The sequence below is a fragment of the Neltuma alba genome, unplaced genomic scaffold (genome assembly GCF_004799145.2).
Source record: "Neltuma alba isolate B1F8T4 unplaced genomic scaffold, ASM479914v2 tig00010265_pilon, whole genome shotgun sequence".
Taxonomy (NCBI): domain Eukaryota; kingdom Viridiplantae; phylum Streptophyta; class Magnoliopsida; order Fabales; family Fabaceae; genus Neltuma; species Neltuma alba.
Window position 1 is genome coordinate 139,607 of NW_021635191.1, and position 72,089 is coordinate 211,695.

Consider the following 72,089-nt stretch of genomic DNA (forward strand, 5'->3'; position numbering starts at 1 on the left):
TCGCAAATTTAGCCACGGAATTTGTGATGGAAAATTCCGTCGCTGATTAGCGATGGAAAATTCCGTCGCAAAAATATGATATTTCGTCGCAAATATCGGGATAGTGCATTCCAACTCTACGACGGATTTTCGACGGAATTTCCGTCGCAAACTTTGCGACGGATTTGCGACGGAATTTCCGTCGCTACTTTGCGTCAAAAATTTTATAGATTTGCGATGGAACATGTACCACGGATTTGCGACGGAATTTCCGTCGCAAATCTTCAGACGGAAATTCCGTCGCAAATCCGTCAGAATTTTTTTTTTTTTGCCAACGTTTTCTTTCGTCAAAAAATTTTTTTGGTAGCTTTTTCTAAAAATAATTTATAGGGATAGGAATAAATTTTTAAAATGTTAATCAAATCAAATTTTTTTATAAAAACCAACATGAATTAAAGATAATATGAAGTACAATAAATTGTCTAAAATTTAAAAACATAACAACTGAATAAAAAAGAAATATCAGAAGTCTGTTCTATAAATACAAATAGACACAACTAATGTCTCAACAGTCATTTCCTGCACTATCTTGGTCAGATGGCCGGATATTTTGTTCTCAAGTTCCTTGAGCCTGGACAAGATTGTATCTTTAAGATTTTGATTCTCTTGGCGAATCTCCCGATTCTGTTGCATAATCTCTTGATTCTGTTGCCTAAGCTCTTGCACCCTATTTTGCAATTCGGACTCAAATTCTGGATGGAGTCCTGTGTTGTTGATAGAAGAAGAAGACACATGAGAGGAAGAGCCAATGTCTTTACCCTCAGATCCTAACCCATAGAAGCGGCCCTTCTTATTTTTACCACCAGTAACCTCAAACCATATATTAATGTCTTCAAGATCATTTGATTGCACACTTTGAGAAGTTGCATCAAAATTCATGGATGCCTTCCGCCTCATATAATCATCCTATAATAAAGCAGTGTTATTTGACAAAGTTTGAATAATGCATAAAAGTATATAAACCAAATAATTATAGAATAATTAGATAGCAAAACCAATTATCGCAATTTTAAGGAAATCTATCAACTCATGCTGAGAAAAAATAATTCACCCAAAACATTAAAATAAATCAAAACATTATATATGAAGGAACATAAACTTCAAAATTGGTTTGTATAACCTTTATTGTTGGCCCCAAAAAACTGAAAAGCACTAAAACCAATCAGCAATCATTCTTCCCTTTCTTTTTTTGGTACGAAAGAGGGATTAAATCCCAGGCCCCCTCTGTACGCAAAGCCTCCCAGATCATCTGGGCACACATCAAAATAAGCACAAGTATTGATATCTTTTGTTGCAAGACGTCAAGGGGATTAATGCGAGGATTTTGAAGTTTGGGCCTTCCATTGGGCGTGTATATCTTGGAGCAATCCCCGTCTGGCCTGTGCGCATTACCCTTTGATGATCACAGGGGAGCTTCTCTCCCCTTTTGTTTTTTTTTTTTTTTAATCTTTCCTTTTGTAACCATAAATTTAATTTTTTAAAAAATGTAAAAGCAATCTTATAAATATTACAGCAGTTCCGAGAAGGAAAAAAGAACATACACTTATATAGTAGGCTGACTTTAGATCACAGTTTTATGACATTTGAATTCCTCATGGTCAAAAGAAAAATACTGCTAGATTCTAAATATAAGATTTAATTTATAGTTTGAACTGTAAATTAAATATTATATTTAGGACCAGATATGGCATTCTGATGTAAATCGTATTCTGGTATATCATAAGCACAATCGAAATTACAACCTCCCACTTACTAGGCTTCAATCTTTTGCAGTGCTTCCAATTATAAGAAAGTTTTCATACCATTAGTGACATGAGATTACTAAGATGTTTATTCTCATGTATACAATTAACTCAACCACGGTTCAAAATTAAATTTCAGAATTATGACACCATTCAAATCATCCCCCAATATATTTTGATTAATCAGAATTATGACACCATTCTTCCATCCAAATGACCCAATATATTTTGATCTTTGCTCATTTTTCAAATAACTTTGCTTCCAGTTACTTCAACAACTTCAACAAGAATTGGATATTAAAAGTAACAAATGACCAACTCTTTTGAAATGTGATAAGAATAGTTTTAAGATTTTGAACATTTTTCAATGATAACTTTTCAATCAGTAATGACTTATTTTCAATCAAATTAGTTAATGAAAAAGACATCAATCAACAATGTCATGTTCAATCACCTAATTATCCAAATTATTTTGGTGTTTCAACTTCACAACAAGATTTGTCACAAAAAAAAACATATTTAAAAAGACTCACACTATAACTAGTTAGGTCCCCGGCCATCAGCACAATTCCATTTCAGTAACTCAATATGACAAGCATATTAAACAAAGACTCACACTACAACTAGTCAAGCCTCCGGCCGTCAGCACAATTCCATTTCAGTAACCCAATATGACAAGCATATTAAACAAAGACTCACACTACAACTAGCCAGGCCTCCGGCCGTCAGCACAATTCTAGTAATCAAATATGAAAATTATATTAAATGAAGACTCACACTCCAATCAATTAAGCCTCCAGTCGCCAGCATAATCATAGTGATCCAATATGAAAAACATACTAGAAAATTGTCACTTACATAAACTGAAGCCGACCTCTGATCCACAAATTGTTTAGTTTTCTCATTGTAATGTGTCTTCTTAAACAATTCAAACATTGTAGGGTTTCTTCCCAGCTCCAAAGCCTGCAGTTTGGTTAAAAAATTGAAGGGTTTCTCATTATAATGATGATGTATCATGTAATGCATTATAAATAATGATTGCATTTGAAGATAAATCATTACCATCCTCCTCTTATGCTCACTAATAGGAATACTGCTTGCTTTGTGTTGAGTTCCTCCTGTGGAAGAAGCTCGATTGGCTTTAGCTATCTCAGACTTGGCCTTATAATCCTCTGATGTCCATATCTTCTCTAAATCATCCATCACACTTTCTAGAATCCAACCAGGCCTCGCATTTTTTTTAAACAAGTCATTCCTGACATTATGCATTGTATTTCTTAAGATTTCAGCACACTTTGCATTCCAGTTTCTTTTAATATCTTCTTCATGTTGTGGCAGCCACTTGTAATTTTTCTACATAAAGGAGAAGCAAAAAGAAGAAATCATACCATATCATAATGAGAAAAAAATAAAGACACAATAGAGATAAGATATACCGCCCATTCAGCAAACCACAATTGCTTATATGAAAGAGGTGTCGCTTTCCAACAATAACATGGATGGTCAAATTTCGCTTGAATTACAGGAAGAATATTTCGCACAGTAGCAACAGAAGGATTAAACCTAATAATCATTTTAAAAAAATTATTATAAATGAAAAATAACTTTAAGCCATTAAATGAAGATATCAAATAATGTAAATTTCAAGACTTACGTTTTTTTTTCAGGATATATCCATGTCTTACCATCCGAGGCATCACGACCCCATGGTGTCAACCTACTAGGAGCATCCTGTGGATTATGAGGTTGAGAGTATTCTATTCCAGGTGATGGCATTTGAGGAGATGTAGGCGATAATGAGGGTCTAGGTGGTAAAGGGACATCTGGAAGTCTAGTGGATGTTTCTGCCATAATAGGAGATGTTGCTGCCATATGAGGAAGAGAAAGATTTTGATAGTCTTGAGGCAATTGTGCAGATAATGGACTACTCAATTGCTCTCTACCATGCTTTGGGCGACGACTAGCCATCTGTACACTCAACAAAATAAATTAACAGTTAATAAATGAATAAAAACTAAATCATTACAAAGTAAATAAAAACTACAACCAATGGACAAATCATCACAAAATTGAATGTAAATAAAACTAAATCTATAAAAGCCAAATGCAAGCAATGAATGAATCAAACTCAATACTAAATAAAAATGAAATATCATAACCGTGGTTTACGCATCCTCATCCTCATCCTCATCGTCATCGTCATCCTCATCTATATAAGAATCTTCCTCACTATTTTCTGTATCTTCATCATCTTCAAGTTCTGCTTCATGTTCTTCAACTGCATCATCATCTTCTTCATCTCCACCTTCCTGATCTTCATAAATCATATTATCCATTGGCATATCTACTTCTTCATAATGAATTTCAAACTCTCTTTCATTGTTCAATTCATCATCATTAACAATTACTGGCAATATGACTTCTAATCTATCTGATTGAAATACCCCCATGTTTATTTCAGATGCAGGAGTGTCAATTATACTACGAGCCTTAATGTTAATAACAGCTAACCAATTTGACTTTTTTGGACAACAAGGATAATATGTGTAGTACACTTGCATTGCTTGTTGAGCAAAAATGAATGGATCATACTTGTTGTACCTCCGTCGTTCGTGAACTTCAACAATCCCATATTGTTCATGAACCCTCATACCACGATTAGGTGTTGGATCAAACCACTCACATTTAAACAACACTAATCTCTTCGTAGGAAGACCCATATATTCAATCTCCACAATTTCTTGTAGAATGCCATAAAAGTCATGTTCTGATTGTACATAGTCAGCTCCCTTAATACATACACCACTATTATTGGTTGATTTTCGAAGAGCCCATGAACTAGTATGAAACTTATACCCATTGACAAAGTACATAGACCATGTCTTTACTTTCCTCTTTGGGCCCCAAGAAATGTCATGTAAAAATGGATCCATAATGTTATTGGCAAGATTTTGAACCTGCATGACATCATCAATTAGTATTTGTCAAAAGGTTTATTTTAGGTATTATGTAAAAAAATTGTTACTTACATGGTCTTTAAACCAAAATGGAAATTGTTCATTGATTTGAGTTTCTATCTCATTGTCTGTAGCTTGGGGCTTCTCTTCCTTTAATATTTGTACAAAGAGACTGCATAGAAAATAATACATTAATCATAGGTATATTTGGTGTGAGCTCTAATCAATCATATTGTAGTAACACTTACTTTAAATAAGGTTGCACCTCATCACAATTCATTAGAACATATCTTGTCGCAACATTTGCTTCTTCATCATCCAACCAACGGCTTTTACATTCCCCAAACGGTCTTCCAGGATAGTTAAATATGGAAATTGTTGGCAAATCTGATTCTCCACCATCATCATTTCTTATAGGTCTTGCTATTCTTGGGGGAACACCTGGCTCAAAGTAATGTGAGCAAAATATTGCAGTCTCCTCAATTATATAAGCTTCACATATAGATGCTTCAACCCGAGCTATGTTTTCACCTTTTGTTTCAATGTATAGAGAAACCTACACAGAGAGAAATGAAACTTAAGATTAATTATTGCACTAATCATATATTTACTTTCAATTCACATGAATAGGTTTCATTACCTTTCAAATGGATACATCCATCGATAATGGACAGGTCCTCCAACCTTAGCTTCATAAGAAAGGTGAACAGGCAAATGCTCCATTGAGTCAAAAAACCCTGGGGGAAAAACCTTTTCTAACTTGCACAATGTGATTACAATATTTTTTTCTAGCAAATCTAGTTGATCTACCATCACCGTGGTGGAACAAAGTTGTTTAAAGAATTGACTAAGCTCCACTATAGGATTCAAGACAACCTCAGGTAAAGTAGCAAAAGCAATGGGAAGCAGGCGTTCCATAAAAACATGACAATCATGGCTCTTCATTCCGTACAACTTTGCTTCTTTCATGTCAACACATCGGGCTAGATTAGATGCATATCCATCTGGGAGCTTCAACTTCTTTACCCACTGACAAATTGCTCGTTTTTGTTCTAAATTCAAAGAATATTTTGCACTTGGTTTCACCATTTTCCCTCTTCTTTCAACAAGTTCATCATCAATCCGTCGACAATATGCTCTCAAGTCCATTCGAGCTTGTGTATTATCTTTTGTTTTCCCTTTTGTGTCCATGACAGTATGAAACAAATTGTCAAAAACATTTTTCTCAATGTGCATGACATCAAGATTATGCCGAATGAGATTACTTTTCCAGTACGGCAATTCCCAAAATATACTTTGTTTTGTCCAATGATGTGCCTCGTTGTAGCCTTCAATTGGTATAGTTTTTCCATAATCAATGACTTTTGGCAAATTTCGTACTCTTTCCCAAACTTCCTCTCCACTTAACCGACGTGGAGGCATTGATTTCTCAACTCTGTTTTTGTAAAATGAGATTTTATTTCTCCTAAATTGGTGATCACCAGGAAGGAATTGACGGTGACAATCAAAGAAAGATGTTTTTCTCCCATGCTTCAGTTGGAATGCTTTTGAATTCTCCATACATATAGGACATGATAATTTCCCCATTGTTGTCCAACCAGACAACATACTATAAGCAGGAAAGTCATTGATTGTCCACAATAGTGCAGCACGCATACAAAAGTTTTGTTTCAATGAGGCATCATACGTTGATACCCCCTCATCCCATAATAATTTTAATTCATCTACCAATGGCTGTAAATACACATCTAGTTTTCCTTTGGGATTATTAGGACCAGGGACGATCAATGTTAAGAACATATATTCTCGTGTCATGCACAGTTCAGGTGGTAGATTATATGGAGTAATAATCACAGGCCAACAAGAATATTGTCTCCCAGATTGCCCAAATGGCGTAAACCCATCAGCACATAACCCAAGCCTCACGTTTCTTGGATCATACGCAAAGTCTGGGTATGCAATATCTAAAACCTTCCATGCCTGGCTATCAGAGGGATGAGAAAGGACATTGGAACCTTGATTATGCTCATAGTGCCATCTCATTTCCTTTGCCCTTTTTTGAGAAGCAAATAATCTTTGTAATCTTGGAATGAGAGGTAAGAACCATAATTGCTTCCTTGCAACTTTCTTTTTTCTTCCATGAAACTTTTTAGAAGAATATCTTTCCTCACAACAAAACTTACATTGAGTTGCACTATCATTATGTTTATAATATAACATATACCCATTCACACAACAATCAATCTTCTTATAGGAAAGACCTAGCTTGGATACCAACTTCTTTGTTTGGTATAAATCTGTAAGCATATGATTGTCTTTAGGCTGTGTCCTCTTCATGAGTTGTGAAATTAAGTTGTACCCTTGTTGTGACATATTAGTTGCTGCCTTAATACATAATAACTGCAAAGCTGCTGAAAGTTGAGATTCCTCTTCACATCCTTCCCACAAAGGTTGTTGGGCAGCACATAGCATGTCATAAAATGCTTGTGCATTAGGATTTGGCATCTCTTCAACACCTTCATTATAGTCATCTCTAAAACTTGGCCCAGCTGCATCCATCACCAATGTCTCATATTGACTTGGTTGGTTACCAAGTACTCCATGTGAGGCATGTAAGGTACCTTCTGTTGAAGACATGGGTGAATGATATTCTATGTTTCTCTCACCATGATTTGTCCATATATAATATTTTGGCATGTATCCATATTTATAAATGTGTGTCTTCACCTCATCAAGAATTAGATATGGCCTACATCTACATTTCACACACGGACACCTAAGCTTTCCTGATTGTTGAGTATAAGGTGATTGAAATGCATAAGCGAGAAACTCCTCGACACCTCGCTCAAAATCTACTGTAACCCATTTAGTACTAGGATCTATTCTATTGTACATCCATCTTCGACTTTCAGGGACTTCCATTCTAGAGGAATCCTATGTAAATATTATGTAAAAGTTGAGAAAAGACAATCAATATATATTGCAAACAAATATATATAAATGAATTAAGCAAAGTTTTAACATCAACATACAAATATAAGCAAACCAACGAATTTAAGGACAACTTTAGCAAAAACAAGACTTCCAAACAATCATTAATGGACAACTTTGAAGAAAAATTTAATATTTTTACACGTGGCTATTGATTATTATCTTATCTTGTGCATGTTTTAGGGCATAAATTGAAGATTGATGATGGAGACTATAGATTTATAACTTGAACTAGTAGACTTTTGAAATTTCAGATTTGATAGTTTCAACAATTCCTCTCTGTTAAGATTTAATTTGTGCAAGTTTATATTTTTCAGATTTGGAATATGTTTACTTTGCTACTTTTCTTGAAATATTGAGAGGTCATAAGCCTTTATTCGATTGATTGGAAGTTTGAGAGGAAAATTAAAGGAGGAAATTGATTGATTTTCTCTGTTTGTTAAAATTCCAGGATTAATTGTAGCTTAAGTTTAATTTGGAGTTTAAGTGAGATGTCATTGAACTTTGATTTCAACAAGAGCATAAAACTTGAATGACAATTCAGGGATGTTAGTTTGCAATTTTCTTAAGGAATCTCAATTAAACGAGTTGAATTTTTTATGTCAATTAAGAATTATCTAATTTCTCAGGTTATTTCATAAATATTCGTTCCCTGATCTAGTTTTAAAAGTGGGATGGATTATAAGCAGCATAAACATTCACTACAGGGCAAACATTGGTGAAATAATTGCAGCAGATTATATGAGAGTCAACTTTCTATCATTCAGGTTGGTTGTTCGATCAGGACATTGGAGGAAAGAAAAAAGGAATCAAGCAGCAATAATTACCATAACAGTCCAATACTATTTTGAGTTCAATAATCATCACAACGTTCAAGCACCAACTACATTCATAATTCCTTTGACAAATGCCTTTACATACCAACGTACTAATCAAAAAACTTTGACTTAAGCTTTTGAGCAGCCATTATGAGAAAAAATATCCAACGGAGCCAAGAACAATCCTTAAGCTCATTAATTGCTAAACATACCAAAAATCCTACATTAAGGCGATATAACCTTGCTATGCAAATGAATGAGGATCAAGATGCAATAAAAACAAGACTGATCTGCACAGAAAAGTAACCAAAAATGCAAATCCCATGAGAGAAAACATAAAAGCAACGCACTGTCCATGAACTATATAGCAGTCTGAAAATCCGAAAAAAAATTGCACGGACCGGCATAAGGCAAAATGACAAGGCAAACTTTCTTCTCAATCCATGTACAAGTACAGAAGCGAAAGAGTATGAAAAAAAAATTGATGCTGCTACTAAACAGATGCGAATTCTACTAGTAAAATGTGTATTTTGTACCTGTGGGACAAATTAACGAATCCAAAGCCTGTCAGCAAAACCCAAATGAATAATTTTGCAATCTAAACCTATTCACTTCAAGAGAAAGAGAGGGATTAGGATAAGGAAGAAAAGCGAGTCTGAGAAAGAAAAGGATCGGGACGAAAAAGAGAGGAGAGGCCAAGAGCATAATCAACTAACTGAAATTGAGGGCAGATAGCGTAGATCATTGAGGTGGGTCTATGATGGGAATAGTGCCGAGAGCCACCACCGATGATGCAAGACCGAGAACCAGAGCAAACTGAGTGCAGTTGACGGTGAACAAGAGAGGCAGAGGGTGCGATGCGGAGAAAGTGAGAGTGAGTTGATTTTGGGGCTACGGCTGAGTGCAGTTGATGGTGAACAAGAGAGGCAGAGGGTGCGATACGGAGAAAGTGAGAGTGAGTTGATTTTGGGGCTAGGGCTTCCAGTTGAAAGCGCCGTGGAGAATGAGGGAAAAATGAAAAATTTTATTTCGCTCCTTTTTTTGGTAGAAAGCTTCCCTCCTTTTTTTTCAATCACCAATTTCTTCCTCTGAGTATATAATAGTTAGAAAAAAATACATAACCAAGTATCTAAATAGTAATAATACTATATCAAATAATAATAATACCATGAGAAAAGGAAAATGTTATAAATAATATAAACATATATTAGTTATTTAATTTAAACCTTGCTTTTACGAGAACTTAACAGAAATTCAATATATTTTAATATCTAATCATATTTTTCTAATTATTATCTTAGATATATTTTATCATCTCTAATTAATTTTCTAAATATTTTCTAATTTCAGGATGACAAATTCAAAGTATTTCTAATTATTGTCTTGGAAATTTAAGATATTGATTCTCCTTTTTATACTTTACCATCCCTTTATTTATCTTAAATATGTATAAAATATTCCTAATTATTGTCTTAGAAATTCAAGATTTATACACAAATATGCATAATTTTCACATTTAATCAGATTTTTCTAATTATTGTATACTTTGTCATCCCTAATCAATTTTTGTCGTAGTTTCTAATTTCAAGATAACTATAAAGAATTTCAAAATATTTCTAATTATTGTCTTAGAAATTTAAGATATTAATTTTCTTTTTTATACTTTACCATCCTTTTATTTATCTTAAACATACATAAAATATTTCTAATTATTGTATTAAAAATTCAAGACATATACACAAATATACGCATAATTTTTACATTTAATCAGATTTTTCTAATTATTATATACTTCGTTGTCCGTAATCAATTTTCCAACTAGTTTCTAATTTCAAGATAACTATAAAGAATTTCAAAATATTTCTATTTATTATGTCATAAATTCAAAATAATGATTCTCTTTTTATACTTTACCGTCCTTTTATATTACTTGTTTTAAATATACATATTTATAATATACTATTACTCCAAGACACAAATGAGAATAGGGATATATATATATATATAGATATGTTAGTGATTATATATAATACTCTAGGTCAGTTTGAGTACTTCTGTTAAACAAGCTAACCCAACCTACTGGATATATACATCAAGCATGTAGGCAAATTGGACTAGGTTGACTTAGTTATTGTGTTTATTGTTTAGTCCTAAAGTACATGGCACCATTATTGATTCAATGAAAACAAGCTAATAATTAAATATGTTGTTAAATAAGTTATCAATTAGATAAAAGTTCAACATATCTTTACATTTTCCACATATCTCTCATTGTATCTAACTAACTAAAACTTACTCCATGATGATGTAGGAAGAGAAAGAGAAGCAACCCAACAAAAAAGATATTCATATCTTAACAAGACAATATAATCATATCAAATTCTTAGGAACTATATTCATATCTTTTAATTTAACTTCATAAGTTCAAAAAATATTTCACGTCAAAAACTTGCTCCAACAATGAGATTGATTAACCTTTATTTTCTTATGAAAAATATGTATCAATCATCATATTTTTATATATTACATAAATTATTCAAATATTATAAGAAAATTAAAAATTACATAAATTTTGCTAGCAAAAAAAAATTCATAAATTTTGCATTAGCGACACAATTAGCAACGGATTTCTGACGAAATTTAGCCACAGATATTTTTTCCGTCAGAAATTCCGTCGCAAAGTTGGAATAGGCTAACCCCACCTCTTCTGCAAATTACCCACGGATTTGCGACGGAAATTCCGTCGCTAATTTTTCCGACGGAATTGCGACGGACTTGCCACGGAATTTAGCGACGGAAACATTCCGTCGCAAATTCCGTCAGTATTGGTCATTTAGCGACGGAATTTGCGATGGAATTCTGACGGAATTTAGCCACGGAAATTTTTTCCGTCAGAAATTCCGTCGCAAAGTTGGAATAGCCTAACCCTACCTCTTCTGCAAATTACCCACGGATTTGCGACGGAATTGCGATGGATTTGCGACAGAAATTCCGTCGCTAATTTTTCCAACGGAATTGCGACGGACTTGCCACGGAATTTAGCGACGGAATAATTCCATCGCAAATTCCGTCAGTATTCGTCATTTAGCGACGGAATTTGCGACGGAATTATTCCATCGCTAAATTCCGTGGCAAGTCCGTCGCAATTCCGTCGGAAAAATTAGCGACGGAATTTCCGTCGCAAATCCGTCGAAAATTAGCACGGAATTTCATTCCGTCGCTAATCCGCTGTTTTTTTGTAGTGTATATTTTAAAAACCAATACGTGTCAATTTTTAGATAAAAATCAACATGTAATGATCTTTTAAAATGTTTTCTACCCTCTTCAGCTACTCCATTTTCAAACTTAGCAATTATTACCTTCCTCAAGAAAGCTCTCTCGTGTGTGCACCTTTGTTAAAACTAGCACCTACACAACCTTGTTGACCACCATTCTATACCTTAACCCACCCCTGTTCGTTGCTGTGTAGACTGCTTCTACCTTTAACAAAGTGGTTTCACCAGCAAAGGCTCAAGTCTTTCTCCTAGAGCGAGTTCAGGTTCACTTCTCTATTCTCTGTTGTGGACTTCTCTACTCGTTTTCCTACTCTATTCTCTGTGTTGTAAGTTTTCTAAGCTTCCTATGCTCATTTTCCTAGGACAAGTTAGTGTTCACTCTTATGTTCTCTATCGTGAATCTGATCTATTTTCTTTCATTTTTTCTTTCTTTAAAATATTCTGAGCTAGTTTGTTTATGTTGTGTGTGTGTATATATGGAATGTTTCTTTTTTACTTTTGATTTTTTTTCTCTATATGATTATCTATGCTATATCTAGATAGGGACCATAGACAAAGAATGGATGTCTACTAATTTTCTAGGTAAGCAATATTGGGACGGGGTGGTGGATTTCATTCTTTTTGCAACTGGCCATTCTAAAAACCCCATTAGGATTTTAGGAGCACTATTCTCCCTTTTTTGGTCGGCATCTTATAATATTGTTGGTATGCGTCAATTAATTTTGCTAATAGGTGATGATTAGTAACTATCAACATTTAGACGTGTCATTTCTTCTTTAAGAGGAGTATGTGAGTGTTATTAACCATCACGTATTTTATTTAATACATGTCGGTTCTACATCCAAAATGGTCATATATTTAAGTTTCCTAATAAGGCCACATTGTCACACCTTACTATTATATTGACTTAGGTTCCTTTGGAAACCATTTTAGACCACATTGGATGGTCTTGAGCTCACTTTTACCATAAAAACGCTAAATTTTGGATTTTTACTGTTCATCGGGTAAAAATCCAGTTTTTTTTATCCAACTTAAAAAATCCATAACTTATTCTACAAAAATCCAATTGGGGTGGTTCAAAATTATACTTAAATCTCTTTAAGTCCTTTTTCAAGGAAAAATAATCTCATTATCCAATTCCTTATGAGAAAGCGTCAGGTTTTTGAGAAAAGCAACACTGTCCATTTGCCAAAAACTCTGGTTCCCAGATTCTGACCATTAACTTTGAAAAATCATTATAAATCGTATACTGGGCCATTTTTAACGTATTAGCTATCAAATTGAAGCTCAGGACGTTATCTTTCATTATGAAAAATTTCAAGATTAAAAGCGTTTGGGAGAATAATCAACAAGTCACGTGATTCAGTCAGTGTCAGTGTGCTTCTAGCACTGTTAGTTTAATATTTACATAACCAAAATGAGCTCACAAATTTTTGTGGCTAAACCCCACAAATTAGCCTTCAATCTGCAGCTTTCCCTTGAATGATTCAGGCCCTAAAATGTTACATTATTTTTTAGGGATGAGATTTTTGAAAATCCCAGTAGCAAATTAACCAACTATAGCACCAAGCAAGCATCATTATTATGCATGATCATATTAGCTACTATTGGTAAACTAACATGCTTATCATTTGGCAAACTCAAACATGCAAAGGCCAAAGTAAGATACTATAAAGAGCAGCCACATAACAATCAAGAAAGCTCAACCACAATCATAGTAATTAACCATACAATAATCAACAATGCTAGTTAGTGGTAGTCGCTAGGTTTAACTTACTATCTTACTCTAAAAGTCTTAGCTTTTCTTCCTTCTCCTCTTTCCCTTGATAAATATCAAACCCTAACCATGTAATCCATCAACAAAGGCAGCCATAATCATTATTCAACCATGAAAAGCAAGAACATACATCAAAATGATTCTTGAACCATAAAGCTCCCTCCTTTGTTCACTACTTTTAGATTTGGTTCTTTTAACCCTAAAAATCACTCTTTGACTCAACCCTACATGGATTTTCATATAGATTCCAAAAATGAGCTTAGATTTATGAAAATAAAATTGCTTCTTCCAGCCACACATTGACCGAACCACTAAAGGGTTTAGACCAAAAATCACAACTTTGCTTTAAAGCTTCCAACACTTGTTCCTTTTAGTCTACCCTACACCATTCCTCATTTTAAGCATCATGGAAGCCTTAAAACATTGAAAAACTCATCCTAGGGTTCATTTCCTCACTTGGCCGAAATGGAAGCTCAAGAAAACAAACATGAAAAATGCTTTAAAACAACTTAAACTCACTTGCAAACACTAGGATCTAGCTTGTGTTGTTGTATCTTAGCAAGTGTGATGATCAAAACTTCTTTCCCCTTTTTATTAATCAGTTCGGTCAACATCAAGAGAGGGAGGAGACAGATTTTTAACCATAAAAAGGAAAGAAAACAAAGTAAGAACACCTCTAGGACTAAGATCTAACCTTAAAAGCTTGCTTGAATGACCAAAGGTGCTCCCTTTCTTCTTGTTTTCTCTCAAACTCTCTCTTTTCTCTCCCTTTTCCTCCTTGGCCGAAATGAACATCTGAAATTAGGGGAGAGAAGAGCTTGATTAATGCTTCAAAATATCCCATCCACCTTCTTTAATAATAGTCCAAGTGTCATTACCCTACTAAGTCTTGATTCCTCTTTCCTAATTAACATAATTCCAAATGAAATTAATTACTAAAGTTAAGATCCTCTTCATTTATGGAATGACACTTGGCTAATTCAAATCTTCTCCTTCAAGAGCTTGACACATGGCTCAATAGGATCCCTTGGATTTGCAAGACACCAATCTTGCTTTATCAGTATACTTTAGGCTCTGAGTTTAACTTCTTTTCTATAATTACAGTAGCTTAGCCTTTGTAATTATTTTCTGTTAGATCTTTAATTTATTCTCCTCATTATTATCTTCCCAAATTTCCCTCTTTGTCTCAAAATTAAGTTTCTAATAATTAAATATAAAGGAAAATTAATTTCCTTCCCTTTAGGGATTTTTCCACTTTTCACATTTATTTGGAAAAATCTTGGACACTTGAGGGTCTTTATTTAATTCCATAATTCCTTATAATTCCTTGGGATCTCATATGAATTTTCTTGGAATTTTATTCTCCTTAATTTATTTATTTGGAATTTTCCAAATAAAATCCCTTAATTAGCCCAAATCACCCTTTAATTCTCTCATAATTTCTCTAAGAGTAATTTGGTCATAAAACCAACTTTATAATTTCATATAACCCTCAAAGGATATTATACCTATTTTTTCTTAATTTTCCAAGGCTCGAAAATATTTTTTCTTATTTACATTTGACCAATTTTTCTTAATTAGTCAATTTCCTATAATTGGCTTAGAAAATTACTGTAATTATTTCCCACCAAAATCCTTTAACTTTTCCTTATCATTTTTAATCCTCAATAATTTGATAATATTTCTTATATCTAATTACCATAATGCTGGATGTGACACACATGACCTAAATGGATATGATTATGCGATGGTTCGAGTGTAGCAACCATCACATATTGTATATTAATACATGATGGTTATAACCAATAACCGTGATATTACGCAGCGGTAAATAGAGGTGGGTTTGGCTAGTTAGGTAGCCGAAAATGATTTATTGGTGCTGGTTTTCATAAAGATATACATGAGAGAGAGCTTTTTTGGTCAAGGTAATAGATGCTAAGTTTGAAAATGTAGTAACTGGAGAGATATGAAAACATTTTAAAAGGCATTACATATCATTTTTATATAAAAACGGACATGTATTTATTTTTAAAATATATATATGATGGTCTTTTATTAGGTTTATCTATTTACAAAATAGGCCACATTTACATGACTATCCTCTTTGAAAAATCATCACGTCAATTATTATCAATTTAAAAATGTAACTTCCCCTATTAGGTGTCAATTATTCCTTAATAACGAACACGTAATTGCTCTTCTCTGTTTTTTTTAATATTTTTATATATTTATATATTATATATACATATATCTTATAAATATATTTTATATAAGGTGCTAAAGATCCTTCCAAAAGAGATTAACCAAAAAAAAAACAGAACCAACAAATATTACACATACACACGCGCACGCATTTGTGGCTCCTCCTTGGAGTCTTCAGTGGAGGATGGAGAGGAAACGTCAAAGGCCAGCTCATACTCAATGTAATCTCATTATAGGATGAGTTAGAACTTTCAATTGAGGTCATAGACATAGAGGATGAGCCTGCGCATTCATCTGCCAAAGCGTGTGACTCGCCCAAGCAGGTCTTCTAGTGGGTTAAAAGGGGAAGGCCCTTTGGCAGAGATAGAGGAAGTAGTGGGGTTAGAGGAAATGTAGGAGAGGGCACCGGAGGTAATAGGGGTGGAGGTGAAGGTGGAGGAGGAGGTAGAGTAGGGAGTGAAAGGCGAGGTCCCCAGAATGGAAGACATATGGCTTGGGGGCGCTACTATATATTGAACTATGGTCAAGAAAGAGAGAGGAAGAGTAGTTTTTGGCATAGAGAGGGCTTGGGATAAGGGATTTAAATAGCAGTGAAACGTACCTTCAGTGGCTGATTGTATCGTCAGAAAACCCTTTGTGAGTTAGAGATGACAGCTACTCAAAATGGCTGCATAGTCATTATTTACACTGATTCATAGTCAGACAAAGGAGGCGATGCAAACGATGCAAAGGCAATATGTCATGATTTTTCTAGAAAACTGTCTTTTTCTCATTTGCAAAAATATCATTCTATTAGTAACCGAAAAAGAAGGAAGTTGGAAGAAAAAAAAGGCATCTATTGAAATTAAATGCCTGACAGTTAGAAGAATAAGCATCACATATCATTTAGCGTAATCTTTGCCTTGCGATAAGTGACCGTTTTGTTTCACTATTATTTATCCAGCAACATACATTTAAAAATCTATAGTAGTGTATGAATATCATTATAACAGTTGAAGACTATGTTACAAATGTTAGGGAAAAAAAATGCAAGTTTAAAGACTTGAAAAATATATGGTTAATGAAATTAATAGAGTTGTCAATATCGTTACAAGAGTTGTTAATCATGTTATGAATGTTGTTTGTAAAAACATTATTTGCATCCCATTGATGTTAATGATTTGCCTTGCAAGGAAAAAAGTGCAAAACGGATCAGGGCTAACATTTTCATAAATAAAGCTATTGTGAACCTTCCAGATTGACCACAATGTTGAGCAAAGCACAATCTTCTGCCAATGAGACAGACCAATGTTGTACAAGTAGTACTGAAGCCACCGAATAAAATCCAACTATAACCACGTCATTTTAGCACAATGGCATTTTAGCAGTGCATGTTATAGATTCAGATTTTTCTTTGCAAATCAAGCAAAGATCAAATACAACAGACTTTCTTTTACAAAAATTAACAAAAATGGGGAGAGAATTATGCAAGGTTCTCCAAAGAAAGTTTTTGATCTTATTTGGAACCTTCAATTGCTAATTTTCTTTCCCTTGGTAGAGGGACCTTATAAATCACCTCTGTTTAGAGAGCATGTCCCTTTGGTAATGATAACCATCCTTTAGAACATAGACTCCCTTCTTCCTTTCTGTCCAAATCCATTGTTCCTCTTTTAATCTTGCACATGTGATAGTATTAAGAATAGCATGTCTTTCATACTCATTAATCAATTCCTTACTAGAAAATAAATCAGCAACTACCATATTTTTCATATTTTCAAAAGGACAGGAAGATATAAGCTTCTTACAAGGTAACCTAGCCATTACTAGAAAATAAATCACTAATATTTTTGCGAATACTGCTATTAAGAATTTCTCATCCAGAAAGGATGCTAGACCATAGGCATAAAGCTCTGTCTAGCATTGCATCGCTGTTAGACAAATAATAAATTATAGGCTATACAAATTATTATCTTTTATAATTTCTCTCTTCCCCACCCATTTCATCTCTTACTCCTCCTCCTGCCACTATTTCCCCAGTCACTCCTCCAACAATTCAACAATCTCTTCTACCCGTAAGATCTCTACCACCTACATACCCACCTCTGGCTACTTTATTACTAGGATCACCATCCTCTCACTTCTCCCCCTCCCGCTACCCCACCTCTAGCTTCTCCACAGCAACAAGGTGGTTATTTATGGCGGAGCTTCCAAGCTTGCTCAAAGAGTATTATCTGTTGATGGTACAGAAAGGGAACAAGAAGTAGATGAAGTTGGAGGGGAAGAGAGAGAAATTATCAAAGATAAAAATTTATTGGACGATTTATTATTTTCGTGATAGTGACGCCATATAAGATTGAGTTGGTGCCATTTAATTGGGGAGAGCATGGAGGAGTTGTTTACACTTGGAGTACCTAAGAATTTCTCTAAAATTCATATAAAAAAGAAATTGGGACCAATCAAATATCTATTCTATAAATGTCATATTAACGATTTTATTCATCTCATGCAATTAGATCATTTATACTAACAATAAGAGTTAGGTTACTAGAGAAGTGTGGTTTGATTTTCAAGGCTACTTGATGTTACACCGGTACATGTGTATGTTTGGGTTTTCTCAAATTTGTCAATTTTTATATTTCATCATGGTTCTAAGGCTTGTAGCTTATTCATCTATGAAATTTGTTTGATAGGCAATTGCTAATTTAAGTTATATAAATTAGCATAACACCCAACTTTTTATTTAAATCATTAAGGCATGAATTTTATGTGATAATAAGTTTTAATAGCAAGTAAAAATTAAAATAAAATAAGCTTTTTAAAAAATAGATAATAGCATCCGTGGAAAAAAAATAGATAAAATGTTGTAAAATGGCTTGTTCACCCTTGGTTGATTAAGCCCACGCTCGTTATATCAGAGCGATGACTGACCATGAGGCTATATATAGTTTTGTTGCATATGTTGTACATATATGGCTTTATACCATATATACATATGCTTCATAGTCCATCGTTCGTACATGTAGCGTCGTTTCTTTTCACCCATGACTTATTTGACTCATGACTTGTCACACCTTATTTTAATACCAAATTTTATATCAAGTAGGAACAATTGAAACTATTTTTCAAGTCATTAAGTTAGAAAATTTTGAACTTTTAAAATTTTCTTCTTCGGTTATTATTCTTGAAAATCTTTAATTTCTCCAAACTTCGCAAAATCATAACCATTTCTGGAAAATCAAAATGATACGGTTCTAAGTCCTACTTGGAGCCTGCAATGAGCTCTTTAAGGAAAAAATATAATCAGAGTACGAATCTAGTTCATGTGTGCCCAGTTTTCACATCAACATATACTGTTCATTTGGTTATTTTTCTAATTTTTCAGAATTTATGCCCAACTTTAGAAGGGCATAACTCTTTGTACAAAACTCTAAATTTTATGAAATATGACTTGTTTTAAAGCTAAGAATATGATCTATTGGACTGTTAAGTTTTAAATCCAAACTCCATCATGCTCAAAATTTCATATGATCAAACTTTGCCCTTAAAAAGTTAACTTTTATCCTTTTTCAAGTATAACTTATCCAAACAAAGCGATAGCCATTGCAACATGATTTAGTCTCATTTCACAACATATAGTGAGCCATTTAATATAACTTACAAGTCACAAAGGTCATCCATACACATATCCATACATATTACAAGACTTGTACATAAAGTTCTACATAACTTCATAACAATTTTCCTTTATGGAAACATCACCTCTTTGCCTTTGGTCACACCACTTGAGGGTCCTATTGGTTGTTTATACATAGAAAGGAATGAGATTTCATAGAAATCTCAGTTGTTAGATTTAAGGTTTTGATGATAATAAATCAAATATGTTCTGGTTTAGTATGTTGATCGATCACCTGATCGATCAAAAGACACTAGTGCAAAATACCCCTTTTAGCTTCTGTTAAAAAGAACCTTTCTCTACTATATATGTACTGTAGTGGAAGCAACTGTAGCGGAAAGTAGGACTTACGGCTTCTATTCTTAGAGAACAGAAGTCGTAGGTTGCGTGAATATAAGTGAGGCCATACATATTCGGATACGGCTTCTGTTCTGCACTAGAACAGAAGCCATAGGTTGGACGTATGGCTTCTATTCTCCACTAGAACAGAAGCCGTAGGTAACTTATGGCTTCTGTTATATGCTATAACAGAAGCCATATGTCTAGGTAGTGTTTTTTTAAAAATATTTTTAATTAAATAATAATTGCACTTAAAAACCTGTTAATTAATACAGCCAACTATATCTAATATTAAATATAACCACCAATTTACAATGTATTTTTACAACCAAACCACATAAATTGTCAACAAAAGTATGAACCTAGTATTAACATGTTTAACAAAAGGATAAACATGTAGAACTTGCTATACATCACCTTCTATTCTAATTTTGTTAAATTCAAGAAATACTCTGACCATATGCTGCGTATTTCTCTCATCTATAAATCAGAATATGGGTCCAAATTTTGAAAATGTTGCCAAATGCAAAAAAATTGTAACATCAGTAATATTAAAAACAACTCAATATTTATACTAGAATTATTATTTTCATATAATATTATTACCTTGTGGAATGAGTTGGTTATACCCCCAGAGATGATTTCATACATATACCTCATCACATAATATCCACATTCCACATCTTTTAGTTGTTTATGGCACTACAAATATGCACAAAACAAGAGTGATCAATATAATTAATCTCACCATTGTTTAAATTTAAAATACATACCTTTACATAAACCCAATTGACAAAACTTCGGCTATTCTTTCTCATCAATTTAGAGTGCATCTTCAAAGATCTATTTATATCAAATACTTGTAAGAAATTGATTTATAATGATAATATATTTGTAAAATAAAGTTACACACAATACTTACGATTCAAGAACTCCTTTCATATCTTCACTTACTTCCCATTGCAGAGAACAAAACCAATATATGGTCCAGTCAGATGGACAGATAACAACAAGTCTCCAATGACCACTACAACATGAGTTAACATTAACACCATATCATTAAGAAAGTTTTCATTTAATTAAGAGGTGAATTAGAACGAAGTACCTTTCTATAATTGGTGCAAACCAACACTTTTTATTTCCTTCTTTAATCGTACTTCCAATGTATGATGTTCTCCCACTGAAAGTATTTCCGATTGGTTGAATATGATGTGGACATAAGAATCCATAATTATTAGCCCTACCCAATTCTTTGCAAAGATTGTGGAGATACCTATAAGAATGAAAAATAAGTTAGTAAGAAAATTAAAAACAACATATATGTAAAGTTAAAATAAAATTCATACTTACATGAGACAAAATTGAATTATTGATATGTTTAGCAAATCAAAAGCAAGAAATTCAGCAACATCTCTCTTGAAGATTGTTAATTCAATAGCTCACCCCACAATCTCTCTACTCATATCTAGTTGAACAGTATTGTCCATATCAACAAAAGCTAAAGCTAGCTGGCTCAAGCTATCTCGCTTTGGTTTGGCACTACGTTCAATAGCATGTTGAGGATTTGAATCAAAAGAATCCCTTGATTGGTAGACTTCCTAATCAATGACAAATATAAAATTAGAAATGCATACCATGTGAATTAGGAAGTGAAAGATCATAAATAATTCATACCTCAGTGGTAGTGGTAACTAGATGCCTTAGCCAAAGAATGAAATTATGTTTAGCTTGTCCCACTGTTTTTACCTCCTCATCAGGGAATGGCACTAATGCATTAGCATCCACAACCTCTTCAACCACCACCTTCACCTGGTAATCTAGAATCTCTTGATGATGGATCCTTGTTGCAAATTTGTATACCTTTCCATGTGCAACTAAACGTTTATTAGGATCCTTTACATAAAGCATACATGACACTTCTTCTACCACACAACTACCTTTTGTACTTAGAGGCATAGAAGGTTGTTGTGCTTGCAAAGACTGCGAATGCATCGAACTAAAAGATTTCATCATTGATTGCATTTGCATAATTTTTTCTTGAAAATCTTTCTCTAGTGCTGTTACTCTTGCATCAGCTTTCTTTTCTGCTTCCTCTATCATCATCTGCACCTGCTGTAATGGTACACCTTTTGGGCCATGAGTAGAAGGTGGTAGTCCAAAGTATTCTCTAATACCGACACTTCTTGGTAATCCTCTAATGCGGCCAGGGTGCTCTTCCTTCTCTAATGTTGTGGTTAATATATCCTGCCTACCAATAGGAACAAAGGTTCCTTGAGTAACTGCTTCTTCCAAGGAGTCCTATGACAAGTAAATAGGAAATGCAATCAGAAAACTATTCCTTTAGCATATAACAAGTTTGTTAATTACAAAATACTTACAATCTTTTTTGCTACTTCTCTAGCCTTTTTAGTAAGAAACTCCCCTTTCTTATTCATTCGAGCTCTCTTCCATGCTTGAGCATGATTGACAGAAGATGGAGGAGAAACATCTCCATCATCCTTTGCCTCTGCAAGTTGTCTCTTAGCCTCCCATTTTTCTTCCATCATTTTGTTGTTTAGCAATGCATAACCTCCACGAGACAAGGTATGGGGGTACAGATTTTTTTCCTGTTTCTCCTTACCTCTTTTTCTTTTTTCCTAATAAAACAATGAAAAATATTTATAAAAAAGAAAACATTAAATAAATACTGCTTTAACATCAAATTCTTCTTTTACTTACCAAAAAATCATAATTGTATCTGCTTTCAACAAATTTCATCCATGTCCTTTCATCAATATATGAGTATTTCTGCCAAGGCTTTTCAAAGTTAGTGTCATCATCAACATCATGATCACTTTCACTGCCCTTTTCATTAAATATATAATTTCTTGTGAGTTTGGACTTAAAGTCCCTCCACCGCGCTGCTGCATAAGAGCCACTTGTCCTTCATAAACATTGTATCAGGTATGTCATAAGTAATCTGCAAAAGCAACACATGTAAGTAATAAAATTAGTAATAACATATACTACAATACAATAGCTAAATAAAAAGTAGATATAGGATACAATGAGAGGTACCAATATAGTATCCCAAACTTCATTTCTATCATTTTGTCTCACTTTATCCCATTCATCTATCAAAATGCTAATTTTTTGACGTGCAACAAGTGCAACAAAACTTCTAAATGTGTTCCCTTCTTTCCAATCAGTAACAAAACTTCTAGATAGGTATTCAGTACAAAACTCAACAACCTCTTCAGCAACATATCTTTCAACAATAGACTCTTCAGGTCGATGTGGATTCTTCACATACCCTTTAAGGATTTTCATATATCGCTCAAATGGGTACATCCAACGCAAATAAACTGGGCCACACAACTTTATCTCTCTCACCAAATGTATAATTAGATGTACCATGATATCAAAAAATGACGGCACAAAGTACATTTCAAGTTGGCATAAGGTAATGACAATATCATTATGCAATTCATCCAATTTCTCTGGGTCAATGACTTTACTACATATGGCATTGAAGAAGGAACATAATCTAATTATTGTATTTCTCACCTTTTTCTCTAATATGTCTCGAATTGCTATTGGTAAGAATTGTTGCATCAAAATGTGGTAATCATGGGACTTCATGCCTACTAATTTTAAATCCTTCATTGATACAAGCTTTTTGATATTTGAAGAATATCCTTGCGGCACCTTAATACTTTGTAGACATTGACAAAAGCTTTTTTTCTCTCTTTTCGACAAAGTATGATAGGCTGGGGGCATGTAAGTTCTCTTTCCATCAGTTCTTGGACCCAAGTGTGTTCGAATCCCCATTTCAAGTAAGTCTAATCTTGCTTTCTTACCATCCTTGCTCTTTCCCTTTATATTTAATAGTGTTCCAATTAGACTTTCACACACATTTTTTTCCACATGCATCACATCAATACTATGCTTTACCTCAAGATATTTCTAATAAGGGAGATCAAAAAAGATAGACTTCTTCTTCCAGAGATTCTTCTCAGTTACTCTTTTTTGGCTTTTACCCAATACTGTATCAATGTCTTTCACCCGTTCATATACTTGGTCTGCAGTAAGTGGCTCTGGAGGGTCCCTATACTCTTGAAAGCCATTAAATTCCTTTTTCTTCCTTCGATAAGGGTGTCCTCGTTCAAGAAATCTTCGATGACCAAGATAAATTGTCTTCTTTCCATGTGATAACTGCTGGTGAGATGTCCTGTCTTCACATATAGGGCATGCATTGTGCCCTTTAACACTATATCCAGATAAGTTTCCATAAGCAGGAAAATCATTTATTATGCAAAAAATCATAGCTCTTAACTTAAAAGACTCTTCATGATATGCATCAAATATATCTATACCTACCTCCCACATCATCTTCAAATCATCAATCAACGGTGCTAGATAAACATCTATATCATTTCCTGGCTGTCTTGGGCCAGAAATCATCAAAGATAACATAATATACTTGCGTTTCATACACAACCAAGGAGGTAGATTATAAATCACTAAGAGAACAGGCCATGAGCTATGTTGACTGTTAAGATTTCCATAAGGATTCATCCCATCCGTGCAAAGTCCAAGCCTAAGATTCCTAGGATCATTACTAAATTCAGAAAATAATTGATTAAACCTTTTCCATTGAGAAGAATCAGCAGGATGTCAAAGCATTCCGTCAGTTTTCCTTTCTTCAACATGCCATCTCAACTTCTTTGCCTCATTTGCATTAGCAAATAAACGTTTAAATCTTGGTATTATAGGAAGATACCACAATACCTTTGCAGGAGGCCCCTTAGTAATAACATCACCACCCTCCATCTTTTTTACTTTATAACGTGATGTCCCACAGACCGGACATGCATCCAGCTCATCATATGCCTTTCTATATAATACACAGTCATTGGGGCAAGCATGTATCTTTTTATATCCTAATCCCATTGGGCACAATATCTTCTTTGCCTCATAATTACGATCTGGAAGTATATTACCTTCTGGAAGCATATCTTTCAACAATATAAGCAACTCTGTGAAACTCTTATTACTCCACCCATTTTTTGCTTTTAAGTTGACTAGCTTTAACACTGCTGTCAACTTGTGTACTTTGTACACCCAGGATATAAAGGCTTTTCGGCATCATTGCACAAGTTACTATATTTATGTAATTGCTCAACAACATCAACACCTACATCATGAATCATATCTTCCACTCGCTCATCCATATCCATATCATCTTTCTCAATCTGGCACACTTTATGTTTTTTAGACTCACCATGCAATACCCATTGTCTATATGCTTTGTAGAACCCAAAACAAATCAAGTGATCCTTTATTTCTGTTGTAACTTGTCGCAACCCATTCATGCATTTAACACAAGGATAATAAAACAATCCATTGTTATTAGGAACATTATTCTTTGTAAATTCCAAAAATTGATCCACCCCATGCTCATATTCGTCACTTGTTCTTAGAGCGTTAATCCAACTACGATCCATGATTACCTAATTCAAATATCAACACCTTATTATTTTTTGAGGTAATAAAAAACCCAGCAGCATGACAGCTTAAAAAATGACGTCTCCCATGCATTAAACCCTCAATTTAACCTTGTTATCTCCTAATCAAACATATATTCCAACAAATCTCAATGATATTTCTCATTTACACTAACTCCAGAGCAATGTGACTTTTATAAACTCTGATCAAATTTAATTCAACTTCAAAGCTATACATTACAAATTCTAACTTCATTCAAACTCTATAAGTTCTAATTCAACTTCCAAGCAATAGGATACCAAATGAAACAACAGGGCAAGTTTTCAGAGTCAATATGATATTCTAACAAATATAATCTCAATAATACTCATCAATACTAACTCTAGAAAAAAAAGTGACAATTATCAAATATCATCAAAAAAACTTTGGTCAAAGAATGATTAAAATTTTATTAATATGAGAAATTATATATTATAAAAAAATGCATTATTTATTTGTAACCAAAGTAATTTTGTGTATGTTACATCAAGTATTATGCATATGCATCAATTCTATTTCACATTATCATCTATTTTTGTCCCTTTTCGACATATATAATAAATTAAATCAAATCAAACATATTTAGTCCTCAAGTATGATATATTAACTAAGATAAGTCATGTTAATAAAATTTAACAGCTCATAAGTTTAATAACAAGAACTAATCTAAACTTTCTGAATATTAGGATCTAAAAATTGAATAAACTATATGACAATAGAAAATATTAATTTAACCCAAAAGAATAAATAAAATAATTGCACACGGTTGAATATTTTATTCTTCCACATTCATTTAATCTCTCTCTTCTCTCGTATCTTATTTGTTTGCTCTCTAAAGCATTCATCTTCCATTATCACTTCCTTTCATTTTATGTATGTTGTTAGGTCTAAATCATCATAAAAAAACCATATTTGTACAGGATTAAGCATTTGGAAAAACACAATGACATAAATATGTAAACTTGCCTTTTTAGAAAAAACCATCAGAAGATTTCTGTGATAAAAACATAACTGAAATTTCAGAACAAGATTTCAGGAGAAAAAACAAAACCTGTTACATTTGAAAAAAAATTGCTCGCCGCATAAACAAAATATGATTTCAAGAAAACTGTTACATTTGAAAACCCAGAGTTCAGCAATAGAAATAGAGTTCAACAAACAAATATTTCAACAAGACAATTTAGAACTAGTTTTCGGGGGGAAAACCTGGTGCATTCACTTGCCGCACATATGATTTCAGCAAAAGTCTTACTTATTAAACTAATTGGTGCCAAAAGCATAAGAACTGATTTTTGATAGGTTCACAGCTAAATTGACTGGTATTGGTTCAGCAACAGATCAATCGCGCAACCTCATTCCTTTACTTTTATTGGTTTCTGTTTCTATCAAATGAATTAGTTCAATGACCACTGCTCCATTTTCCTAGTTTGATCAGAATGTAATTTTTGCATAACATAGTGACATTTAACACAAAAAAAGACATTCACATTCTTGACAGCATCCCTTCGTGCACAACAAAAATTTGGACTCCTAAATCACGGTAAGGATTGGTCATCACGTTTGCAAGTAAAACCCATTCAACCAAATAACTTCTCATCTCATTTACAGCTGCCAAACTAGCATTCTATGTACAATAAACAGGAGGCTGGTGGAAAATCCCATAGCAACAATTTAAAAAAAAAAACCGAACGAACAGAGTATACGGCAATCACACGATTCTTCAACAGATCAAACAATTTTTTAGTTTCAGCAACAATCCAAAATGATCAACAAAACTAAAATACTCACTAGAACCTAAGCTTCAAACAAATTACTGTCAACGCACGGCACCAAGATATGCAAGACCTAAGGCATCATCGACGACGGTGAGGAGGAAAGAACAGAGCAGCTTCGGTGATACCCAAATGTCGATGAAGGAAGATTCCAAGTGCCACCCAAAGATAGATAAAGAGGAAGATGAGATCCCCAAACCTGTTCGAACCCAACGTCAAGAAGAAGAACACCAGCCCCAACTGCCACCTTAAAGACAGAACGAAGAAGGTGAGACCCGGAACCAATTCAAAGATAGAACAAAAGGAAGGCAAGACGATCAGCTCGAGACCCATGGTACACTGATTAAACTTCCAACCAAACCCACTCGACCACCCATGAAGACGGATATGGAGGAATGGGGCAAGAAGAACCCATAGCTGATGACCATATACTGAAGACGGGAAGGCACGCTGATGAAAATATGGAGGGAAGGGGGGAAACGATCAGCTCGAGACCCACGGGACACTGATTAAACTTCCGGTGAGACCCACTCGACCACCCACAAAGATAGACACGAAGGAACGGGGCAAGAAGAACCCAGAGCTGATGACTGTATACGGAAGACTGGAAGGCGCGCTGATGAAAATATGGAGGGAAGCGGGGATTTTTTTTTTTTTAAGTTCCTCAATGTGTTATGGCTTCAGGCCCGAAATGGGACTGAAGCCATATGCACCATACGGCTGCTGGTAATGGGCCAGACGTAGTAGGCCTTTAAAAAACTTACATACAGCTTGTACTAAAAAAAAAAATTTGCACACAACATCTGGTTAGATATATACTAGATATTATACCTAATATAAATAGATAATTTCTTCATCTAAGTTTGAAATAAATCAAGTTTTTAATTGTATAAAATCATTAAAAAGAAAATTTCTCATTAAAAACCATTTAGTTAGTGAAAAAGAAAAAATAAAAAGAATTTAAAAAATATATTATTTCTATTTAAATAATTAAAATTTTTAATGGAATTAATTAAATAAAAATGAAACCATAGTATGTAATAATGCCTTTATACCTTATAGAAGAAGATGTCCTAATGCTATTATATGAAATGAAATATAATTTAAAATTATTTGGTATATTTATGGAGTCTGTTCAAAATTGAACAGAAGTCATATGTAAGTTTATGGCTTCAGGTCTAAGCAGGTTAGAAGCGAAAAGTGTTGAACAACATACAACTTCTGTTTCCTCTATAACTGACACCAAAAGTAGAAGCTAAATTGGTATTTTGCACTAGTGAGATAATCAATTAAGTGTCAGATAAAATGTCTCTGTTTGCTTAAAAGTTGGTACTAAATTTGAGCGATAAATTGATAGGTAATTCAAATTTTATGTGCTGATCGATCAATTGATTGATCATTATTAACACTGTTTGGTATAGAAGTCTGCAGAAAATTATCAATCACTTAATCGATAATTAGATAATCAAACAACTGACAAATAAAGAGACATAATTTTGGAAAGAATTTATCGATCATATGATCGATAAATAAGTTATCGATGAGAAGACAGATAAATGGTAAAGCTTTTTCACTTAAGTTATATTTGTCTCATTCACCATTCATCGATCACTTTATCGATTAGAGATTTATCGATAACCTGATCGAACATTACTTAATTACTCACTGGATTATTGATATATTTTTATTCAAGGTTGTTGTCTAGTTCTTTAATCGATTACTTGATCGATCAGTGCCTTATCAATCAAATGATTGGTCATCACTATCTCACTACACCTACTATTGTAAGTTATGTTTTTGATCACCTGATCGATTATTTAATTATTGATGAAATGATCGATAATCCAAACTTCTAAATATTCTGTTTTCACATAACTTGATCAATCAAGCCTTATCCTTGGATTCTTTAACCAAGTTTTTCAAACAATATTTTATCGATAACTTGATCGATCAATCTTTAATCGATCAACTACTCGAACATTATACACTATGTGATTTTGATGTGAAAAACTTTCCTTAACTTTTTATCGATCAATTTCTCTATATTTCATTTATCAATAAAATGTTCGATCAATGATGTTCAAAATCTTTTCCCTCTTACTTAGCTTTATCGATAACTTGATCGATCAAGCAGTTTTCAATCACTTATTCGATCAATGTACAAGTTCATTTCATAACAAGCTTTTCATGATGATTTCAAAGTCTCATATTTTTATCTTTAAATTTTTCTTAGCCTTCCTTTTACTCATAATTCTCTTTGAAGGGATTTAAAGGCGTAGGAGAATTTAAAAGCTTTAATCTTGAAATATCTCGTTTGAAGTCATTATATTTATTTCTCATTGTTTATCAATCACTTCTTCAATCAACTGTTAATCCATAACTTGATCAATAAATATACTTATCTGTTTCAAATTCTTTCAATTTGATTGATCAATAACTTGATCAATCAACCAGTTATCGATTATGAATTCGATCAAGGACATCTAGTTCATGTTTAATGCATCTGGTGATTGATTGATTCCCTTTCCAACTGCCACATGAATGTTTATTATTATCATCACTTGATCAGTTATCTTCATGAGTTTCATTCTGAAAGAAAAACTTATTAGTTTTAAGTATTGTTACAGAATACGAAGCTCAATAGATATTTAGTAGCCCTTAACCTACCATGTCAAAAGCATTAATGGCGAATACCATTGTAACTGTGAAAACACGCAAGCGAATTTCCAACAGCTAGAAGCTCTTCAATATAACAGTTAATTAAACTTCTCTAACTATAAAAGGCGCGAAGAGCATTGAATGAGTCATCGAATACGTGAGTTATCTTCTACTAAAATTTTTATTGTTGCATTCAGTACTCTGTTTTCTTCTTCACTGAGCTTTAGTGTTTTATACTTATTTACTTTGTGAGAGAGGTTGATATATTTACCTTACTCACTTTTAGAGAGTAACTCAAGAGTGTGGACTCTTAGAGGGATTGTAACCTTACGAGTAGTAAGGGGGAGTAATTGAGAAAATCAATTACTGTACTGAGGCGCCAAGAGCCCGTTTAATCTTAGATTATAGTAGAAATCTTAGAGGTGTTCTGAGGACTGAATGCAGGTCAAGTGGTTAAGACCGAACCAGTATAAATCTTGTGTCTTCGCTCTGCAGTGAAATCTTTCTAACTCAACGTTCTCTGTTTTTATTTATCTCACTGCTTTCAATACGTTTAAATTTTATAACTCACCCAATTCACCCCTCTCTTGGGCGAAACTGCCACTAACATCAGTAGCAAGAAAATTACAGCAATAATGTTAAACATGCAAGATACATTACAATCAATTTCATAAAACATTTCTCTACCTCTTTGCCATATAAAAACCATATCAAATCATTCCAAGTCAATATATTAAGGCATTATCTCAAGGCATACTGAAAGAGAGCCTTTCTGTCGTTCGCCTTGGGGTTCTCAATCAAAATTTAATCCAAGCTATGCAGTATAGTGCAAACTCGGGTCGTTTCACTTTTGGGAGCCTTTATTAATTACCTAAGCTAGACTAAATGCCATGCAATGCAATGAAATGGGGTTTTGGGTTTTTAAGACTTAAATGAATGGTGCCTAAACTAAATGCAATGAAAACAAACCTAAGATACTATATTTTTGGTGTTTTAAGATAATAATGATGGAATGGAAATGAATGATAGGAAATCTCTTGAAAATGGTTTTGATGGCAATCATAGTTCACTTAAATATTGGGAGTTTCACAAATCATTAGGTTTTCTTAATAAGAACCTCATTAACTCAATGAGTCCAAAGCTTACATTAATGAACTCATTAATGTAAACTTTGTTTAGCTTCCCTAATGTGTAAATTGGAATGATCATGCAAATGGCTTAATGAAACACACAATCAACTCAATACCCAAACACAACTAGGCAAGATAAGAGAGAATCATGAGAGAGACATTAAGCATACATGCAACTACATATATTTAAGCTCAAAGTTCAACATCAATCAATCCAATATACAAAAGATAATCAGTAACCACTGATTACATAATTAATCAAAGTATCTAGCTAAGAGTTTACAATTCCTAGACCTAGGAAATCATAAATGCCTAGCTAAAAACTAAAGATTAAAACTAAAACTCCCCTTTGAAGCTTAGGAACTCATGCTACTCCACCATCTTCAAGAGTTGATAAACCCTAGCCCTCCATAGCTTCAAGAAAAGCTCCAACTGAAGTGAATCCGTCGGCCATGGTAGCTGGGAGTGGAAGGAATTGAGATGGAGTGAATGAAAGATGAAGGAAATGGATGGGGAAGAAGATGGAGGTGGAGAGGCAAGAGGATGGGAGAATAGAGGTGTTGTAGGAGATGGAATAGAGTGATAGGTCGAAAATAGGGTTTCTAAGGGTTTTAGGGGTCCATCTGGGTCGGATCATATGATTAGAAGCTCCATTTTCGCGTTCTGATCCGGATCTGGCGTTGCTGATACGAAGAGTTCGCCGCGGCGAAGGATTTCCTTCGCCACGGCGAAGCATGCCCGAGAGGAGCTCCGCCTAATCTTGTGATTTCGCCGCGGCGAAGCTGTAAGTTGGCCGCGGCGAACTCTGCCCGAGAGACTACTGGTGAGATTTCAATTTGGCGCCGCGGCGAACTCTATTAGTGTTGATACTCTGATCTTGTGTTGTGTCATCCTTTGGTCTTTGATCTTGGCTCCAATTCTCAATTGTCCTACAATAAAAAGCAACAATTTGAAGCATCAATTGTCCTAGAAATCAACTGAATACAATTAATAACCAATTATGACAATTTTAACCTCAAAAAGACACTAACTCAAAGCAAGGACTCTTAATCTAAATTAAGCACAATTATCATCAAAAGGAGCCAAAATCTATGATAAATACCCTTAAAATGATATGAAATAACATAGAATAATTGGGCTAAATCACATACCATGCAAACAAATCAACTACATTATCATCAAACAATTTCAAATACCATGTGGCATATATTCAAAGAGTCATATAATGTAACCATTAGGCAAGTTAACATTAAAATTGCAAATTCCATGCTACCTCTTTTTATTCCCAAAATTTTGGCATCCTTGATTCCTTTGAATTTCTCCTTATTCTCTTGCTCAATGTCTATCAATTCACACATAAATACATGCCATATCATCAACCATAACACAAAATACCATTTGGCATCAATATAACTCTATAATCCTTTCTTTCTTTAACTTTTGGACTTTAGTTTTCATCTTTGTTTTAATCAATCTCTTAGGCTATTGCTACACAATTTTTCATCTAGAATCCAAATATCAAATCAGACTTAACAAAATCACACTCTTTCCTTTTCAACTTGAGTTGGCCGAATAATATGTTTTAGGAATCCAAAATTTTAATTTTTGATTTCAATGATTTTAAACACTTTTTCTTGCCATATTTCCACATAAAAACACCTTCTAAACTCATTGGAATCATCAAATTAAGGTAAAACAATTTCTAACCCCATGAACACGTAGTGGCTGAAATGTTACACTAATTAGAGAACTTGGAATTTCTTCCTAAAATCAATCCAAACATCAATCAAACAAACTCAGCTTAAATCATGGTTTCCATCCTTTCCTAATCATTCTTCCTCAATTCAAAAATTTGGGCAGCAAGATACCATTGGAATTTTGCTATCAAACTCTACTTGAAGCAAGCTAGAATCATAGTCAAATTAAAGCTTGAACATACTCTAATTAATCCTTGATTCTCCCTTGATAATTTTTGGCTATTCTCAGCATGAAAATGGCTCTCTAAACTCAGCTTTTCTGCAGCAAGACCTCCATCCTTCAAGTGCTCAAAAAACTAAATATTGAAGGTGTAAGAGACGGTATTTATAGACCTCAATGTGACCTCCTCTTTCTTCTAAGTGTCCCTTAAAAATCTAGAGTTTTTGGGACATGTGGACACCTTAAGATGCTATAGAAATATAGGAGTATACAAGTGTCCCTTAAGAGATAATGTTTTGGATAAAATCATATGATATTTTATATTATTTTATTTCGTAACCATGTGCACCACTTGGATCACAAAATTACTATTTATTCTTGGCCCAAAATCAAGTCCAATAGGCTGGAGAAAGAATGAAGAGGTATCACTATTCATCTCCAAACAAATTTTCACCTGATTTCATCGTATCAGCTAAAATTCCTATCTAATTTTCAATAATATTTTTGGACCTCCAAAAATTTATTTCTCCTCATCAAAAATCATATTTTAATATATAAAAGCCTCCCCAAAAACTTTGGAATTTATCTCAACCTTTAACTATTTATTTTGAATTTTCTCTGAAATTGTGTTTTACCGATAAGATTTCGGCGATAAATATTCTAAAATTAATTCCTATACTTTCATGGCCTAGAATAAATTTTATAAATTCAAATAAATCTTTAAATAATTTTTATATTTTTTTCTAAAATTATTGAGGCCTCTACATATTTGAAATAATTGTTTCGGGCTAATTTTTTATTGTTTTTCTCGAAAAACCTTTATTTACATAAAATTGTGTAATAAATTATTTTTACACTATTTCCACTTCTAGGGCCTCAATTTTTTTGGAGTTTTTCTCAAAATTTTTCACTTTGTCCTTCCTAGATCGATAATTTCAAAAATATCAGTCCAAAAAAAAGTCAAATCTCAACTCAAAAGTTGTTTCACCTCTAAGTCTACTTGAAGACTTAACCCTCTGTCTAATTTATTATTCACATTCCCAGGGTTAAAATTGATGGGATGTGACATGACTGACCATGAGGCTATATATTTTTTTGCTAAGTGTGTTGTATATATATGGCTTTATAACATATATGCATATGCTTCATAGTCCATCGTACATGCTTTTAGTGTCTTTTCTTTTCATTCATGACATCTTAAATTAAAGAAATACTTTAATTTCTTGGAACCTCATGTATCATTGGGGCTAATAATACTCATGAAGAAATTGTTATGCGAAAGGATCTTAAATAGTATCAATATCTTAATCAGTGTAGGAGCTCTTATTGCCAAAAAAATTGCAAGTTCATAAATACGAAAATAAAAAAAAAATCATTAAGATCAAATAATTAAAAAGTCAATATAATAATGATAACAAAAGTAATTATTACCTACTCCAATTTACTGGTACATCTTGCCTCAATAATTCCATACATGCTCGAATTTACTAGTAGATCTAAAGTCAATAAGTTCATACATGAAATAAATAATATAGTACTCCTCCAGTCCTTAATATAGGACCTAATTTTTAAATTGATTTTGGTCCTAAATATAAGACCCATTTATCATATTTATCAGTTTTTCCTAAATTACTCTTATTGATACTCTCTCAAGCCTAATTACGTAAAAGAGGGAGAGAGGATATTAAGGAAGATGATTATTGTGTTTTAAAAAAAATATATCATGTTTCTTATAATCAACTAACTTACTTAACTTCCTTAATCTAATCAAATTAGTTAAATAGGTCTTATATTAAGGATCGGAGGAGTATTAGTATTTTGTATTCCCTAGTTGCATATGGCACTATAAATGAAATGAAAAGAATAATCATGAATAAGAGCAAACATGAAGTGATTGTTGATGAAAGAACTTGAATTCAAACTGCTCATATTTTGTTAGATCTAAGTTATCACTCTATGTTTACCATTGTGCTTCCCGCCTCATATAATGGATGATGCAATGTGGGTTAGAACATTATTGGAAGTACTCACATATACAGACATCTGGTGTCATGAGTTCTATTATTTCTATCATTCAAACTTTGTTACTTTTGAACAGATGGTTAGCATATTAGAACTTTACATTTTGTTGCATTTTTTTGTAGATGATTATATGTTATGGCCTGAACTTTTGAGTAGAATGTTATGTGAATGCTGGTTATGTATAAGTAATTTTGCTGCCTCCTGTACAAAGTAGAAATGAAACATAAGTTTAGTATATAAAATGGCTTTGTTCCTTTTCTAGTTTAATGAAATGAGATGGTTAGTAATTAGAGAAACATTAGAGCAGGAGAATGACTTAAGGAACCTCTTAGGCCCCCTGTGGATCCAATTCAAGTAATCATAAATCGATTAGAAGAGCAACAGTGGACTATGAAGAAGAATCAAGTTAACTAGGCTTGATAGGAATAAGAGTAGGATACTGCGATAGTAGCAGCAGTAATAGTAGTAGAGGATGGTCGGTGGGCCATCTCAACTCGTCTAACCTCAAGGTCTACCAGTTGATCAAGCGAGGCCAGTAGCGAAACAAGATATACAGTACTGGATTAGTCGATTCCAGAAACATAATCCACCTACCTTTGAGGGGACGTTTGATGTACAAGTAGCCGAGGATTGGATAACCTGACTAGAAAAGATATTTAAAGTCATGGATTATCTGTCAAAGACTAAGGCGTAAATGACTATCTACAAGTTAGAGAGGGAAGCTAATCATTGGTGGAAAAATACCGAGTTAGTACTGGAAGCAGGCAACATCCCAATCACATTAGAGGTATTTAAGGAGTAGTGCTTTTAGAAATACTTTCTGTGGTCTGTGACATCTTCCTTTTAGATCATATAACCTTTAAATAGAACTAATTGGAACTACTTCTCAAGGCCTTAAGTTAGAAAATTTCAAATTTGAAAATCCTTTAAATTCATTTTAATATTCATGTAACCCTAAACTTTTTCTAAAATTTGAAAAATCATAATTAATTCTAGATAAATCAAAATGAGGTGGTTCTAAGTTCCACTTGAAGCTCTTATAATATTATTCAGAGAAAAAATGCTCTCTATTATGAGACCCTTGTCAATCATTTCTAGAATTCATGTAAAGAAACACTATTCATTTGGTAAATTTTCAATTTTTCAAAATTTATGCTTAATTTTGGATAAGTATAAATTTTTGTACAAAATGCCAATTTTGATGAATTAGCCCTTGTTTTATAGATAAAAATATGAGCTATATGTTTGCCGTGTTATAGTACAAAACTCATTCATTTAGCCAGAATCACATTAACATGGAAATAGACTATTTTTAGGGTTATTTTATACTGTTTCCATATCTTTTCTTAATCATTCTCTTCTTTAACACCACATAATTATTCCGTTCACATAACTCATGTCCAAGCACAATATTTTCAATCGTTTACAGCCATCAAAGTCACAAATACAAGTATCCAAACTTCACTCATAATTATTACAAACTTGCATAACAAAATCTACATAAATTCATAAACAAGACAAGCATAGGAGCCTTCATCCCAATATGACCTCTTTGCCTTTCTCCTCTAACTCCTAGATCTACATAAATTCATAAACAAGACAGGCATAGGAGCCTTCATCCCAATATGACCTCTTTGCCTTTCTCCTCTAACTCCTAGATTGTTGATTATTTAGACATAAGAAGGAGTGAGATTTCAAAGAAATTCTAATAGTAAGAACCACAATAATCATACTAAACATGCAATGCAAGAATGCCATATGTTACTAACAAAATATCATGCATTCTAATATGCTCTTATGCCATGGAAAGGAAGCAATTAAACATACCATCAATCCACTCAACATTACATAAAGCCAAGGCACATTATGCATAGAGTTAACACATCATTATCTATCTAGCTCTACAATATCATGGCATAGAAAAATGAAGCAACACAGAGCAAAGAAAAGCAAAGCAAGTTAGCATTCAAATTGCAAGTTCATTGCTACCTCTTTAATATCCAAAGCTTTTGGCCTTCTTTACTTCTTCTTGCTCCTCTTTGTTTCTTTGATCAATGCCTATGCCACATTACCATCAATGCCATATAAAATATCATTAGTTACCAAAACAACTCCATAACCCCCTTTTCTTTGACCTTTGACTCAATATTTCACTTTTGTTTTGACAAGTCACCAGGACCATTCCTACATAATTTTTTATGTAGAATCCAAATATCAATATAGTATTATCAAAATTAAACTCCTCCCTAGTCTATTGATCTTAGCAGGGAGGTATGTGATTTAAGGTTCAAAGTTATATTTTTTTATTCCAATGCTTCCAAACACTTTTTCTTAGTGTTTTCCTACAAAAAATCACATTCTAAACTCATTGGAATCATCAAATTAATCTGAAACAATCTCTAACCCTTTGAACTAGCCTTGGCCGAATGCTACAACAAATTAAGGAATTTGGAAATTCTTCCAAAATCAATCACAACAACAACCATACAAGCTAGTCTAGGCATTTAATCATGGTTTTTATCCTTTCCTAATCATTCCTTATTAATTTCAAAATTTGGATAGCATGATGTATGATAGAACCCAATTTTTACATGGTTTTCTTAAGTGTTTTCTGATATTTTGCAACACTTTTGCCCTCATTTTTGTATGCATATCCTTTTGTTTATATCGATTCATGCATTGCATTCTGCTAGTTTAAGAGTAAAAAGGGTCAATTATCTCGTCCAAACTGAAATTGCCTTGATCTTTAATCAGTTTAATCTTTACAAAACTCTTTACTTGTGTTTTTGGGCATTTAAAGGAGGATTAAAGACCTAAGTAAGAGCCAAAATGCAAAACTAGAGTGTCTCTATTATTTGAGTCACAACCTGGATGCTTTTATAGTAAAGTTGTGCATTTTGGAGCTAGGTTAAGACTAAATGTGCCTTTATGTTCCCAGGTCGCAACATGGCTTTATGAGGTCACGACATGGCTTGTTTAGGTCTCGACATGTGTCACACCTTACTTATATAATACCTTAGAGTCTATTAAGAACCATTTCTGACCACATTGGGTGGTCTTATGCTCAAAAACATAATTTGGACGTTACTTTATGAAATTACTATTCACTGTGCAATTTTCAGATTACAAGTTTAATTTTGAAAAATCATAACTAATTCTAAAAAAATTGTATGGAGATGTTCTAAAATTCCACAAAAAGCTCTTTCAATGCTCTTTAAGGAAAAATAAATAAATTAGACTTGTCTTTGGCCAATTCATATAATTTAATCAATAAAAATGACTGTTCATTTAGTAAAATCTAGAACTTCCAGATTCTGTGCCTCAAATTTGAAAATTTGTATCTCCTTGTGTACACATCCAACTGAGGTGATCCACCTATCATTTTAAATCTTGGGATGTGTGCTATAAGCCTACCAAATTTCATGGCTTAATTCATTTATTTGGTATGTCAAACTGGAGCTCGAATTTAACTACTCCAGAACCTATGTTTTATCCCTTAGCCACTCTTTACTTTAATTCTTATTATTTCATTAGCATACATAATATGGGTTTACTCTTTCTCATTTATTCTCATACATTTCCATTCATGCCATAAACATTATACTCAACTACATTGCATTGATAGCATTCATAAATATAATGTACAGAATAGGAGAATTATACATTGAACATTAATCTCATTCATTAATATCAATAATTCTCCACTTTTTTTTCCTTGCTTCTCATGCCATTATTTCCCATCATTGATTGACCTAAATGGTTGGTTAGGGAGGGGTGAGATTTAAGAGAATCTCAGTAGCAAACATTACCACATACATATATATGATGGATGCTAATGTATGGTTTGTAGTTTTTCATAAACTTAAGTTAACTAGTGACATGCCATCATACTTTATGCTTGGTATAAAAATTTATAGCCATGGAAACATATTAAAAATAGCATTTTCAACAACAATCAACATGTCACAATATCATTCAAACAAAGGGTAAGTTTACTACCTTGTACTTCAAGCTTTCCTCTTGCTTTTCCTTTGATTCCCTTGACTTCCCAACCATAATAGCTTTCGTTCAACATCAATAAACATTTTCTTAGATGTTCTAAGGTCCTAAACATAATCACATTGATCATACAATCCATTAGGACCAAGAGATTACATAAAGTTCAAGACTAACTTTCTTAAATTTAACCTTTTCTCTAAATTTTGGATTGATATTTTAATTCTGTAAAAATTATCCTCTTAGGCTAATACTACACAATTTTGCCCAAGACATCCAAATATGATTTTAGATTAATGAAAATCCAACTCTTTCCCTAGAAATCAGTTTGGCCGAAAAGGGGTGTTCATAACTCCAAAACCAATTTTGCTTCTAATGCTTCCAATGCTTGTTCTTTAGTCTACCTTACACCATTTTCCATTTTAAACATAGTAGAAACATCAAAAATATGAAAAAATCATCCTAGGGCATGGATCCTAAAGTGGTCAACAGCACCATTATGAACCAAACATGAAATCTTTCAAACAATAACTCAAAACCACTTAAAACAACCTTGAATCAAAGTGCTTTAACTATGTTTAAATTCAAAACTTCCTTCCCCTAACCTTAACACATTTTGACCAGCCATGAACAAGAGGAAGAACCAAATTTTCAACCATCAAACTCAAGAAAAACAAGCAAGGAACAACATAGAACCACTTACTAACCTTATATCTAAGCTTGGATGACCAAGGTAGTTGCTTCCTCTTGATTATACTTTCAAGAAACAATTTTACAAGAGTTTTTCCTCTTAAACTTATGTTGGCCAAAAATTAAAGGGGGAGAGGCTCTATTTATAGCCAAAACTTTGGCTTGAATGGACCATAATGCCCTTGGTAGGGCAAACCTGGAAGTTTAATTGGACTTTTACATCATCATTATATTGCATCATCCTTACATCATTCTTCTAGAAGATGCTAGGTGTCAATAATTTGGTGGAGGAGAAGGGAGATTAAATTCTAGCCATTGGATCAAAACTTAGTCCTTAAGTTTCCTCTTAATTTACTTGGCCCATATTTCTTCGGCTTTCTTGATGGCTTTCTGGAGTTCAGAATATTCTTATGTCTACTCTATAAATTCCTTTTACCTTTAGAAAAAACCTATGAATTTTCTCAAACCATAACTCATCCTTTAAGCCTTGCATAAAAATCATTTACTAAAATGCCCTTTTATTGGCATAATCGGCTTAATATTTTATTAAAGCTATTTCATTGGCCTTTTGGCTATGGGACTAATTTTATAAATTAGTAAAACCTTTCAACCATTTAACCTTATTTTGTGTACATTTTTTAGATCTCTTGCTATTTTAAATAATTATCTCAAACAGTATACTTTTTACCAATCATAACCTTACAAATTCTATTTAAGCTGCCTTAAGGGTATTTTCTTCATTTCTCTTAACAAAAGAGTCTTAGAATATTATTTTCTATTTTTGGAAATTTTCTTGGAATTTTCTGTATACTTTTCATTTTTACCCCAAACGGCAGTAACTTTCTGAATTTATGGTTTTACCCTTGCTTGGGTTCAACCTCATAAAACCATCTCTTTGAGGCTTCTAACTTACTCTTTGGCCTGTATCTAGTTGCTTTTCTCTTCCTGAGCTCTTGAGATTTTACTGAAACCTCTAGCTTTGATTATACTTCAACCCCTGAAAATTTTTACTTTGCAGTTTAGTCCCTAAAACTACTTTGATTTCCTTTCTCATCTTTAGGACTTCTGCTCAAAAGGAGCTTTGTAGCCTACCTTCTTTAGGCTACTTCTAGGGCTCTTAGGCCTAAAAATTGAGATATGGCAACATAAATTTTGGAGTTCATGACCTGAACGCGTCTAGTAAAGCTGTGCGTTTTGGAGTAAGTTATTCTGCAACCAGACTTGAGGGAAGTAGCAGCCACGAACTAAGGAGCCTCCATACTATAGATTTGTAAGGATAGAAGCCTCAAACATTTTCTCTCAAGACTCCATTGATCTCTTACCTCAAAATTCCATTTTTCTTCATTTCTCCATTATTTTCTGTGATTCTGAACTAATTAAATCACTTCCACCATCTTTTTAGCATTACTCATAGCTGAACACACATGGAGCAATTGTGACAAGTTTTAAAATATGAAAGGCTAAATCATTAGCCTCTTGGTGATAGAGGACAAAGCTTGAGCTTAAGGACATAATAGGGGAGTTTTCTTAGTCTAAATCTAAGCTTAAATTTGTGTTGAACATTTCTAGATTTAGAAATTTCTACACTTATGTGAGACCTGATTACAGATTTGTAAATCTTGTGTTTAGACTATTGTAATTGGATTGGATGTTGCTTAATGTTGAATTATTTATATAAATATATCAGTTTTGAATCTGTGTGGTCAGTTGATTATCAGTGATCATTGGTAATTAATTTGTTTACTTGGTATTCTGTGGTTGTTGATTGACAATCTTTGAGGGCATTTACATCATCCATTCAATTACACTCTAAGTGGTTTTTAACAATATTTTAAGAGGTGTTAATTAACTTTGATCAAGGTAAGTTTTCATTAATTAAAACATTGAACCCAAGTGATTGCTTGGGGTTTTTATCAGACTTAGAGGTTTCTAAAACTCTCATATCAATTTAAGAGCCATGGTAGCTAAGTCTTCATTATCAAGAGTCTATCTCCTTATACTTTCCCTTAAATCCAAAGTGTCATATTCCAAAATTTGAACCCCGAAGGAAGCTGAACTGGTGATACTAGACTCCCAGGGGCAAAACTGGAAATTTACCGGACAAATTCCCCAAAAATGGAAAAAGACCAAATTAGAGGTTTTTGAGGTATATATAATGTTTTGGGAGTAAAAATGGCCTAAAATAAATTATGGTGGAATTTCCCCAAAAATAATTAGTTTGGGGCGAAATAGTGAAAAATGAAGAGAATATAATTATTTTTATTATATAATAGCCTTAATAATTCAAGGAAAAATATGGATAAATTCCTTGGAAATATATGTGTATTTCTTAAATTATTCTCAAGCCTTGGAAATGAAGGGAATAATCTATAGGAAATTTATGTCTGAAATTCTATCAGTAAGAGCCTAATTTCAGAGAAAAATGTGAAATAAATAGTTAGATGTTGTAAAAAAATCCCCAAACATTCCAAATCATACTTTTAGAATAAATGAGGATTTTTCACAAAAAGAAATAGATTTTTAGAAGGCATGAGCTATTTTTCTTAACATAGGGCTAAAAAGGAGTAAATTGGAAGGAAGATTGTAGTTGAATGTGAACCAAACCAACTCCATTACTTTGCAACTAAATCTGAACATTTAGTTAGCCTAATTTAGTTAGGAAAAACATGCTCCCCAAGTCCCAAGGTCACATGTCAATTTGGTGGCACATTTTTGACCATAAGATCAACTTTTCTTGGAGAGCAAGTAAAGAGTGGCCCATATTTTCTGCCACTTTGACCAAAATTTTGAGAGCATTTTGGTCAGAAAAATAACTGACCAAGGGCAAGTTTGGCCAGCTTATGGAAGTCTATAAATACCCCCATCCTTTCATATTTCGGCCAAGTAGAGAAAGTATTAGGGAAGTTTCAACCTAGGATTACTCAAGGTATGTGTAAGCTTGATTTTTATGTAATTGCAAGGAAAAAATCATGACTAATCCTAATAGGAAAATATGTTGAAAATTTAGTCAAGCATGAGGAACATTATGGAATGATAGAAACTTTGATTATGAGCTTGGATTGGTATGTTTGGATGTTGTTTAGATTGATTTATGGAAGAAAATTAAGCTAAGGTTTATGATACCCAATTTGGCCAAGTCTTGTTCTTAGGTCAGGGTTTGTCTCAATGTGTTTTGATGATTTCAATGAGTTTAAAATGTGTTTTTGTGTAAGGAAACACCAAGGAAAAAGTGTTTAAAATCATTGGAATTAAAATGAAAACTTGAAACCCTAAACCCTATAATTCGCCCATATTGAGTTATTGGACAAGGGATTAGATATGTTGAGAAAATGGGTTTGGAAGCATTAGGATCAAAAATAAAATTTTGAACCCTAAACTATATACTATTCAGCCAATTCATGTTCATAGGGAAGGAATGTGATTTAGTAAAATCTAATTGAATATTTGGATTCTACATTAAAAATCATATAAGAATGACTGTAGAGATTGATCAGAACAAAGGGGAAATAGTTAGGTCAAAAATCCAAGAAAAAGGGGTTTAATGTTCAAGTATTATATAATGTGTTTGAATGGTTGGTAAATGATTGGCATTACTATTGGTTTGCTAGGTACTTTGCCCAATCATCAAGGAGACACCCTAAATCGAAAAGGGAACAAGTCACTAAGTACACAAGAGGTAGCATTGAATTATGATTAAAGTGCTTTCTTGCATTTATTTATGTGTATGTGTGTATATGCTATGAATGTCATGATGTGACTAAGCTATGCTGTTGAGTTATGATTACAATGCTTATGCTATGCTGCTGAATTATGATTGTAATGTTTATGTTATGCATGCCTTGGCACTATGTTATGTGAATACGTATGAATTGGCTTACTTTCGATGGCATTTCACTAAGTATGAATGATAAAATTATATGCACAAAAGCATATCACATTATGTTTGCATGATTGCATGATAATTATGATTCTTTGCTACTTGGATTTCGTTAAAATCTCATTCTCCCTCTGTTTAAACTAACCTTAGGAGGAGGATCAAGCAAAGGCAAGGGCAAGCAAGTGGTGAATGAAGGCATGTAAATGCTTAATGATGTGACTAATGGCCATTATGCTATATTATGTAATATTATGAACGTTTATATGTTGTTAGATAATAGCTCCTTTAAGGAGATAAACAAGTATGAATATGTCTAAGCATGCTAGAGTGTATGTGCGAGTATGTTATAAGTCCCAAAAGGTAAAGGATGGGTAAAAGGTAAGAAAAAGGTAAAGTTGGACTTAATTAGGGGATAAAATATCCCTAAAAATGGTCAAATTTGAGACACATAAAATAATAAGCATTTCTTTGAGTCTGGACTTGAAACTTGACAGACTTATAGATCATATTTTTAGCTTTAAATCTAGTGATAGAACATTAAAATTGGAGTTTTGTGCAGGGAGTTGTGCCCTTCCAAAGTTGGGTTAAAATACTGAAAAATAGAAAAGCAACCATATGAACAGTACACTTTGTCAAATTTTCTGGCTTCGTTTTAGATGGATATAAATCAAATGAGTATTTTTTGTGTTAGAAGACATGACAAGCTTTAAATAGAAATTGAAACTACCTCATTTCAATTTTTCTACAATTAGTTATGAATTTTCAAAATTGACCCTAAATTTTATGAATAGTGTACGGATGGTAAGAATTGAGAAGTGTTGTTTTTACAAATTCTCTTCCCTAAGCTTTGAGAAGTGCTCTATAACGGTTCTTATGATAGGACTAAACCATCACATGGTTGATTTAAACAGCATACTTGGTCTATAATTGCATAATGTAGTCATATAAGATCATCACAAAAAATTTAATTATAGTCATCCCCAAAATGCATGAAATGATTCAAGGTCATAAAGTGACATTGCAATTAAAGTTCCCTTACACATTGACCACATCCTTGCTCTTTCCTTTTGAAGTTGAAGGCCCTAGGATTTTGTTAAACATAGGAGGGGTAAAATTCATGGGAATCTTAGTAGCATAGCACCGCATTCATAATGTTAACCAAGCAAAGCATTTATGCGAAATGAACTTGCTAATGCATACTTTCACTTAATGCATATACCATGAAAAGGACATAACATACTTTTCATTCATAACACTCTTTTCATTCATAACACTCAACATAGCATAAGCCAAGACATTACATGCATGGAGTTATACATCACATAATATCATCATCTCATCCACATCATGGCATAGCAACATAGCATAACATAAAGCAATAAACACAACGCAAGTCAACATTAGATGGTAATTGCTAGTTATCTCTTTCAAGCTTTATCCTTTCCTTTAAGCTCTTCCTCTCTTGAGCAAATCTTTTTCTCTTCGGATGCTAGGCCTATTGATAACGCAATAGGACATTACCATTTATTATCCATCCAAAATATTAATCAAATAACCCTTAAACCCCTTTTCTTTGACTTCTGGGTTATTCCTTACAACTTTGATTCTTTAGATCTCTTGGGCTATTTCTACATAATTTTTCATGTAGATTTCAAATATCCACTTATATTTATAAAAATCCAATCCCTCCCTATAGATCTCATTTTGGCCGAATAGGGTGTCTTGGAAAACCAAATTTTGTTTTCAAATTTAATGTTTCCAAACTTCCTTTCTTGTTGTTTCCTTACACCATTTCATCATTTAAACACATTGGAAGTATCAAATTAAATCAAATTCAACTCTAACCCCATTCTCTCTCCTTGGCTGAATTGAATTATCATGAATAGGGGTTGGATTTTCTTTCCAAAACTTACTCAAAACTAATCAAAACCTATTCTTTTCAAATGTTTAGTCTATGCTTTAAACCTTTGATTAAACCCCTTCCATATTTTTTTGAAAATTTGGCAGTATCTTCCCATGGAAAATGGCCATCCAAAACCTCATAAAATCATATATAAACAGCCCACAATAATTAACAAAGAGTTTAGGAGCTTACCTTGGTGATTCCTTGAATTTAGGTGGACTTTCTCTCACTAGAAATAGCTCTTTCACTCTCTAAATGCAAGAGCAGCATAGTCTCCCCTATGGTTCCTTATTTGGCTGAAATGTGAGGAGTCTTGGTGTCTATTTATAAGCCAAGTATTAACTAAATGCTATCAAAGTTCAAAAGAATTACAATGCTAAAGTGTCAAGCTAAGCTTCCTTCTTGATTTTCCTCTTTCCTTAGTTTAATTCCAAATGAAATGAATTTTAGAAGTCAAAATCCTTTCCACCCCTAGCTTGACAAGTGGCAGAATGAGAGCCAAGCAAAAATGAGTGTACTCTTTACCCTTTTCAACACCAATTTGATACTGAATTAGCTCTGTCTTTTTCTATATCAGTGATATGAGCTTCTTAATTAATTTTTATCATATTCTTAACACCTTATCAATTTTCTCTTCCAAAAGAGCCCTCCTTTACTCTTATAATTAATTTATATCATTAAAAGAAAAGAAAACCAATTTCTTTACTGTATTATTTTTTTGCTCGGGAGTTATTTTTTTGAATCTCTAGGCTCTTTAAAACTTTCTTGATATTTTCATAATCTCTTATAAATCCCATAGGAGTTTCTTGAATTTTCTTGGGATTTATCTAGCCTCATAAGTATTTATTTGGAATTTTTCCAAATAAAAGCCCAATTAGCATAATTGGACTTTAAGTTCCTTTAAAGATTAACCAAGGGTATTTTGGAAATAAAATCACTTATACAATATCTTATAATTCTCAAGACACTTTATCCTTATTTTTTCTTAATTTTCTAAGGATCAAAACTATTTTTCATAATTAATTTTTGACCAATTTTTCCAATTAGTCAATATTCGATAAATACTGAAAATTCAATAATTATTGCCTTCCATCATAATTTCATCCTTTGACCTCAAATACTGTCCATGGACCTTTTCTTTACCTTACATAATTATTTGCCAAATTTTGAGAATTTCTAACATATTATTCCAAATTTTCATATTTCTTTCCACTACTCTGGCCCTTAAATCTCCAGGGATTTCCTTACTCATAGTTGTAAAATTTCTGGATGTGACAGAAGCCATATAACTTTGACTTTCAATCTTATGGCTAGAAGACATATATCTTTGATTTTTTATTTTTGAATTAATGTCTAGAAGCCATATAGTTTTGATTATGTATATGATTTGTGTTTATAAAGAAAATTATGGTAATTAGAAACTTTTTAAAAAACTATAAATAATATAGTCAAGAAGGCTAATGGCTCAATATTTTTTATTATGAGAAACTATTGACTATATAGTGAAGGATGGATTTATATGTTTGTTGATGAGACCTTTATCTATTACATGAAGTAACTAGCTAACAGCTACATTTATTCCATATAACTCCAATTTATTGAGAGGAAATATGGCTTTGCAATAGATTCATATTTGGCATATGAGGTATAAGAGCTTATGTAATGTCGCCACTTACCTAACTAAAACTAATCATGATAGAAAGTAATAAAACCAATAAACACACCCTATCATGGTTATTTAGAAGCAATCACATCTTTAAAGGGCTAACCATGATAGAAAGGCATTAAACCTCAATTAAGGCTATCATGGTTAGAAAAAGAAATATCTTATCATCTATAATCAACATATACTATCATATAGCACATTCACATGCAACCCATGTTATGAAAGATTAGTCATAGCTAACCTAGTTATAAGACAACATGCCCCTGATTGATAAATTATAACAACAACTCGTATTTGACTATCTAAATTGACATTAAAAAGAATTAAACTTGCAGAAATTTCCATTATCGTATCATAGATCTACAAATAATCTAATCACATGCAACCTAAGGGCCTTATACCCACTACTCGTACTCCAAGCTGGTGTCCAGACAAAATAAACCAAAGATAAAAGATGCAATATGTTCTATGTGAAAGTAAAATAAGTTCCAACTGAATACAGTCCTAATACGTGGCAATATACAAAAAGATTGCATAAAGTAAGGTCCATAAGATCTACACTGTCAGCTGCAGCTATTGAGTTTTAAGAATCTTCACTAAAGGTCTTGCTAACGTATTGTTTCTTAAAAATAGTAAAACAATGGGAGTGACACAACATCTTAGTAGCTAAATCCCTACCTATCACACACACTAGCATGAGCTAGCATGGTGTTAGATAGGATATGCAGAGTTGATAACAATCAATAGACATTTATTTAACATTTAAACTCACAACAACCATATAAGTCAAATATTTCCGCTAATCTCATGCAGCTGATAATTTCAAAAGAGATAACATAGTTTTTATTTACTTAAAAGATATAAATATCAATAAAGATCCCATGTCATATGCAATCTGTAAACCCAAATCCATCCTTATATCCTTCTTATTTCTGCCAACTAGATCTATGGGCTAAGTTCTTTCTATTTGACTGGCTACTTTGACAAGCTCACCATATGAGTGATATGGACTGGCCAAAGACTACAGAGCACTCAAAGGACCATGGGTGCCCCCTTGAAGAACTAGTGGGGCGTCGTAGTTCCTCGAAGAACTAGTAGAATAATAATAGTGGCTAGCCATAAAGCTCTATATGGAGGCCAATACCATGTGGCAAGTATATATATCTCAGTAACTCTAATCATCACCTTCCCCTACCCAAACTAGAGGCACAAGATTCATAATAACACATTTATATACAAAACCAACCAAATTCCAAAATAATACCTTATAGTCATAATTATTAATTTCTAACAATACAAATAATTTCAGTCCTTTTCAAAATAGCATCCCACAAGACAATTCATACAAAACATAATATACATATAAAAATTGGACATAAAACCACTCACCAATTTCATATCAGAGCACGTAATAGATAGAAATTTAGTTACATGGTCTCTTAGCTGACAGTCAAATACAATCAAAGTCCAACCTCAAAAACACCACAATAGGGTTTATATCTACAAATAAAATTAAAATATTATCACTACAGTATTAGAGTATGCTACTCACAAAATCCTAGCCTCTAACTCCTCCTTTAAAAACTTCAACTTTACTCAGAATTCTAGCTCAAAAGGCCTTTTTTGAAGGTTTGGAGTAGGAACATATATGTATGATTTGGACTCAATTCCAAAATTTTTCTTAACTTAAATATCCTTTAATTATTAGAATCATCAAATTCATAACGTAGATAGAAAAACCCTAATTTATATCTTGTGTTCTATCTTCAAAGGACTTAGATAAATATATTTAATATGAACTAGGTCATTCTCAGTACTGAAGTTAAACCATTGATCTAACAGTTGAATTTAGTTTCCTATCTATCGTGATTCTATTTTCCAAATTATGGCTAAACCTAACGGTGAACGAACTTAAAAACACTAATTTACTATTCTAGACTCTATCTACTAAATCTAAAAAAAATAACTTGAAAACATACCTAATAATTTGTAACTTTGAGATCGAACTGATGATCCAAGTATTGAAATTGATGATTTGGATGCCCCAAATAGGCTAACCAAATTTTAGTCTAATCCACCGATTAAGAAACTCAAAATAGCACTTTTGAGACTGCCTCAAATATGTGCAAAAATTATTTACTTACTCTCAATTCTACCCACCACCTCCTATATATATAGGCTTCTCAAGTTCCTTTATTTTAGTAATTAGTTAATGTGGGACTTTTATACCATACTATAGTTATATATTTTTATAATATCACACACATATTCACACACACAAAATAATGATTAATGCAAAAAATAATTTACCTATATTTAAATTTCCATTAGCTTAATACTCAAAGATATTTATTTATAAATTTAATTAAATTCTAGGCATAAAAGAATAAGGATATTATATTTCTTCCCACCTAAAGGAATTTTATCTTCAAAATTCAATAAAGGATAATGTATTCATACCTTTATCGAATAGGTGAGGATAGTCACGACGCATTCTCTCCTCAGTTTCATAAGTAACATCACCATGTGACATGCGCTTCTAAAAGACTTTAAGAAGTCTAATAGTCTTATTCTGCAATTTCTTATCCTTGATATCTAGGATTCTCTCGAGTTCTACCTTATAAGTCAAGTCTTCTCGTAGTTCCAACTCTTCTAGCTCTATAATATGCGGTGGCTCCGGTTAATATTTCTTCAATTGGGAGATATGAAATACATCATGCACCTTTGACAAGCACGGACGTAGTGCAATATGATAGGCTACTGGCCCAATTCTTTCTAGGATTTTGAATGGTTTGATGTATCTGGGTGTCAACTTTTTATCTTTAATGGATCTACCAATACCAATAGTAGGAGATACCTCTAGGAACACATGATCCCTCACTTCAAACTCTAATGGTCTTCGTCTTTGATTAGTGTAGCTTTTTTGTCTACCTTGTGCAGTTAGCAACTTTTGTTTGATTACTTTAATTTTTTTTATGGTCTCAACCACATAATTGGGGCCAATAATAGTCCTTTCACTCAACTCTATCTAACATAATGATGATCTACACTTTCTATCACATAATGCCTCAAATGGTGCCATTTGTATACTAGAATGGTAATTATTGTTATAAGCAAATTCTGCTAATGATAAGTAGCTATCCCAACTCCCTTTAAATTCAATAACATATACTCAAAGCATATCTTCTAATGTTTGCATGGTTCTTTTCGTTTGTCTATCAGTTTACGGGTGGTATGCAATACTAAAACACAATTTGAATCCTGTTGCCTCTTGTAACGATTTCCAAAATCTTGATGTGAACTTGGGATCGCGATCTGAGAGTATACTTGTTAGGGTCCCATGAAGTCTAATTATTCCTGAGACATATATTTATGCTAACTTTCCATCAAGTAGTTTATCTCAATGGGTAAAAAGTGGGGAGACTTTGTTAATCGATCCACATTAACCCATATGACATCAAAACATGCCAATGTCCTTGGTAATCTTGTAGTGAAGTCTATAGAGATACTCTCCCATTTCCACTTAGGTATCTCTAGATCCATAACAAGCCTGGGGGTTTTAAATGTTCGATATTTACTCTCTGACAAGTGAGACACCTCTATATATACTCTGTCACATCCTGCTTCATCCTTGGCCACTAATATTGTTGCCTCAATTCATGATATATCTTAGTGGCTCCTAGATGCATGATATTGCTAAATATTTGCCATATGCAATTACTGACCTAAATGATAATTATTAATTCTCATATTCTAGATAAAAAGGCTTCTATCATTATAAATGAAAATAATGTATGTTTGAAACCTGAGAGAATGATTGGTTCCAAAAAAAAAAAAAAGAAACAGAGCGAATAATCAAAATGATCATACTTAGGAGGCAAGAACCACAAAAGAGGCAAAGACATAAGTGTTTAAGAGCAAATAATCAAGATGATCGTACTTATTAATTCTCATAATTATTTATGGTTTTGTCCCATTTAGTTTTCCTAGCAAAGTTTTTAATGAAACAGCAACGTGTATGTATTAATAAATGCTGTACTTCTTTTCTTTTACTAGGTTTTTGTCCCACAAGGTTTTTTTCTAATTAAAGTTTTTTTAATGAGACACATTAATATAATGGACATCTAAGGAAAAATGTTATGAATATAATAATATATCTTTGTGATGTCTGTATCTCTCCTATTATCTCCAATGTCATATCTTCATGATCTCATAATTATCTCTTATTATGATGTAATCTATAGATTTTGTTGAAACTGTAAAGTTATGCCTGTATATATATGACATATATAATGTATTCAGGATCTTAAATAGAATGAAAAATACTCTTATTTTTTTTCCTCTCTAATTCTCTATTTTTCTTCTTTACTATTTCTTTAGCTTTATAACATTAGTCATTTAGATATTTATTTTTTTCATGGCTTTCTCTCATTTATTTAAATAAGAGGGGTGATAAAATTTTATTTTCTTTCTGATCATTCTCATTTCCTTTTCTTTCGACTTTTCTTCTTTCTAAACCGAGCGTTAGTCACTGAAATTTTCCCTTCGCCCTCTGAACCTCCACTCCGTTCCAATATGCCGTGTAAAATTTAATTCTCAGTCTATAAAATTCCGTCATTAGCCTTCCTTCCCTTGAATTCCACCAATCATTAATTTGTGGACAAAATTCACGCCGGCAGCAACAATGAAACCAAGTCCACAAGCACAATTGTAGGAGGAATGTGGCGCTAACCCCACGACACTATGGCCACTCCCCAACTCCGCCACCATCTTTCTCGCTCTGTTCCCGTTGTTTGCGCCGGCTTCCGGTCACCGAACCCCATCTCGAGCCTTCGGCCACAACCTCTCAAAACTTCGAAATGCATAAACTTGGCCGTCGAGGCTAACAAACCCCGCAAATGGGCCATTCAACTGAGTTTAGTTGAACATAGCCCCTTCAAATCAGCAGTTGATATTGAGCAACTCGTGGGGTTTCTGTATGATGATCTTCCTCATCTCTTCGATGATCAAGGCATCGATAAGACGGCTTACGACGAACGCGTCATCTTCCGCGACCCCATTACCAAGCACGATAGTTTGAGTGGATACCTGTTTAACATAGCCCTCTTGAAGACACTATTTAAACCTCAGTTTCAGTTGCATTGGGTTAGACAGGTCTGCTTCCCTATCTTCATTTCTAATGTATTGGATTATAGTTTACCCCCTTGTGTTTTAACTTAAGAAGCACCGGGTACGAATTTCGGACATACCATGTTATGCAAGATATGAGTACGTTATATTTATGTAGTTTACGTTATCCCCAAAATTTTTAAAAATATATTATCCAGTTTACTTGTATACAGGCCCGCTTCAATATCCTTCCGATAGTGTAAATTATAGTCTACACCCTTTTGTTTTACCTTATTTCAGTTCGGCATGTGGCTCAATAGTCTGTAATTCAAAGCTCCTGTTGTTCATTTCCATTCTGCTATGTGAAAATGATGAACAGTTCAGTAAATTTCTGTATCACTTATACGCTTTCACTTCGATATTTTCATAGTAACACAACTTCCAAGAAGAAAGATTTAAATGGGCAATTTTCACTTCCGAATATTAGTTCATACTAGTAACGATGAAAGTATTTAAGGTAAAAGAAATGTGTGTACACTCACACACATATTAAGAAATGGAGTTATTCCTTATTTTAACCTTTTCCAAAGTGCTAAATTTTCCTCCCCTTTTAAGTTTCACTGTGCTTTAACTTTAATTATTCATGTGTATTTTAATAACGCTTCTGTATAATTTTGAATTGATTGGATTTCTATAGACAGGCCCATACGAGATAACCACAAGATGGACTATGGTTATGACATTCATGCTTCTTCCATGGAAACCAGAATTGGTGTTTACCGGCACGTCTGTAATGGGAATCAACCCAGAGACTGGCAAGTTCTGTAGCCATGTGGTAGGTTTCAAGAAGTAACGAAATTAGTGGTTGGATTTTGAATATATTTGCCAGTTGGTTTTAGAAACTAATTTTTGTTTTCAATTTTCAAGGACTTTTGGGATTCAATAGAGAATAATGATTATTTTTCTTTAGAAGGTTTATGGGATGTATTCAAGCAGGTATCTTCTATGTCACTCTGTTATATAACTTGTATACTCATATTCTCATAAAATCGTATTAAAATTTGTTGTAACTATTTAATTTCTTTGTGCTGCAGTTGCGGATCTACAGGACGCCAGACTTGGAATCACCCAAATATCAAATATTCAAAAGGACAGCAAATTATGAGGTCTATTTAACTTTTAATGAATTTAATTATTTATTCTCTTAGACTATTCATTCTCTGTTGTTTATTCATCTGCATCTGTCTAGTAGTATGCTAAGTCCTTAATAATATCTCATTGAACATGTTTACTTTTATGCGCTAGAAAATCAGATGCTTCTGTCATACCCACTTTGCAACCCCGAACTACACTACATATCATTCTACAAAATCTTAAATCTTTAGATTCACCAGTCATAGCTGAACAATTGAAGCCGAGTAAGCATAAAAGTTGAGATAAATTTTTTTTCATAATTGTTCCATGCTTAAAATACATTTGTTGTTTGTTTTCTATTTTGTAACAGGTTAGACACTATGCCCCATTCATAGTAGTAGAAACAAATGGAGACAAGCTATCAGGGTCTACCGGCTTCAATACTGTTGCTGGGTTAGTTTGGACATTTCAAGTGCAACTGCCTAGTTGTTCTTATAAAATGAATTTCAAGCGTTGATCAATCTATGTATTTCAGATATATATTTGGAAAAAATTCAACAGAAGAGAAGATACCTATGACTACTCCAGTCTTCACTCAAGCCATGGATGCTGAATTATCCAAAGTCTCAATCCAAATTGTTCTTCCCTTGGATAAAGAAATAACCAGGTATTTACCCTGTGATCTGATGAACCTTAAAAACTGATTCCAGAGTTGTATATAACTATATCTTATAGAAGAGAAAAAGTGAGGCTTTCTGTGAAAAACTGTAGTTTTTTTTTTTTAATAATTAAATTATAGTTGCAGTTTGAAAACTGGAACTTGACATTCATCTTTGACCAGTTTACCAAATCCCAATGAAGAAGTGATCAATTTGAGAAAAGTCGAAGGAGGCATAGCAGCTGTAATAAAGTTTAGTGGAAAACCTACAGCAGAGATTGTTTGTGAAAAGGAAAACCTACTTCGCTCTAATATCATTAGAGATGGTCTTAAACCTAGGATGGGTTGTTTGCTAGCACGCTACAATGATCCGGGTCGAACACCTAGCTACATAATGGTATGCTATGAAGTCTTTTTAAGTATGTTACTGGCTGTTTAACTGCTATTTGAATTCTATTTTGGTATTTTCTCTACATTTTAACTAATTATAGCTACATTCACAGCCTCAACAATCATCTGTGTGCTGAATCCTGGAATTGGGAGCATATAGATTGAGCTTAGGGTAACAGAAGAAAAATATCATGTTGCTTTTTGTCTATGCGGTATAATATAATCAACTGGAAATTACCTTATGGCTGTAATGTTGCACTTAGTTCCCCTAGTTTTGCCGTTAAAAAGAGATGGAGAGAAAAGTTTGGGTTGTACATGAATAAATGAAATGAGCTCCATATACTCCTACTTTTGAATATCACTCTATCTCCTACGCTATCACAACATGACTGCAGAGGATCCAAGTTTGATAATAATTCATTTTGTCTATTAAAACTGGTTGTGTTGCGTCCTTCCCGCCAATCCAAGACCTAGTTTGATATCACAGTAAGACGTCTTCTGTAAACGTGCAAATCATCCTGGGCTTGGAAGTCCTTTATGCCTTGACGCTTTCGCCAAATTCTTTTAACATGTCAATGTATTACTGTTATTGGTTTAGTTTCTTATCATATGATAATTGGTATTTCATTTCTGGTATTTGTCATATAAGTACTGACAATATCTTCATTTATTGTGGTTTATGTCGTGGAAGAGGAACGAAGTGCTTATATGGCTAGAGGAATTCTCACTGGATTAGCATTGTTGCAGTAATCACAGGTCATTCTTGACCATCATTTGCCCTGTAAATTCTCCCTACATATTGCCATTTTATATATATATGTTTGATTGAGCTTACGAAGGGGTGCTTTGGGAGCAAAGAGCAATAGGGAAGGGAGGTGGGACCCACATTCCTCTTAGGCTACCTTCCCCCCCCCCCGCCCCGACAATTATCCAGAATTGGAAAGGTTTGTGGGAAAGCCCAAAAGGAAAAAGAGAACATTAATGTGCATAAATTGAATGGAAGAGATATTTATGTTCCATTAATTGCTGTTCAAGCTGTAAAATAAGAGTTGATCTTTATTGTAACCACTTGGACCTTTTCCCCCTATTTGTTTCGCCATGATGTGCATTTGCTGCTCCAAGTAATCATGCGTCTCTTTCGATTTCCAGGCATTGCCCACTTGGGATACTGATTGCTACTGATTGCAACATTTCTAGCGACCCATAAGCGTAATGGTCACTATTAGTTCCTTTACTTCAATAAGAAGGCCTCATTTGTTATGTAAATTGGGATGGAATTGGCTAACCCGCACCCCCCCCCCCAAAAAAAAGAATGAAATGTAAAGTAATTTGTTAGATGAGAAATTTATATTTCTAAATAAATAATAATAAGTTAAAAGGCATTTTTACTTTTCAACTATTGGCTTAGGAGCATCTGATTGCTCAAAATTGATTGCTACTAACGATGGAGGCTAGTGGATCCCAATTAAGGGTGGTTGATTGAGTAAATAACTCTTTAAATCATAAAGTGAAGGGAATTGAAAGACGACGCGCAGCGGAAAACAACACAAAATTTTAAAACTTTCAATCCCTTGTCCGGATCTACCGATCGCGTTTAAGTCAGGTAGTAAGAAGTATTACCTTCGGTGTTCGGTTTCTGAGTGGCTTGGTGATTCCGCCGTTCAGAATGCCTCTGCTCGCCTCCTTTATCGTTCGAAGTCGACAACTCCGGTCGGCTTCCTCTACCGGTATCCACACGAGTAGCCCTCAACCTCGAACGACGTGCTAGCATTTATGTCCATCTAGGGTTTTCAGAGAATCCATCCACTCTTATCTCTCTTAGGCTGTCTCTTATCTGTTGGTGCTTTCACTCTCACTCTTCAAACCCTAGCTCTCTAATATCGAATATATAGGATGCTATAGGTATTATGAGTGATATTTTAATTTCGAAATTAATCCCAAATTAATTCCGAAATTAATACAATATCAAATATTGCATAATTAGATAAGAGAATAATTAAATAAATACGGTTTATATTAAATCCGTCTCACAGATTTAATTCACCTATTTATCTAATTCAAAAATAAAGATATGACGGAATTAATTTACATAGATCTAATTTATCCTTATAAATTAAATCTAACAATTAATATCTCTTATATTTATATATAATATATATATGAATATATATATATATATACACGTCCACCCTATTTATTCATTGAATCTAGACATATCCTAGATTCAATGAATCTGGACATCATAACTCGTGTTGGGCTATTTTGTGTGCGACCCTGTAGGCCCATATGAAGTTGGCAGTGGGCCATTAACTATAATGACTCACAAGCCGTAAGCGGTCTCTAGCAAGACATCACGACTACCCAAAACATATGAGGATCATTGAACGATGCAACCTTTTATACAACCATATCGCGTCCCTTTTGTCACACGACATTTTGGTCATGGACGAGGCATGGAGAACGTCATCCTCCTATTCATGACCGTTACTTTCTCGATCCCTGAGTAGTCTGAGTATAGAAATGGAACTACCTTTCCATTATAGTATGGCCATACATTTCTCAGACTCACTCATCGAGGGGCCCAGTAATGTCTCTCTACGAATGTGAGGGACAAATTCCATTTTGACCATTCACATTCCTCCGCATGAAAAACCATTAAGCCTGAACATAGTCTTTATGATCACTCGGTCAAAAGTGACTTTTGACTAGGTCAAAGCTAAGCATCTCTCATGTAGGAATCCATGATGATCTCAGGTCAAAGGGTACAGTGACATGGTTTGTATATGAGAGAAGCTTATGACTTAACTCATGCAGCTCTCTCATAGCGGGTCGGTCCAACACCTTGTACTCTTACATGTGCCTATGACTTTAATTTATATCTCTATATATCTTTAAAGTCATACTGGTCTTATTTCATCTTTGCTCCCACATAGATGACCGACCAGGGACATTTAGGATAAACCATGAGTTATCCAAGGATAGTCATCACAGTAAACATGCAAATAATATGATAACGTAATTAATAAATTCATAAATGAACAATGTTCAAAACATAATGATTGGCCCCTAGGGCACAATTTCCAACATAAAGATCCCTGGAGGCTTTGTTCATTGATGTTCATGCACTAAATTAAACTTAGCTAACTACAGAATAGGAGCTAACCGATGTGATGTGATATTTGTTAGAATTTAAAGCTAAAACTTAGATTAACTAACTAAAGCAGATGAATTAATGAAAGGTTTGCTCTTGTGAATACCTTGGGTTGAGGTTTTGACTGGGTTATTGCTTAGGGCAACTTTCTGAGCAGAAGTAAGCCTAATTAATCAACTATGCTAGGTCACTAAACTTCCTAGACAACATTAGAATCCTAACAATTGCCTGTCCCGTAAATTAACCTTAAAAGTGCCTTTAATGTGTGGTTAATCAATTTGTTTGGATATCACCTTGTCTCTATGGGGAGTTTTGTTAAAATTTTAAAAACATTGTTAATTAAGAAAAACGGGATGTAGATAAGGAGAGTGTAGGAAAGAAAGCTAATTGAATTTTTAAGAAAATAAATTGAGAAAAATGAAAGGGTAAATAATAAAAAATAAAAGAAAAAGTTGAAGGGAAAATCGTACTAGAATGATGCACTTTTCAAGGACGTTGATGTACAGCTATTACAGTTCAAAAGGATGAGGAGTTTGCATAAAATAATTTACTAAATCAAAAGAAATACCTAGATGACATCTAAGTCATGATTAATTAATTAATTATTACACCTATAAAGCTAGCATATAATTATCTTTTGACTGATTATTTAAAAACCATTTAGCTTGTTAATTCAATTAAATAATTATATCTTATTTTTTGAAAAGAGTTATCTGCTGAAAACCCTAGAACATAGACTACCTATATGTGCAACTCAATAGAAAAATATAAAGATTAACATGTATAGAACATGAGGAAACTTAAAGTATATTCATTAAAAGCTTTAAAACATAATTGTTGAATTAAAATGCAAATTAAATAATAGCGCATAAAAAGAAAATAAAAACCATAGCCTAGGAACCCATAAAAATTAATAGATTGAAATATTAAAACTAACAAACTTCCTAAATCATACAGGAATTCAAGCCATGTCATGTTGTCCTTAGGAACAAATAGAACTAGCAACATATATGGCTAAATGACAACATAATGATAAAAGAAAATAAGAAAAAATAGTGGAACAACTAGACACAAAGAAGAAGCCAATTGTATGCTTGTGATTGTTAAGTGTAGACAGCTTCGTTCTTCTCCAAGGTTCCTCTAGGCTCTCCTTATATAGCACTTGAGTTCATCCTAGTTGAATAAGGAAATCCTTGAGACTTGTGTATCCTTTTACCTTGATATTTTATCTTCTTTCATCTTGTAATCTTGCTTGATCTCTTGCCTTTGAAGAAGAGAGTTTTATTAATATATCTTGAATTCAAAAGATAGAACTTTTGAATTTGAATTCTCTTGATTTTGTGTGATCTTTATGAAAACTAAAGGAAAGAGCTTTTGAATTTAAATGATAATGGATAAAAGGTTAATATTTTGAATTTTAATAAAGATATGATGGTAGGATGAATTAGGGTAATAGATGAAGATGATAGTGTTGGTAGTTGAAAAATTAACTGGCTAATGGATAAGTGGAGGATATGACATGAAATTTAATGAAAATATGAATAAAGTAGTTATTCAAATTCAAAATAAGATAAAAAAATTATCCACAAAAGAAATTAATTACTCAAGCTCTTCAATTTAGGGTGCCATATGGCAAAATAATAGATTTTTGGCAGATAAATTGGAGAGAAAAGCTTCATGTAGATAAAATAAAAGATATTTACTAAGTCAAAGATGATTTGGCATGATTTTAGTTATGGAAAAGGTGAGTAATTTGAAATGAATGAATTAAATGGAAGAAGGTAGTCTCTATTTTGGCTAGATATTTTGAATAATTTCCAATAAGATAAGGGAAATTGCAAACCAAGACCATGAGGATTGTGAAATCTCATATCAGGTATTTTTATAAAAAAATTTGTTGTTATTTACCATTCAATTGTTGTCAAAATCTACGTAAGTGTTGTAAGGGTTCTGATTTGCGATTTTGCTATTTTTACAATTTTTTTGTGACTTTTCCATTAAAAAATTGGGAAATCCTCTCTTAATTCCAAGTGGCTACCATAAATGTAATCTCCTTGAGATTCACATTTTTCTCAAGCTTGGTCATGTAATATGACCATTTGCCCTTGGCTTGTGAATTTACCATTTTGCCCTTTGCTATTCTGAGCAAATTTTATTGTAAAATATTGTTCTATCTTATTTTCTTGTAGTAATGCTTCAATTTGAGCTCCCAAATTATGCTTGTAGCTTTTGAAAATTCGATTTTAAAATTGCAATCGGTTCTCTGTTCAATGAAATATTCCCTAGAATAAAAGCAAAGATACATTTCAAAAAGAAAAGTATAATAATATAATAATAATGCATTTTAAGCAATTAATTTATATAATTTTCTTGATTCAAAATATGAGTATCTACTGCATTTTGAGCCTTTTAAACAATATAAAATCCCTTAATCATATGTGAAACCATGTTATGAAATAGGGACACATCACCCATCCAATTGGACTGATTGAGGGTTAATCTGGATATACCACTTTTGTGTATGGTCCTCCTATTCAGCGAGATAGAAGGGGGTGGTGCGCTCAGATTATTTCCTTAAATCTGGGTACTCAAGTGTTGTGGTCAATTATATGGGATTTCAATTATTTGCTTTGTAGTTTTAAAGGAGGATATATGACCTTAATGAACTCAAAGTTTCAATGGAAAAAAAAAAAAAAAAGACTGGACCATCTTATTTAACTGGAGAACCGGTGAACCAGCATTTGGTTCAGTCTGGTTTGAGTGATGGACCCCCAATCAACCTAGAACAAATCAGGAGGAACTGAAAAAAATTAGTGAAAACCGAAAAAATCGTTTGGTTGGATGGGTCCTTGATTTTCTTTTTTTGTTTTTTCCCCTTCACTTCTTTCTCACTCTCACCATCTTGCCGTTCATCACTGGAGAAGCAATGGACACTACTAGGACAAGGGGTAAAAGCAGAGAAAATTATGGAAAGAAAGACCTATTTGGAAGCCTATTGTGTGCCACTTTGAATCCGTTATGCTTGTGGAAGGCAAGGAGGAAGATAAATAATAGTGTAAAATGGTTGTGCAAAGAGGAAAAATGGCCCGTGTTTCTCGTCTCTGTTTGAGAAAGAAAGAGAAATGAGACTGAGAGAGGAAGGAACCAATTTGACTAAGAAGGAGAAGAGACTATGCGTGTTTGAGAAAGAAAGAGAGAGGAGACTATGAGAGAGGGAGGAATCAATTTGACTAAAAAAGAGAAGAGAGCATGCGTGTTTCAAGAAGCAATTTACTATGTTCATTGTTCAAGGAGGGAGGAAGAAGCTGACTTCGTGAATTGTGAGCGTGTTATAGAGAAGAAAATGGGTGATTCTCAGATGGTAGAGAGAATAAAGAGATCAAATAATCAAGAGAAGAAGATTTCATTGGGTAATGTGAGGAAAAGGAGGGGAGGAAAATTAGAAAAAAGAAATAAAAATAAGAAAAAAATTTTATATAGATAATATTTTGTAATATGAGTAGCCATTCAAAAAATAAATATTTTTTATAACTAGAATATGAATATTTTTACTCATTTAATTAAATTATATTATTTTGATCGTTACTGGTCTAATCTTAATCTGACTTTGATTTGACTCATTGACTCTTGAACTATTGCCTCTATAATATCTCAGATTTTAAGTTTAGAAGTACAAGAAATAGCTTAAAATAGATAAGTTACTGAGTCCCTATGAGCTAAAATTCCAAAAATATAAAAAGAAGGTTAAAAGGGTTTTCAAGGACTAAACTACAAATTAAGAAAGTTCTAGAGACTAAAATGTAAATAAAATTAGAGAGTCTAGCGAAGTCTTGAGGCTTAAGAATGAGAAATGAAGATGAATATAGGCCAAAGGTTATGTTTGAGACCTCAGTGAGGTGAATTATGAGGTTAAGCTGAAACAAGGGTAAAATTGTAATTTTGCAGAGTTTCGGGCATGGAAGGACAAAGATGAAAGTTATGCCCAAAAATGCTAAAAAAATCTAAAAAAAAAATAGGAAATAGCATGCTAAGGCTTGTATATGAGGAAAAATTACAAAAATGCACTTGAATTGACTTAAATGAATTTTAAATATTATGGTTCATTTTAAGGAACACAGCTAGATTTAATTGTTTAAGTCATAAGAAGGACTCAGAAAAGTAAGTAAAAATGAGAAATTCATGATTTAAGAGGCTATAAAAAATTATAAAATTTGTCTCATCCCCAAAAGGCTAGTAGAATGGCTTTAAGAATATTTAAAGTAGTTAAGCCATTTAAGGGCATTTTATGAAAAATTTAAAAAGAAATACCCATGAGTTGAGTTATGGTCTAAAAAAATTCATGGATGTTTTCTAGAATTAAAGGACATTTATGATGTGAACAGAAAATTTTTGGAGCTATGGATTGAATAAAATGCTCCAGTCAAATATCAAATACTTTTGTCCCCTAAATAAGAGATAAAGAGATAAGGTTGCATTAATAAGGGAGCTGAGTCCTCACAGTGTATTATGATGCCACTAAGTCATCTAATGAGTCACCAAGAGATATTTATTGACAGTCAAAAAATCAAAACACAGTATGGGTATGTTTTAGATAGTCCTCTGTCTACCCAGTATAGCGAATCTCTACTACATGACTTAGTGAGGCTAAGTAGCATGTCAATGGAGCTAACTATTTTCTTCTCTACTTCTCTAAGATCGTGCCATATGTGGGCTAATTTATTGGCTAGAAATTTCAAGAAGGCATGTGGGAAAAGAAAAGGGACCGGTAAGAGGTGAATGAGAGCAGTAGCTTGGAATCTTATTAGAGAAGCTTTCTAATTCTCTTTTCTTCCCTTCTTTCATGCCACATGTAAGGCTTTTTATTGGTGGAAACATTTGGCAAGTTAGAAGAGACATATGGCAAAATTATAAGCTAAGTGATTTAATCATGAAACTTATGGCAAGGCATGATGCAAGAGGCGTGATGTCATAGGGAATAAGCAATCTAGAAACCTAGGCATATGGCTTGATCAAGATAGAAGACAAGAGGATAAGGGACACATGGCAAAGAGATTAAATGAATGTCGAGATTAAGCCACCTATTTACAAGATCAGGGGCCAAGATTTAAGCAAGCTTATTATAAATACCCCACCTCTCCCATTTATGCAAGGATTTTGACCAAGAGAAGAGTTCAACAGGGGGAGCAAAAAATTTCTCAAGAGAAAAGGAAGAAGAAGAAGCTCATAAAGTTCAAGGCAAATCCAAGTTCCAAAACAAGGTAAGATTATGGTTTTTGATGTAGTTTCCATTACCTTTGTTGTTGTTGAGCGTGGTTATGGGTTTTGTTGGATTTTGGAAGCTTGAAACCCTACGAGGACATGCTACATGAAATTGATAAGTTAAGAGGAAGATTAAATTGATGTTTGGATAAGGTTTAAAGGCTTGAAAAGAACAAGAATCAAGTAGTTTTATGATGAGTTTGTAAGAAAATCCACTTCTCCCTAACTTGTGTAATTTATGATCAGAACTGGCTCTTAGAGCTAGGATTGGATTTTTATGATTTTGATATTTTCAATATATTTAAAATAAAAAATTATGTAGGGTACAAGTAAGGAAATAAGTTTGGAAGCATTGGAATTAAAAATGAAATTTTGAGCCCTAAGACATTATATTCGACCAGATTAGTTTGAGTAGGGAGGAGTTTGATTTCAATAATTTTGACCTTAAAAATAAATTCTACATGAAAAATTGTGTGGGAATAGAATGTAGAATTAATTTTAGAAAAGTTAAAAATCAAGCCCAAAAGTGAGAAGTTAATATAGTACAAAGATAACAAAGTGTTGATGTGTTAGTTACCGTGACTCTAATGAATAAATGGCAATAATATGTTGATGTATTTAGAGCCATGAGACATCAAGGAAGAGGAATGACAAAGGCTGAGCAAGCAAACTTAATGGTTGGAAGCAGAGGAAGTAAAGAAAGCTAGAGAAAGGCTTAAAGACACAAGGTAATGAACTTACCCTATTTGTGTGTTTGAGATAGATCTATGTGTGTTGATGTTGAATGATGATGCTTTGATATATGCATGTATAATCCAGGAACATGTATATATGAGATATTGAGCATGAAAGCATAGCATTTTACAAGCATCAAAACATGTCAGTTTAAGGCCAAGCATGTCATCCTCAAAGCAATTCTCTTGTATGCATAATGGGTATAGTTGGCTACTAAGGTTTCCCCCAAAATCTCACTCCTTTCATATTAAAATACACCATTTAGGGGTTGTAATATCAAGAGGCAATGTAAAGGAATGGAGATGTAAAAGAGAAGCTTATGTATTTCTTATAACTATGAATATATGTGCCTTGAGTTTTATGGCTTGTAATTATTTTTGAATGGATGTAATATTAAATGATAATGATGGCATGTATGATTGGCAATGATGATGTATGAAAATGGCTAGTGCATTGATAGAATGAAATTATACATGGAAAGAATTAATTATAAATTATTAATACAAGTTAGGAGAATATTTTATCCTTAAATAAGCCATGAAATGGTGATAGAGTGAAAGTGAAAAAAAAAACAATTGAATCTGCCTATAAAATTTTGTAAGCATCTAGAGACATCCTACGCATTAAAACAAGTAGTAGATCACTTAAAATGAATGTGTGTGCTAAGAGTGATGACTGCTCAAAGTTAGGATAGAGAAACTAAAAAATACTGTTCTGATAAGATAAGTAGTAAACCTCACACAATTAACTGTACTAATTGGCAAGTCTAGTTTTGTATTTTTTTTCTGTAAAAATTAAAAGAGGTTCAAATAGAGTTTTGAACTACCTCAATACAATTTTTTTATACTTAGTTATGAGTCTTTAAATTTGGACAAAAAATATGAAATTTCCCAATAAATAATAACCCTAGTAATTAAATGCAAATTTTTATTCTACAAGCTTGTATTGTGAACTACTTGAATAATAATGCTTCCAAATGTGTACTAAAAAATAATTATGAAAAGACGTTTCATTTTGGTATCAGAGTAAAGGTTTTGGTAATATTTAAACAGAACAAAGATTCTGGTAAAAGTTCTGACAAAGGTTTAAATGAAACACTGGTTTAAGCAAAGTGTGGTATAAGAGAAACCCCTATCTAAGTAAGAAATAGCTTACCAGAATTGGTCCAACTAAGGTTAAGAGATTAAGATGATTTCTCCAAGGGAATATGACATAAGAAGAAGTAAAGAATGATAGAGAGTAACTTGAGAGATAAGTAGCCAAGAGACTTTCGCTTAGGAAAAGAATCATTGAGTTGAGAGATCTTAAGCAGAGCATGAGTCAAAGTCAAAAGACTCACCAAAGGGTGTAAAACCTTAACTTTTTACCAAATAACCATCCAATTAGAGGTAAATAGAATCCCATTTGATGGCCAAAAGTTTGAAAAATTGGACTTTGAAAAATTTCATTCACAGGTTATTATTCACAGCAATCTATAAATTAAATTAACCAAACTTTGAAAATTCATAACTAATTTTAGAAAAATAAAAATTGAGTGATTCTAAGTTCTATTGGAAGCTCTTTGGATTATCTTCTAAGAAAAAAATATTCTCTTGATGAATTGTCTCTAAATTTGAGCCCAGTTTTAATTTCAAAAAGTATTGTTCATTTGGTCATTTTTTAATTTTTTCAGTATTTTTGCTTAACTTTGGATAGGCATAACTTCTTGTACAATTATCCGTTTAAGGCATGTTACCACTCATTTTAAAGGGAAAAATAAGCTCTATTGATCTAGAAAGTTTCATAAAATAACTCTCTCAATTGCTCAGATTCACATCAGTCAAACCTTCCTCTCAACCGTTGACTTTTATCCCTAACTATCAATTCTTTCCATAACTAAACTTCTAACTTTGCATACCTATTAACCATCTACATAGTTGATTTCCACAACATACTTCAACATATACTTGCATGAAGTAGGCATATAGGATCATCACAAAATATTTAATCACATTCTTCCTCAAATATGTATGAAATGATTTAAGATCATAAAGTGCCATTGCAATTATAATTCCATCATACACTGACCATCTCCTTGTCATTTCCTTATGACATTGAAGGTCCTAAGTTTTTGTTAAAAATGGGGGTAAGATTTATAGGAATCTTAGTAGCATGGCACGACATTCACAATGTCAACCAAGCAAAGCATTTTATGCTAAATGAACTTGCTAATGCATACTTTCACTTAATACATATGCTATAGAAAGGACATAACATACTTCGAATTTATAACACTCAACATAGCATAAGCCAAGACATTACATGCATGGAGTTGTACATCACATAACATCATCATCTCATCCACATCATGGCATAGCAATATAGGATAGCATAAAGCAATAAATACAATGCAAGGCAACATGAAAAAGATAATTGCTAGCTACCTCTTTCAAGCTTTCCTTGGTCCCTTTTGCACTTTCCCCTTTAGGAAATACCTCTTCCCTTTTGATGCTAGACCTATTGATAGCACCATATGGCATCACAAATTATTCTTTTATCCAAAACATTAATCAAATAACCCTTAAACCCCTTTTCTTTGATTTTTGGGTTATTATTTCTGACTTTGGTTCTTTAATTCCCTTGGGCTATTTCTACATAATTTTTCATTTAGAATCCAAATATTAAATTAGATTTATGAAAATCCAATTCCTCCCTATTGAACTTGATTTGGCCGAATCATATGGGAATTATTTTCAAAATTTTCATTTTCAATTTTAATGCTTCCAAGCTTCCTTTCTTAGTGTTTCTTTACACCATTTCATCATTTAAACACATTAGAAGCATCCTTCTAAGATGGTGGAGTTGACGTTGTGATAGTAAGAGCAATATGTCCTTCATCAAGGAAAGCAGTCACGATAGATTGGGCATCCCTATAGAAAGTAATGTGTCCTCCTGAGATGGTGGAGTTGACGTTGTGATAGTAAGAGCAATATGTCCTTCATCAAGGAAAATAAGTGATTGAGTTGACGATGCTCTGGTAAGAGCAATCTGTGTAACGTCCTGAGTTTTATCGGGTTTAATAGCCTCTTTTTGGTTAATTTTTGAGGATAGATTAGTAATTTAACCTTGATCTTGGTGTTTGGCTTGGGATTGAGGTAGGTTTAAGGAATAGGTGAACAATCCCTCTCAGGACTTTCGCCGCGGCGAATCGGGAGTTCCAGGGGGAATGTCTTTTTGGGAAGGTTTGGCCCGACGAAATCAGAGGGACGCCGCGGTGAAGTTGTTCAAGTGAGCGAGGTTTCCCTCTCGGGAAGGTCTCGCTGCGGCAAAGTTAGGGCATGCCGCGGTGAAGGTTTTTTGGGCGAGCGAGAGTTTCCTCTCGGGAAGCTTTCGCCGTGGCGAAGATTGAAGTTCGCCACGGCGAAGTCAGGTTTTCAGGTGAGTAATCCCTCTCGGGATTAGTTCACCGTGGCAAAGTTATGGGTTCACCGTGGCGAAAGGGGTCGAATCTATATAGTCGCTGGAGGGGTTAGATGTGCGAAAATTAGAAAATCTGAAGGAAGAGAGAGAGGCTCTGCTAGGGTTTCGAATTTTTGGCTTGGAGGGGGCATTTCTAAGGATCCATTACCTCAAGTAAGTGATTTTAACCTCTAATCTACTTTCTTTCTTGGAATTTCTGAGGATTTATGGTGAAACCCTAGAGTTTTCTAGGTTGTTATGGAATTGAGGTTTTTGACCGATTGTTTTGAGTTTAATTGATTGCTTTGGGTTAGTCTAAGTATTTAATCGGTGTAGTTTTCTTAGATTTGAAGAACTTTGAGTTTTTGAAATTAGGGTTTATGGAAATAGGAGGTTTGAGATTGAGGATGGTAATGTGGAGGTTGATTTTGAGTTTTGTGATTTGGGTTATGTTAAGGAGGGTTAAATTGGATGTTTAATCAGTTTAGAATGTTGTTAAGACTTCAATTGTTCAAATGGGATGTTTGGGTGTTGAATTCCTATAGTGGGTCCTTGAGGTTATGGATTTTAATGGATGTTTGGAAAGGAATTAAGGTTTTAAATGGATTTTTATGACCTTGGAGTGTTGCCTTGATGGTTATACCCTTTTTAGTTGGGTAGAGTTGTGGTTGGAGCTAGGAATTTTGTGTCCCTAAGTGTTGTTTTGGCCACATTATTAGTTGAAAGCTAATACATGATGGTTGTGTGCTTGTGTAGACCGGTTGTGAGCCTTGTGGGTGCACGCGGCCGTATTGTTGGTTTGTTATTCCTTGCTTAGGCAAGAGGTAACCACTTTCCAATCCTTTGTACATGCTTTTGTGGTATTGTGAGTGGATTTGTGTTTTGTGCTTCGAGTAACAACTGTGTTCAAAGTGTATGTTGTATATTAAAAAGGAAAAAACTGTCTTGTGGGGTTTCAATTGATATTGAATGAATTTGGAACTTGTGAAAGATAGGCCACTGAAAGAAGTTAATTGTGAAATGATTATTTACTCTTTGATTACGGTTTGAGCATGATGCATGAATTGGGAATTGGTGAGAGTTTTGATTGTTACTACCATGTGGTAAGGCCTCCATTAATGCATGATAGTTGGCTCTTTACGTCCCCTATAGTGAGGGATAGGCCTTTTGGCTCCTTACGTCCCCCATAGTGAGGGATAGGCGGGGTTCGACTCTTGAAAATCCCCCAAAGTGAGGGATATGGTTGAGGGGATTGCATCATTACACTTGCATGACTTGTTGTGGCTATCATTTATCTTATTACTTGTGAACTGCCCCACTTGACACCTCACTAGCACCTATTTAGTAGTACCTTGAATTGGAAAGGCTGGTTATTAGAATGTTGTCTCACCCCGTGGTTTACAATGTTTTCAGGTGAAGGTTCTAGGCGTGTGTCATCGGGAAGAGACGCAGAGGCTTGAGCTTGGTTAGCTTTAGGCCTCTAGCCCTTGTATATGTATGGCTAGTTGTCTATTGCCACATTTAGGGCCCCTTTTGAAATATTTTGATTGCCTGGCCTTATTGTAAACTGGAGGGAATGTTATCCCCTTATCTTGGTTGGCCGGAGGCCATTTCTAGTGTCTTATGAAACTTTGATTTATTTTGTTGGAAACCATTTGGATGGGCTGATATTGATGTCTTTTGTTACTTGGGTTGGAGGCTCGGAGGCCCAGTGGATGTTCATGAATGATTTTAGTTGCATGCAACGGAGTTTGAGTTTGAACCGAGTTTAAATGTTAATTTCTAAAATTATGCAAATTTCCTTCTACTATGGTAGTTTGTTGTAACACCTTTCCTTTTCTACCATAGTATTGATTTTATGACGAGTTTATAATGTTTTGAGGTTAAGGGCTTTACAATCCGTCCTCCCATAAGAAAAGTGAAAGCAGTCGAGGCAAGGCATCGAGAGTAACCTTACCCCAAGAAGAATGGGAATTGGTCATGAGTAAGGTAAGGGTGAGATGCCCTTGAGGTCAACAGGGTACTAAAAGAAAGTAAAAGAGGAAAGGAGAAAGTGACAATGTAAGTTCTCTCCCTCTATCTCGTGTCATTATGGATAGTGAGAGCAGTGAAATGAGTTAAAAGAGTCAAGTGGCAAGATAGATCGGCATGATAATGATATGGAAACCGAAAAGCTATATAGTTAAGGAAAGGGCCCAAAAGTAAAAAGAAGCCTAAGGAAGGGAACTGGCCTGAGAAATGAAATCACATTTGATGGCAAAAGTTTGAAAAATTAGACTTTGAAAAATTTTACTCATGGGTTACTATTCACAGCAACATATAATTTGGTAAAATTTTAAAAATTCATAACTAATTTTAGAAAAATAAAAATTGAGTGATTCCAAGTTCTATTGGAAGCTCTTTAGATGACCTTTTGAGGAAAAATAAGTTTGGACAAATTGTCTCAAAATTCAAGCCCAGATTTAATTTCAAATAGTATTGTTTATTTGGTCATTTTTTAGCCTTTTCAGTGTTTTTGCCTAACTTTGGATAGGCAAAACTTCTTGCACAATTATCCACTTAAGGTGTATTACCACTCATTTTAATGGAACAAATAAGATCTATTGATCTAGAAAGTTTTGTGAATTAACTCTCTCAATTGCTCAGATTCACATCAGTCAAACCTTCCTCTCAACCAATGACTTTTATTCCTACCTATCAATTCTTTCCATAATTAAACCTTTAACTTGGCATGCCCATTAACCAACCACATAGTTGATTTCCACAGCAAACTTCAACATATACTTGCACAAAGTATTCATACAAGATCATCACAAAATATTTAATCACATTCTTCGTCAAATATGCATGAAATGATTCAAGATCATAAAGTGCCATTGCAATTATAATTCCTTCATACAGTGACCATCTCCTTACCCTTTCCTTGTGATGTTGAAAGTCCTAAGTTTTTGTTAAACATGGGGGGTAAGATTCATGGGAATCTTAGTAGTATAGCACCAAATTCACAATGTCAACCAAGCAAAGCATTTTATGCTAAATGAACTTGCTCATGCATACTTTCACTTAATACATATGCCATGAAAAAGACATAACATACTTCTCATTCGTAACATTTAACATAGCATAAGCCAAGGCATTACATGCATAGAGTTATACATCACATAACATATCATCTCACCAACATCATGGCATAGCACTATAGCATGACATAAAGCAATAAATACAATGCAAGGCAACATGAAAAAGATAATTGCTAGCTACCTCTTTCAAGCTTTCCTTCATCCTTTATGCACTTTCTCCTTTAGGCAATACCTCTTCTCTTTTGATGCTAGACCTATTGATAGCACCATAGGACATCACAAATTATTCTTTCATCCAAAACATTAATCAAATAACTCTTAAACTCCTTTTCTTTGATTTTTGAGTTATTATTTCTAGCTTTGATTCTTTAATTCCCTTGGGCCATTTCTATATAATTTTTCATGTAGAATCTAAAATCCAATTCCTCCCTTTTGAACTTGATTTGGCTGAATCATATGGGAATTATTTCTAAAATTTTGATTTCCAATTTTAATACTTCTAAGCTTCCTTTCTTAGTGTTCTCCTACACCATTTCATCATTTAAACACATTAGAAGCATCAAATTGAATCAAATCCAACCCTATCCTTATTTTCTTCTTTTGGCTAAAACATCACATTGGCTTAGAGGTTATATTTTCTTCTCAAAATTCAATCATGACCAATCAATTTCTACAATTTTCAAGTGTTTAATCTATGTCTCAGTCCCTTGGCTATTTTCTTCCATTCTTGAAAAATTTTGGCAGCATTTCCCCCTAGGAAAATAGCCATCCAAATCACATAAAAATGTTATCAAAACAACTCCATGTCAAACCATAAGAGAGATAGAAGCTTACCTTGACAAAGCTTTAAGCTTTGGGCACTTTCTCTCTCTAAAAGTTTTATTTTCTCTCTCTAAAATCAAGAGCAACATAACCTCCCTATGGCTTCCTCTCTTGGCTGAATTCTATGCGTGGGAGGGGGTATTTATAGCTTTTTCAATAACTCTTTGCCCTTGAACTTCAACATAATTACAAGGGGTCGGTGGTTAAATCTCAACCTTTCATCTTTTATCACTTTACATATGGACAAATCCTACGCTTCTTGAATGTGATCTTGCCACTTGTCCACATGATGTCATGGTGATGATGTCACTTGCTTGTGTCACACCAAGATTAAGTAGCCTAATCTTGGTTAACTTCCTCAATCACTATAATTAACCCCCTTCCAGAAACTATTTTATTTTTCATTTTCTATTAAATATTTTCCTCCAAAATGGGCCAATCATAGCACGACACATAGGCTATTTGGACTAGAAAATTTGCAAAAAATTTCACTTCCCCAATTATCCTTACATCGTACTAAGTACTAGTGCAATGTCAGATGAATTTTTCTTATATCCTGCCAATTTTACTATCTCAAAAAATTCATCTCAGTCATCATTAGCTTCCTCTCAGTGTAGGAAAATTCCATGATTTTTCTCTGAATTTAATTCCCTCAGGAATTCTCTAAATTCTAATTTTTCCAAAATCAGCTCTTTATCAACGATAATTATGCTTTAATTATTATTAAAGCTAACCTCATCATCAAATGAAGTCAGGAATAATTTTATAAATTATTATAGTGATTCAAGAAAATTTCTCATATTTTTTCCATAATTATTGAGGCCTTTAAATATTTTTCATAATTAACTTTTGGTCACTCTTACTCGGTGCAAACAAAAATTCTTGTGAATATAGAAAATTCTATATTTATTTATTTTCCTTCCAATAATTCCTCTAGGGCCTCAAATACTGTTCCTTGACCTTTAATTGTAATTTACATGATTTTTTGAGAATTTTTGGCTTGACTTCGTTATCAGATCTTTCTTTAATTGGCATTTCAAAAATATCAGTCTAGATATTGCCTGGGTTTTAGTTCAAAACTTGTGAGATCTATGTCCCCTCCATGCTAACTGGCCTTTGGTCTATTTTATTTCTCTCATCTTTAGGGTTAAAATTTGCAAGTTGTTACAGAGGGTAATAGATGAGAGTATAGTAAGCCAGGTAAGGGTATACCCTAATAGGGAAGCAGAGTGACAATCTAAACCTCAGGTGATTGATGTTTAGTGCTTGATTGGAATGCCACACAGCTAATTTGTTTGAATGATCTATGCCTGCTGTGTTGTGTTGTCAGTTTATGATGGTCAATGTATGACCATAGTAATAAA

At 33.5% G+C, this 72,089-nt stretch overlaps 3 protein-coding genes across 3 annotated transcripts; 1 reads left to right on the forward strand and 2 right to left on the reverse strand.

Moving 5' to 3' along the window:
- Positions 1 to 501: 501 nt before the first annotated feature.
- Positions 502 to 3,749, reverse strand: LOC114755377 (uncharacterized). Its single transcript, XM_028944254.1, has 5 exons — positions 3,436 to 3,749; positions 3,218 to 3,344; positions 2,844 to 3,134; positions 2,640 to 2,744; positions 502 to 945 (listed from the first exon to the last, which is right to left on the reverse strand). The coding sequence occupies exons 1-5, from the start codon at positions 3,747 to 3,749 to the stop codon at positions 502 to 504; spliced, it is 1,281 nt and encodes a 426-aa protein (XP_028800087.1).
- A 19,988-nt stretch (positions 3,750 to 23,737) lies between these two features.
- LOC114755378 (uncharacterized) lies at positions 23,738 to 25,278 on the reverse strand. Its single transcript, XM_028944255.1, has 3 exons — positions 24,894 to 25,278; positions 24,563 to 24,789; positions 23,738 to 24,214 (listed from the first exon to the last, which is right to left on the reverse strand). Exons 1-3 carry the CDS (start codon positions 25,276 to 25,278, stop codon positions 23,738 to 23,740), a joined length of 1,089 nt encoding a protein of 362 aa, XP_028800088.1.
- Positions 25,279 to 51,663: 26,385 nt separating this feature from the next.
- LOC114755375 (uncharacterized) lies at positions 51,664 to 55,384 on the forward strand. The gene is made up of 8 exons (XM_028944251.1): positions 51,664 to 52,103; positions 52,756 to 52,893; positions 52,986 to 53,054; positions 53,153 to 53,224; positions 53,563 to 53,645; positions 53,728 to 53,859; positions 54,034 to 54,247; positions 54,932 to 55,384. Exons 1-8 carry the CDS (start codon positions 51,693 to 51,695, stop codon positions 54,974 to 54,976), a joined length of 1,164 nt encoding a protein of 387 aa, XP_028800084.1. The 5' UTR covers positions 51,664 to 51,692; the 3' UTR covers positions 54,977 to 55,384.
- The last annotated feature ends 16,705 nt before the right edge of the window (positions 55,385 to 72,089 follow it).

Coding starts and splice junctions, on each gene's coding strand:
- LOC114755377 (XM_028944254.1), bottom strand. CDS start 3,749: ATGGCTAGTCGTCGCCCAAAGCATGGTAGAGAGCAATTGAGTAGTCCA. Junction 3,135..3,217: donor TGTGGTTTGCTGAATGGGCG/GTATATCTTATC, acceptor TCCTTTATGTAG/AAAAATTACAAGTGGCTGCC. Junction 2,745..2,843: donor GTGAGCATAAGAGGAGGATG/GTAATGATTTAT, acceptor ACCAAACTGCAG/GCTTTGGAGCTGGGAAGAAA.
- LOC114755378 (XM_028944255.1), bottom strand. CDS start 25,278: ATGGATCGTAGTTGGATTAACGCTCTAAGAACAAGTGACGAATATGAG. Junction 24,790..24,893: donor AAAGCCTTTATATCCTGGGT/GTACAAAGTACA, acceptor TATTGTTGAAAG/ATATGCTTCCAGAAGGTAAT. Junction 24,215..24,562: donor CTAAGGGGCCTCCTGCAAAG/GTATTGTGGTAT, acceptor GGCCCAAGACAG/CCAGGAAATGATATAGATGT.
- LOC114755375 (XM_028944251.1), top strand. CDS start 51,693: ATGGCCACTCCCCAACTCCGCCACCATCTTTCTCGCTCTGTTCCCGTT. Junction 52,894..52,985: donor GCAAGTTCTGTAGCCATGTG/GTAGGTTTCAAG, acceptor TCAATTTTCAAG/GACTTTTGGGATTCAATAGA. Junction 54,248..54,931: donor GAACACCTAGCTACATAATG/GTATGCTATGAA, acceptor ATGTCGTGGAAG/AGGAACGAAGTGCTTATATG.